The sequence below is a fragment of the Loxodonta africana genome, chromosome 10 (assembly GCF_030014295.1).
Source record: "Loxodonta africana isolate mLoxAfr1 chromosome 10, mLoxAfr1.hap2, whole genome shotgun sequence".
Taxonomy (NCBI): domain Eukaryota; kingdom Metazoa; phylum Chordata; class Mammalia; order Proboscidea; family Elephantidae; genus Loxodonta; species Loxodonta africana.
The window spans coordinates 29,103,408-29,175,496 of record NC_087351.1 but is presented as its reverse complement, the minus strand read 5'-3'; the positions used below and the strand labels follow the sequence as shown (position 1 = coordinate 29,175,496).

Here is a 72,089-nt window from a genome sequence, read left to right as displayed (position 1 = left end):
TGCTCGTGAATCTAACTCTGAAACGGAGAGATATCTGTGAACAAATTCTTCCTCTCTAGCTTAAATGGAATGCGACAACACAGAGAAACAGGAATCTGTATTCTGTTGGTCACTTTAAAATTAAGTCCACTCATTTTTCCTGGACTCAGTCACTGTAATGACCAGGTGATTGGTATTAGGTAGGAACTGCCTTGAGTGACCTGATAATGAATAATTACTTAATAGATGTGGCAGGAATTCCATGATTGTCCATATACAGAAGCCATTTAATTGACTAATTGTCAAATTGTCAGGTTCCCCTCTGAGTTCACTGTCCAAAAACCCAAGCCCAAACCCATTGCCATGGAGTAAATTTCGACCCATAGCAACCTATAGGACAGAGTAGAACTGCCCCATAGTCTTTCCAAGGAGCGGCTGGCGAATTTGAACTGCTGACCTTTTGGCTGCAGTAAGCTCTTAACCACTGCTCACCAGGGCTCTGCAGTAGGGAATTTGACATCAGTGCAAATGTGAGCAGGGATTTACTTCCATTTTTTATCTTTTGGCTTTTGTTTTTCTTCTAAAAAGTTGCAGCTTCTTTCAAGGATCCTCTCAGTCTACTTCTTTTTTGAAACATGACTTCTGGGGAAAGGTGATGGAGATGAGCAATGAGAAAATCCTCACTTATAACCTGGGCCAGCTTGTTCATGAAATTGATATTCAAAGACAGTCTAGGCCAAAGGTTCTCACACTTTAACGTGCGTTATGACAAAGTTAAATTTTACCTGAGCCTTATGATTTCGGAAAGCAGAGGTGGTTAAAGAAATTTCCCCACTCTTGTGTTCTAGAGAATGGTTCATTGCAAACAACTCACCAAGACTGACTTCGTGATCTCCTCTTCAAATAAGCTTTAAAAGCAGTTGTTGTCAAGTCTACTCCAACTCCTGGTGACCCCATGTGTGTCAGAGTAGAACTGTGCTCCTCAGGGTTTTCAGTGGCTGAAGTTTTGGAAGCAGATTGTCAGGCCTTTCTCCCAAGGCACCTGTGGGTGGATTCCAACTGCCAACCATAAGGTTAGCAGCCCATTGTGTTAACTGCTTGCACCACCAGGGACTCCGGATAAACTTAAGATGGGCCTTTTCACCTTCTTTTTTTTTTCCCTCAGTCTTTATAATTTCCAGGCACCTAACTAGAGAAAAGGAGCGCTGGTGGTGCAGTGGTTACAAGATCAGCTGCTAACCAAAAGTCCAGCAGTTTGAACCCACGAGCTGCTCCTTGGAAACTCTATGGGACAGTTCTACTAAGTCTTATTGGGTTGCTATGAGTCGGAATCGACTCGATGGCAATGGGTAACTAGAGAAGAAGGTGCCCAGGATTCAAGTGGCCTTATCATAAGAAAATGGCCAAATGGCCTTACTTGCCAAATGGCCTTACTCAAAAACTTAATAAATCACTTACGCTTCCCAGTGATCAACCCCTCTTAATTTTCTTTCGAAAGCTTCCTAGTTCTTGAACATCTTGCTCAATTGGCATAACATTGTTTATAAAGAAAATGTTCTACACTCCACTTTGTTGAGTAACTTCTGGGGTCTTAAAAGCTTGTGAGGGGCTATCTAAGATGCTCCACTGGTCTCACCCTGCTGGAGCAAGGGAGAATGAAGAAAATCAAAGACACAAATGAAATATCGGTCCAAATGACTAATAGGCCACATGTACAACAGCCTCCACCAGACAGAGTCCAGCACAACTAGATGATGCCCAGCTACCACTGTTGACTGCTCTGACAGGGATCACAATAGAGGTTCCCAGACAGGGCTGGAGAAAAATGTAGAACAAAATTCCAACTCATGCACACACATACAATAAGACTGGACTTAATGGTCTGACAGAGACTGGAGAAACCCAGAGAGTATGGGCCCCGGATACCCTTATAGCTCAGTAATGAAATCACTCCTGAGGTTCAACCTCCAGTCAAAGATTAGACACACCCATAAAACAAAATGAGACTAAATGGACACACCAGCCCAGAGGCAAGGACAAGAAGGCAGGAGGGGACAGGAAAGCTGTTAACGGGAAACCCAAGATCAAGGTCGAGAAGGGGAGTGTGTTGACACGTTGTGGGGTTGGCAACCAATGTCAGAAAACAATATGTGTATTAATTGTTTAATGAGAAACTAGTTTGCTTTGTAAACCTTCATCTAAAGCACAATAAAAAAATGTAGCATACACACTGTAAAAAAAAAAAAAACAAAATAAAAAACCCTCCCAGTTCTTTATCCCAGGGGAGTAGGAGATTCTGGTCCCTCTCTCTCCCTACCACAATATTGTTGTTGTCATGTGCCTTTGAGTTGGCTCGGACTCCTAACAACCCTATAGGATAGAGTAGAACTGCCCCATAGGACTTCCTAGGCTATAATCTTTAAGGGAGCAGATCACCAAAGAAATTTTTCTTTTAATAGCTTAAATCTCTGTGAGAAGAAAGCACTTTAAAGCAATGTGTGTCTGGTAACAGCGGAACGATTAAATAAGTTAGGTTAATTATACTATAGGACGTTATTCAACAGTGAAAAAGAATGACATATATCTCTTTGTATTGGCCTGCAAAGAAGCTCACAAAAAGTTAAGAAATTAAAAAAAAAAAAATTACAGAATAGTCTGTATAATATAATCAGTTTAAAGAAAATCGAACCTTTACATACGTATGCATTTGTTGGCGTGTATATACATACAAGCTAACTTGTTATTTGTAGGCAGTGGGATTGTGTAGAAGGATGGTGGGAGCTTTTTACATTTAACTTTATACTCTTTTGTATTGTTTGAAAATTTTGAAACAAACATGTACTACTATCTTTTTTAGGAATACAGTTTTATTAAAAGGATACAGAAGAAGCGATGCCTAGGATGAGGCCCAGGAGGGTCCCTGACACAGAGCTTCTGTGTCCTCAGGATGTGTTTTCCCTCCTGTTGCGTTGATGTCTACTACCACCAACTAGGAAGCTCACTTGAGCTTCAGTGTCCAGAGTTTTTATTGGAGTTCATTACATAGGCATGATTGATTGAATTATTGGCCATGTCACTGAATTCAATATCAGTCCCCCTCCCCACCCCAAAGGTCTAACTGATATCACAGGTGGGTATTTCTGGGATGACCAGCCCCCACTCAACATGAGCCACCTCCTTAACTTAAACTCTCAGGTGTGGTTCAAGCACTTACACTCCAAACATTCAAGAAAGTCTAAGGGTTCAGAGATCACCTCCCAGGAATCAGAGACAAAGACCAAATTCTTTGGGTAAAGTAATTTTTCACCCCGTAGGTATATAAAGTGTTCCAAGGCCCTAGAATTAGCTGTGAAGATATATATATATCATAAATAGTACGAAGCATGTACTTTTGTAATCAGATACATTTCATAATGTGGGTTTGAAAACAGATAAGATTCTTAAGTATTTAAAATATCTAAACAATCACTTAATGATTTTTCTACTAAAATATATTAATTCTGGTGAGGACTAATTCAAGAACTAGCTCATTCATCCAATTGTACAAATGATTCTTTCTCTTGCGCCTACCATGAGTCAGGCATCATGCTAGATCCTTGGGATAAAAAGATACCAGTCCTGTCCTCAAAGGGCTCGCAGTCTAGGGAAAGAGACACATAGCCTCACCTCAAAGAGTCTATAGCACAATGATTGGCATATGAACTTAGTGTATTCTGATGCACCATGGAGAGACACAAGTCCAGCCTGGAGTGCTAGGAAGGTTTTTTGGTGGAAGTGATTTCTGAGTTGAATTTTAATGAAAGAATAGGTGTTTGACAGAAGCTACATATTTGACATTTAAAAGTTGCAGTAGTGGGATACATTTAAGTTATTCAGTTCTATACAAAATATTTCCTGTCCTTCTTTCAACTAATAAGTTCCAGTGAATGACTGAATCATTAGGACTGAATTTAGGCAAAACAGTGATGGATAGTTCAAGCTTGTCTTTAGTGCCTTCTTAACCATGTTTTCTGATTTATTTTCCCACTCTTTTTAGGTCTTTTTGTCACCCTGAAGGGCAGTGCTCTCCTGTTTGCCCAAGGAATGCCAAGGAGGCAACACTGGATCCCCTAGGTGAGGGTTTTCTTCCTCTCTTAAGCTACATGAATGTTTAAATATTCTCATCTGTAACTATATTATTGGATGATTTGGCCTTACCTGTTGCTGTCAAGATGATTCCAACTCATAACGACCCCATAGGACAGAGTAGAACTGCCCCAGAGAGTTTCCAAGGAGTGTCTGGTGGATTCAAACTGCTGATCTTTTGGTTAGCAACCATAGCACTTAACCACTATACCACCAGATTTGGGCTTGGTAGGGTGAAAATTGACAGGAATTTTATTTTTACTGATCATGTCTACTTCAAACATTTTCTGAGATCCTATTTGTTTCTACTTCTGAGTAATATCTTGGGCAGATATGACAGCTTTTCTGATGACTCTTAGTATTAATATATGTTCTTCTTATCCATATATTGGAAGGTCCAAATCAAAATTTTAATTTTTATCAAAACTAAAACTTATTCCCGCATACAGGGTCTGACTTAGGGTTGATTTCCTTCTTTCCACCTACCCTTCCACTCCCCCTCTCTCACGTTGCTAGGCGGCTGCTGGTTATTTAGGTTTGGGGTGAGGGAGAAGTAAGGCCTGGAAAGTTCTTCTCTGACTGTGATATCTCTGTTCAGGCACTTTTGGCTTCTAGCTGTGGCAAAAGTCTGAATGTTTTTGCTCACAGAGTGGTTTTTTTTGGTGGTGAGGGACAGCCTCAAATGCAATTCCCTGATATGGACAACGCTGCCCTGGCTGGGTACTTATGACTTCTTTCTCATCCCTGGATTCTGGTGACCCAGACTCTCTTTTGGCATTACCTTACTTTGACAGATGGTACTTCTGGGTAGGATCCCTTTCAGGATGGCCCAAATTGCTTACCTTCCGTGAGGTCGACCTAGGCCAAATGTGGGTAGTCTATATTTGTCCTATTACTGATGGAGTTCAGTTTGCTCCCATTATAGCCCATCTCTCTCTGCTCTGCTCTCAGAGCCAGCTCCTCAACAGCATTTATACCTTTTTTTTTTCCAGATAGAATCCAGGGAGAGTCTTGGTGTCCCTCAAACTTCAGGGAACAAGGTCAAGCTCTCTGAATGGTTTTCTTGATGTACCCCTCACTTTGCTTAGGGGGATCACATAGCACAGTAACGAGGATATTCTTACTAATGGCCTCCATCACACTTCCAGTCTCCATTTGTGCACTGTTGATGAGGATGATGAGCTGAGTTCTGAGCGGCCGATTCATAATCTCTTAGTATATCCAGCATTGATATGCGGAGATTCTGCAAAAAATACAAGAGGCGTATTGTTACATGGCTTTTAACAAAAAGTGATAGAAAACCACGTAAGAAAATAATTTGATTGATTTCTCTTTCCAACGTTGTATGGACTTAAAGAAAAATCAAAACCTTCCTGGATAACTATTAAGATTTTAAAGTTGTTTTTATGATGTGTTGGGGGGCTAATCTTTTCTCTCCATGGAAATACATATCTAAAACTAAAAGGGAATCAACATATGACCAATACACAATGAGTCTGGCTTTGTACGAAAGATCTGTGATGGTTATGAATAAAGCAAAGTCAGCTTGAATTAGAGAAAGAGGATTATTCTCTCACTTATAGTAATAAATTCATTGGGTTGTACAAAGCCTATTCCTGAGTTTTGGGTAATTTTAATCCCACAAAGGACATGACAGAGGGCATATTTCATGTCCTCGTTGCGTAGGCTGTAGATGACAGGGTTTAAGATTGGTGTCACTACAGAGTATATCAGTGTGATGATCTTCTGCATAGCAATTGAATTGCCAGATGTGGGAGTCACATACATCACCACTATGGTTCCATAGAACAGAGATACCACCACTAAGTGGGATCCACAGGTAGAGAAGACTTTTCACTGACCACCTGAAGAAGGGACTTGCAGCACAGCTACGAGTGCCAGGGAATAGGACCCAAGGATGTAGAAAATGGTGAGAATGATAATAAGAGAGCTCACAGAGTGGAATACATGCTCTATGATGGGTTTAGGGGCACAGGACAGGACCATCAGTGGGTCCACATTACACAGGAAGTGATCAACGGTGTTGGCACTACAAAAAGGTAGCTGGGAAATGAAGAAATGGGAATTAAATGTCCAAGGAAACTGATGAGCCAACAAAGAGACACTAGAATGCCGCAGAGCCTCTGGGTCATGATGGAGGGATAGTGCAGTGGGCGGCAGAAAACCAGGTACCGATCATAAGCCATTACACAGAGGAAGAAGCATTCCGTTGTGCCCAGGGAAAAGAAGAAGTAGAACTGAGTGAAGCAGCCAGAGAAGGAAATGGTCTTGATTTTGGAAAGAAAATTGACCCACATGTTGGGAACTGTGCAGGTCACAGACCAGATCGCTGGGAAGGAGAAGTTGACCAGGAGCATGTACATAGGGGTATGGAGTCGTGGGTCCCATCTCACTGCACAAATGATGGCCATATTCCCAGTCAGAGTCAAGATGTAGGCCAACAGAATCATCGAGAATGATCTGCATTTTCCAGGGACCAGGAAAGCCCAGCGGAACAAAGTGTGTTACAGTAGATATCCCTGATTTGTTCATGGTCCCCAGACTGTGGACAGAAGACAGATAGATAGTGACAATTGACTTTGTTTGCTGCTGAGGCAGCCTGGAGCTTTTCTTGGGACAGAGAGTTTGATTCATGCAGGCAAACATACAGATATTCTAAAAAGAGTCTTGAATGAATCCTTCCATGTTATGAATGAATCTTTTGGCCCAGATTCTTTGTAAATATACACTTCCAGGCTACTTGAACTTTCTGTGGCAGTGGACAAAGTCAGTTAAATTTCGTCTTCTTCTGATATTAGGAAACCTTGAACTAGAGGGAACATGGTTTGTCTTTTACCTAATTTTTTTCCAGTGAAAGCTGTTTATACACAGCAATTAGTGCTATTGACATCAATATGTGATGACATGCATACCATCATTGAATTTTCTAATCAATTTGAATGACTTGTGCTTTTACATTATTTTAGATTCTTTCTTTCTTGGAGCTGCATTTCCATTAGAAGAATTTATTTTCAATCCAATACTTTTGAGTGATACCAGAAAAAATATCATAAGGTCATTCAAATGATAAAATACTTTAGGTATATAAAGACATTTAAGTTGGACTCCAGCTCATTTGGCTTTTAATCCTTTGTTTTTAGTAATAAAAAAGTCGCTATTACCACTTCTGAAAGGCTGATTGTTAATTTCTCATCCTTCATAGACATTTAAAATATATGTCATTAAAGATAAATATAACCTATGGAATGTATTGAAAGGAAATTACAATCACTAAAGAGATTCTTTTCTAAAGCTTTTCTTACTATGGCTGCCACAAGTTTTGCTTCAAATTCACAGTTTGGAAGATTTTATTTTAGTCCATTTAGAAAACAGCCCCTAAACCAACTGAATACAAGAGAATCAAAGATATTGTTTCAAAGAAATATTATTCACCCACGTTACACAATTCCCCATTGCTCCCTTTAGAACACCATTACCAAAGGAGGTTTCTTTTTAAGAACAACATGTAACTCAGAGAAAAGAGCGTGCAATAGCTTTAATGTATTAGAATCTCCAGAAAAATTTGACAAGATAACTTTAACTTTTTGATTGCTAAGAGGAAAATTTACCTTAAAAATATTTTTCATATAAGTGGTGTATTTTGTGACTAGGTTGATTTAGTTTCCTGTATTGAACAAAGGGTGAAGGTATATAAATAAGAGTACTCACTGAAATAATTAAATTGAAAAAAAAAAACAAACCCTTCTATTCAATGCAGTTATATGAAACCAGAGAAGTATATTATGCAGCTGTTGCAGGCTCACTAAATTCATAAGGCATAAAGTTTAGTAACCTCTGAGCCTATGTGTCTAGAAGAAACCATAACCTTTGTATTGGGTTGGTTATGTCAAACCAGCTTGTAGCCTAATGGACAAGAAACCAAGAAGAGAAAGGAACTGAAAGATATACATACATATACATACATACACACATACATATACATACTCACACACACACACACACACACACACACATGTTGTTGTTAGATGCCATCGAGTTGGTTCTGACTCGTAATGACCCTATATACAATAGAACAAAGCACTCCTTGTCCTGAGCCATTCTCACAGTGATTGCTTTTCTCAAGCCCATTGTTGTAACCACTGTGTCAATCCATCTTGCTGAGGGTCTTTGTATATAAAATATACAAATCCTAATCTAAAATGCTTTTTTAAACTAGGATTTTTGTGAACAGCTAAATTAGCCTCCATTGATGATCATTGTGGTGAAGCATCTTGAAAAATGGTTCCCCACCATAGGAGTTCTATCTCCGAAAAACCAACGGCAGTTGAGGCGATTCCCACTCAGTGGCAGAGTAGAACTGCCCCATAGAGTTTCCAAGGAGTGCTTGGTGGATTCGAACTGCCGACCTTTTGTTTAGCAGCCATAGCACTCAACCACTACGTCACCAGGTGTTTCCAGGAGCTCTATATGTTCTTCATTTTTCTCAGCAAGAAACACAACTCAACAAGTTTGAGAAAGCAGTGATGCAGAGAACAACCATTATCCCTGGAACAGAGCAGCATCAGCAATGACTCTGAACTCAGAGTCACAGACTTTGACCCAACATGCAGAAGGCTGAACTCCACGTGTTTGAGCCAGAGATCGCTCTAGTTGACATACAAACAAAGAAACAAGCAAAGAAACATAAACAACCTTCCAGAAACTGCTAGTCAGCCACAGGGAAAGCATGATAAATGAATTTCACAGACAATTTCAAACGTAACGGTAGGAAGTAGTTCCCAATATATTCACCTTTAAACTCTATGGGAAATCTTACTCCTTATGCTGCCCGATTTGATATAACTATTAAAAAATTTTTTTTCTATCACCTCATCTGAAGGTGCAGATGAGTAATGGACCAAGAGGGGAAAGCTGGTGAGAGGAAATAAACAAACAAAAAACTTCCAGTTTTCTCTCGGTTTTTAGTCTCAGTCGATAGAGTTAGCTCCATGCTATTTTGCTCAAATATCTAGAAGAGTCAGATCATTTCTGGTCATCCGGGGATGACTTTGGCTCCCTTTTTAGTGCACTCATTTTGGTGAGTGTGAATTCCCCGTTGATCTAAGTACTTCGTGGTTTTTTTTTTTAAATTTTGTTATTGAGCGGAAGAGAAACTGATAGCCTTTGGTATTTGAAACCTTGAGCATACTGAGTGAACAAATGTACAGGTGGATAGGCCCAATGTGGTGTATCATAGCAGCAATGCCCATCAGAGGAGATGTCCCATGCATACCATGAAGCTTTCCTAGGTCAGCCTGAAGAGAGTCTGTAGGGAGGTCACAAAGTTTCTCTTCTCCCCTGGCTCTAGTGTGGAAACCCTAGAGAGAGCCCCATGCTTGGCTTGTTTCTCTTCCCTTGCTCAATGAGATTCTTGTGGTCTATTTCCCACAGGGCTGTGTTGAAACTGAGCTCTAGTCTTATTTTATGGCTTATATTAGCCACTGTTGAGAATCCTCAAGTCTCTTGTAACTTTTCATGTTTTCCCTAAGGATTTTCTTATTTCTTGCCTTAGGGTTTCCTTCATTTATTTGATAAATTGATCCCTAGGGATTATTAAAAATAATGTGCAATTTTAACTCTAGGGAGACCCCGTAGTCTCCTTAAGCATCCCTCCTTGTGCTTCTCAAACAGGGTATGTGATTTTGTGCCATGAGATACACAAATCCTTCAGTTAAATGTTTTCCTGAAGGGCCAATTTTATTTAGAGAAAATAATTTTATATTATACAAAATACATGTATACTGTGGAATAAACCCATTGCTGTCAATTCCACTCTGACTCATAGCAACCCTATAGGACATAGTAGAACTGTTCCATAGGGTTTCCAAGGCTGCAATCTTTACAGGAGAAGACTGCTATAGCTGTCTCCCATGGAGTGGCTGGTGGGTTCAAACCACCGACTTTTGGTTAGCAGCCAACTGCATAACCACTGTGAGTAGGAAGTAAAATTTGTAATGATCTTTAAAATAAAACTTTGGATTTCAAATAATTATTGTTCCCACATGCCCTGTGTTCTCTGACCACTGTTGTTAAGCATGCATTGGTGGAAAGGTTGAGAAATACGATGCTGGAGCATTTCTTCACCTGGCACCCAGAAAGTTCTTCCTCCTCACACACCTCATTTCAGCCCCAGTATGGCCACAACTAAAACCCTGGGCATTCTCTCATTTTAAGCAGGTTGGCCTCTCAGCTGAAGGTCTTCTTGTTCAGTATGGGGTTTGGGCACAAACATGGAAATCTTGGCATTGTTTTCTGTGCACACTTTTCTGTCTGAGGCTTTGCCCTACAGCCTTCTGAGAGACACACATTGCTGTGTGGAGAACATGGAAACTGCTGCATACAAATAAAATATGCTTAGGTTATTGTCTTCTATATATATTCTGAGTGATAGTAGAGTCGTCATAGTCAGTTTGGGGAGGATGAGTTCTACTTATTTCCTGGCACATCTAGGAGAGAACCATCCGTGAAGGAGGCCTGAAGGGCTGCGGGGTGGCCTCATGTCTTCTGTGGTTGCCGTCTGATGGATTTGCTTCTAGTTTCAGCAAGTTTTCATCATCAGGCAAACTTTAAAAACTCCTCCTACCAAAGTTAATTTACCACTTGTTTCTGTGCTGTGACTGTGGAATATCATTAAGTAGGCAGAAAATGACTGTCACATCTGGGAACTTAGGGGTAATCTCAGTTTGTGTGTAGTCTTTAGTCAGTGACAACATGAAGGAATTAGAACAGGTGGGGTTCAGGAATTAGGAAAGCTGATGAACATTTTATGCCATTATATTAATTATAAAACATTGTTTTAATCTCCAAGATATATGGTATACAGAACTCAGTCTGAGCTCGTATACTCAAAGATTCTCATAAGTACCTTCAATCCGTATGGAGTGGATCAACATCACAATTATTATCACAGGTTATCATCAAAGGAAATTTCAAAGTGATTGCTGCTCTAATGTTGTGTTAATCTAAGAGTTTAGCAGAATTTTGCTACACGTATCACATTAAGAATTAAGCTCCTTTTGAAGAACTAGCATGAGCCAAGCAACCAGGAGACTATTATAGAGATGGAAGGTATGGATTATTCCCTTTGCACAGTTCACCATCCAAGGTGTATCGACATAAAACAATTAGGAAGCAATGTAAGATTGAATCTAGTAGAATTGACTGCTAGATTTTGTGGTGTTCTTCTCAGTGCTGAACACCCTACCCTGAAAACTGCTTTAGAGTCCCCTTTCCCACAGACACACTCTAGTATGACTTATAGAGTTTTCTCTTGGAGGTGGATAAGGTCATCTAAAAAGGTTCCAATCTAGTTAGGACCCAATTAAGTGTATGTGAAGAATAAATTAATGTTTATCTATATGACTGTACTTTGCATGAATAAGTTGTAGGATTAGAAATCAAATTGAGGAATTTAGATATACATTTGGCTAGTCTTGATGATAGAGTCAGTATCCTAGATATTTATTAACTTACATATAGGTATTTGGTTTGTGTCTATTGTGTACATTGCCCTGACTTGGGCATTGAGGGGCAAAGCAAAAGATATCTAGTTTTTAGACTTGCTCATAAAAGAACAGGTAAGCGTCCCTACAAAATAGTATGCAATTAAATGGCCAAATTGCAGATAAAGATACTTTTTGGGGAAGGGAGAGTTCAAGGAGACATCAGGTATTATCTCATGGAAGAGAAAGGGTTGATTAAGATTTACTTCAGTAGATAGAAACCCTAGCGGTGTAGTGGTTAAGTGCTATGGCTGCTAACCAAGAGGTCAGCAGTTCGAATCCACCAGTGCTCCTTGGAAAACTCTATGGATCAGTTCTACTCTGTCCTATAGGGTCGCTACGAGTTAGACCGATTCAATGCCAGTGGGTTTGGTTTTTCTGGTTTTCAGTCGATAGACAGGGGCAAGTCTCATGGTCAGGGGAAGCACTATGATTAAAACACCCAAACCCCAAACAAACCTGCTGCCATCAAGTCACTTCTGACTCATAGCAACCCTATAGGGCAGAGTAGAACTGTCCCATAGGGTTTCCCAGGAGCAGCTGGTGGATTCAAACTACGACCTTTTGGTTAGCAGCCAAGCTCTTAACCACTATGCCACCAGGGCTCAGTTGGGAATAAATGTGTTTAAAAGAAGTAAGAAGGCTGATCATCGTGAAGTGCAGGGTCATACAGTGGATAAGTGGGAAAGAAGACTGGACCTAGCAGTCTATTGGAAAGACTTTGAATGGCAAATGAAGAGTTTGTACTTCATTCATAATTGATAGAGATATGAAGCACACTCTGTTTTTGGTGTGAAAGAGAACCTCAATCAATGAAAGATGTCCACTGCTTTTTTTTTTTTTTTTGAGGCTGCTTGGCCCATTGTCTTTAAGAGTATTTATTTTCTGAAGTTAGAAGACTCCTCCCTCTCTTGAAAGCCTTCAGAAACACATGCAATCAATTCCTTCTGCCAGTCAAGATTAAAACCAGCAAAGACACATATAAAGTACAGCAAAAAGTACATATAACATACATATAACAACCGTGCATAATTACTCAGTGAGCTATGCATATTTAAAATGTTTTACTGAATATACCATCAGTGAACTGAACTTGAACTGCCAAAATCCAAACCAAACCCACTGCCATTGAGTTGATTCTGATGCATAGCGACTCTATAGGACAGAGTAGAACAACCCTATAGGGTTTCCAAGGCTGTAAATCTTTAGAGAAGCAGACTGCTACATCTTTCTCCACGGAGTGGTTGGTTGGTTCTAACTGCTGAGCTTTCAGTTAGCAGCCAAGTCCTTTCATCACTGTACCTCCAGGGTCCACTGAACTGTTAAGGAACAGTGAAAGAGAATTCTCTCTCTTAAGTATGAGCCAGAACATGATGTACTGATGCCATTCTCTATTGTTATTGTAAATAACACAGGCCAGAAGTGACAAACTCAGTTTTCCTTCCAAAGGTGTCTCAATTTTGGCTAATTCATAATCTCAGGACTTTCTTTAGGGCATCTTTCATGTCTTTGTTTCTTAGACTATAGATAAGGGGGTTTAGTAGTGGAGTCACTGCTGAGTACACTAAAGTGACGAACTTTTGCATCCCTGCTGGGTTCCCTGATGTTGGACTCACATACATAACCATAAGACTTCCATAGAACAGACACACAACCATCAGGTGGGATGTGCATGTGGAGAAAGCTTTAGTTCGACCAGCTCCAGAGGGAACATGAAGAACAGCTCTGAGCACCAGGGTGTAAGATCCCAAAATGGAGAGGAAGGGCCCGAAGATGATGATTGAGTTGAAGGTGTAACAGATAAGCTCAGTAGAAGGTGCAGGGACACAGGCCAGTGCCAACAATGGGCCTGGGTCACACACAATGTGGTCAATGATATTGGGTCCACAGAAGGGAAGTTGGGAGATAAGGACAATGGGGACTGGATAGCAGAGGAATCCACTCACCCAGCAAACACAGACCAGGATCACACAGAACTTTCCAGTCATGATGGAGGGGTAGCGCAGTGGGTGGCAGATGGCCAGGTACCGATCATAGGCCATAACTGATAAGAAGAAACACTCAGTTGTACCCAACGAAAAAAAGAAGTAGAATTGGAGGAAGCAGCCAGAGAAAGAGATGGTCTTAGTCTCAGAGAGGATGTTGACCAGCATGTTTGGGACAGTGGAGGAAACATACCAGATCTCTAGGAAGGCAAAGTTCCCCAAGAGGATGTACATGGGTATGTGGAGCCTCCTGTCCCATTTCACTGCACAGGCAATAGCACCATTCCCCAGTAGGGTCAGGAGATAGACCACCAGGATTAACGTGAACAGGAAGTTCTTTGTCTTCCTTTGACCAGGGAAACCCAGGAGGACAAACTCAGTCACGACATGCATCGTTCTGTTCTGGGCTCTCGAAGGTGTTCGAGAAACAAAAGAGACCAAGGAGTGAGTAATAATGAGCATTAGTTGGATAAGCTAACAATTGGTTGAAAATGTACTAAGCATTTTCACATATTATCTCATTTGGTCTTCCTCATGGCCCCTTGAGCTATAGGGAAGTGTTTTATTGTCTTCTTCTTCTTCTTTTTTTTTTTTTTTTGTTTTTTACAGATAAGAAAACTGAAGCTCAGAGAGATTTAAGGAATTTACTTGAATATGCAAAGCCAATAATTCCTAGATACACTGGCCTATTTGGAGGTTGGTTTGGAATAAACACCAGTTCATTTAAAATGTTCCTGCAACCCGAAGTCTCAGTTTCAACTTTAACGGTAGAATCAGGGCCCCTTGGATAGCCTACATATAAGTATAAATTCTGGATGCACTCCTTCATTTTGAAGCAAAATTGAGTATAAATCTGAAACAAAAATATGTGTTAAGTTGCCTTCTTACTCAGAGTTTCATATGCAGACATGCAATATAAGCAGGTGAGAATGGAGCTAGGTGGTAACCTTGAGCTCCCTTGCCTTCACTGCTCCTAGTGATGTGCTGCAAAACTCTTAGGGTTCTGTAAAGCAGTCCCCAAATCACCGATCTTGTTCCCTCTAGATCACATCTCTCAGGTGGCATCTGGATTTGCTGAACATTTCAACCCATTTCCCACTTAAGGAGCCCTGGTTCTCTCAAAGCACTTCCTTATATTGCACAAACTCTGTCTCCCTTATTACTTCTACACACTGATGCTGGGCCTCCTCTTTGCAGCTACACAAAATAAGTCTAATTCCTCATCCATGGGGGTAGGGGGATTAAATTACTGAAGACAGCTGTTTTTTTCCTTTTACATCATTTCTTTCGCCACCATTTCCCCTGGCTTGTTGTCCCCAGCATCTGTACTATTCCACAACCCCACAGTCACAGCTGGGCACCTGAGGCACCTTGGTGTTTTGCTGCTGGTAAGTCAATTTTGCTAGTATATACAGCCACGTGCCTTCATTTTGGCCAGGAATAAAGCCCTAAAGACAACAATTTATGTTGCTTCATAATCTTGCTTTTACCTAAATTCAGTCATGAATAGAGGGATCTCCTTAAGATGTGCAGAGACCAAAAAGATCTTTCTGATGATGGCTGAATCAGGAGTTGAGACAAAGGCATAAATCTGGATATTTTGCTAGCAAAGTTCTTGAAATTATTGGTCCCAGTTGATTTCTGTGTCCTAAACTTTGCCAGCTAAAACTCAGAATGTTTTACTAGGTAAGTCAGCACCCATATTTTAAGTTCAGCCATACACTGACTTTAAAACTAGAATAAATGACCATATTATTTATTTAGGTCATTGTTAAGATACTCACCGATAACCATCCTTATGCCATTTGTACCATCTGCAGAGAGCAAGGGACCTGCTTCTTAGCACTTGATAAAAGCTGGAGCAAACCCAGAAGGATAAATGTCTTATGGCCAAGGTTATTTCGGATATTTGCATTAACATTTGTATTTAGAACGATGAAAAATATTATCTTTAATAAACGTGATTTTTGTGAAAATGTAAATTCTGTCTGAGAGATTTCATTCACTGGGCTGTAATCGTCATGACCTGTGCACCAAAATTTCTAGCAGAGAGATAATTTCCAATATACTTCCTACAACTATGCTTATATTTGTCAGACCACATGCTGTCATTTTTGGCTGGGAACATAGGTACTGGGCTTCTGATAATAAAAAAAAAAAATTGAATGCCAAATGTAGATTTCAGAATTTCCTCCATTTACCTATTAATTCAGACATTTAACAAATGCTTTTGTCACTGTTAGGCTCCTAGCGGTGTGCTAAGTTCTTGGGCACAATGATGAACATAAAAAATAAAATGTCTTCCCCTTTGGAACTTATGATTTGTGGAAAAAATCAGTGCTGCCACCTGCATCTGTACAGTTGTGTGTCCACGTGAATGGGGCTTCCTGGAGCAGTGTGTTTCATGCATGCCCCACAGTATGCTGCGGACCTGGAAAACAATATTTACTCCAGTTAGAAGCAATTTAGATAAACATATGTAGTGAGGGTGGCATGATAACAAGCTTTACTTGGCATAACAGGGGTGCAATGTCACTATATTCACAGTTTCTTAGTGGAGGGCTGTCTGGAGCAGAGCACAGACCAGACACTTCTAATGGCATGATCAAGAGGCATTTATTACTCACAGGATAAACAGGGCAGGGATGAGTAGAACAGCACACATCATCACCAGGCTATGGTCTCTGAAGTTAGGCTCTCATCTACAGGGTTAGATCGTATCCATGCGTGCCCCAGTTCACGTCTTGGGAAGATAACTCCTAAGTTCCTCTCCCTCAGGATTAAATACTAATCAGATGGACATGTCTATGTGCCAAATAACATGTAGAGAGAATAATTAGGGTAAGGGGAAACAAAAGAGGGGGTAATAAAAGGTAAAAGGTGAAAAAAAAAATAGCGGAAGACCCTGTGTGGGCAATGGACATCATTTATTGCCCCTGTTCAGAGTGGGCTAGATTTACTGGTGCCAGAGAATAGTCCTTCCTCCTTTACTGCACTAAGAGAGTTTAACAGAGTTCTGGGTTTCTTCGGGGGGCAACAATCTCCCCCTAAAGGACATATGTTACTTTACGTTCATTAGTAGCTATTATGTCCATTAGCAGATAGGGAGATGGTAAGGGGGCAATTATAATTTAGCACACCTGTGCATCCAAACATGGACATTTTGGACTTTTTGAGACAATACGCAGAAATATGATACACAAATTAACTTACCTTAGTCACAGGCCTGGCAGATTTTGGCATTAAGAACAGAAATATCATCCCAACTCATGGTCCCTGGACTGGAACCAGATCTTGTAAGTCTTGACTCCCAGCTCGTGATTTGACTTCATAACATCTGAGATTTTGTCGACATGATTTGTGCTGCAGTGAAATCTCAGTTATCTATGGAATACACGGCCAGAGAAAGATGGATCAGGTGGATAAATGAACTTCACAGATAATTCGAAATCTTACTGGGTATGTTTCTACTTCCTCTAGCTCCAAAGTACGTCTATTGATAGCTTAAAGGGAAAAGTAAATTTGCTTCATTTATCTTTCTATTCACCCAAAGTGTTCGTACAAATGGGCAGCTGCAGAGAAGGGGAGGAACACAGAGCCTGGGCAATCCATCCTGAATGAACTAGAAAGGGAACCAAACCTTCCCTGATAACCAACCATTTGCTGAGAATTTAAGCCATTTGACCAGCAAAGAGCATTCACTTCTTAAGTTATTAGTGAAAAGCTTCTTCTTCCTTTAATATTTATGTATTATGATAAATTTAAAGGACCAGAGAGTCTGCTGGGCTACTTCTCTCTCAGTTTCCCCTTGCCACTTGACAACAACTTGAAAAATATAAGAATGACCTGCTTTAATTGCTCTTGATGAAGGATAATCCATTAATGAAAACTACATTGCACCAATATTAAAAACAAGGCCCTACCAGATTCTCTGGGTGGTACAAAGAGTTAATGCACTTGGATGCTGGTTGAAAGGTTGGAGGAACAAGACCACCCAGAGGCACCTTGAAAGAAAGGCCTGGTCATTTTTTTCTGAAAAATCAGCCAATGAAAACCCTATGGAGTACAGTTCTACTCTGACACACATGGGGTCACCATGAGTTGGATTGACTCCATGGCAATTGGTCTGGTTACCAGGTTCAGACTACATTCTAATGGAAGGAAATTTAGTGGCCAAAAAATAATACCCAAGACATCTGAGCAGCATTTTCCCTAAGTGAGCTGCATGGTGGGCACACTGTGGTACCTTGTGAGGCTTAAATGTGGCTATATCACTGTGAGCACTCTTCAGGAGTGTCTTGGGAGAAGAGAACTGTAGGATCCTATAAGGAACAAAGGAATGAAGACTCAGTGGATTTACAGAAGGACGAGCATGCTCTTAGGCTCTGACAGCAGTGGCGCACAGGAGCGGTGATACACTGATGCGTGACCTTCCTTACGTACCTGGTGGCGTTTCTGGTTCCAAGAGGAAGTTGTGAGAGAAACTCCAGCCACAAGACTCTCCTTATTAACATGACCTAAAAACTGAGTCAGGAACGGAAAACATTATTTGTGGCTCCAGAGACTTGTTTCCTTACAATGTAAAGAGCCTTTAGTACTCTGAACAAAATGAAATTTATTTTTCAGGTCAAATCTCTCCTGCAAGGACCCATAGTTCCCCAGTGTGCTCCTTGGGAGGTATCACTCCCTGTGCTTGCCTCTAATCTGATCTATATTTGTGTAAATTTGCCCCAGGGGCTGGACTAGCGATACACAGAGGTCAGGATAATTATCCAGAGAGGCCAGGGAAACTTCCTTAGTGGGGACACCATCTTCTAAGGATTGAATCTACAGGGAGAAGGGGCAAGGTGGAGAGAGTGGGAGGGGGAGAGTTGGGGTGGGAGGTGGAGAGTTGGGGTGGAGGTGGGGAGTCGTGGTTGATGGGAGAGGAAAGATTATAGTGTGAGTGTGTGTTTGATCTCTCAAAAATAGACTTATTTCAGTCTTGGTAACTAACCAGTAAGCAATTACATTAAAAAAATCTTTGTCTATACATAATTTAATTTGTTACATTCAATATAAAATATCTCCTTTGTCAATTTTAAATGCAGTTTGAAAGCATTTGTTTGAAAAAAGATAGACTTCTATAAATGCAAATTTGAAGGGGTGTTGGTTGACGTGACATAATATTACTGAAAATGGAAGTTTGGCACTGTGAATGGCTCAGAGGTGGGAAGTATGAATTCTTTCAGTGATATCAGTTGAAGGAGGACAAAAAAACACGAGGCAGAGAACCTGACGACGTAAGAGAAAGATGAATTCAAATATAGCAAGAGCTCAAGTACAGACCATGTCTAAGTTTAGAAGTGAGGATGAGAAAGCGTAAGTTTTCTCAAAATGTAGTCTCTGCACCAGCACCAGCAGTATTAGCATCAGTTGACAACTTGTTAGAAATGCACATTTTCAGGCCCCATCCTGACGTACTGATCAGAAACTCTGAGTGTGGGGCCCAGCAATCTGTGTTCACAAGCTTTCCAGTGTTTGTGGTGCACACCAAAGTTTGACAACCATTGTGATAGAAGATAGAGCATTGGAGTCAGTAGGGTCAGGAATCAATTGAGGGTATCTTGTCAAAGGAATAAGAATGATATTTGTAGGGATAATAGGCACTTGGAGCTGAGGTACACGTGATGGTGAGTGTGGGGCTAAGATCTAGGTCTGGAAAAGCAGGGTTGGATTTAATCAACAGGAGAGGCTTTTGAAAGAGGCCTAGGATAGGCAAGAAAATGGTGAAAAAGATTATTCAGACATTTTATGAGTGTGGGTGCCCTGGGATAAAGAGGAACACTGGGTGAGAGCAGGGTTGAATCTAAAGAGAAGGTGGGGTAATGGAAAGAAAACTGGGACACAGGTAATTTGAGTTCTAATCTGAGCATTTTTACTTATTAAATGTAACAGCGTGGTGAGCTCCAGTTTCTTCAAGTATGAAATACATACTCACTTTTCCTGCATGCCCCATAGGGCAGATATGGGATATGGGTGTGAAATGAAATAATGAATATAAATGTTTTATCAATTATTATGTAATAATAATTATTATTATGTAATAATAATTGATTACATGTAGTTCAAGAGTTTCAAGGATTGATTTCCAAATTCCCATTTTCTCTCTCAAGACTGTCATGGAAACATCATTCCTAAACTAGAATTTCCTTCCCTAGGGCTTGGAGAAATTTCCATTCCTCTGGGGCAACTAAGCTCCCTAGCTTTTCCCCCTCCCCAAAAATATATTCTCAAGGGCAGGTAAAATATATAAATTCCTTTAAGAAGAAACACCTTTTTTTATTTGACATCTAGAAATAAGAATTTAAAAAATATAAATACCCAAGAGAGTAGACACATCGTCATGAAAGACTTCTAGGAAAACTTACAAATGATGATAGAAAGTTCTTTCTGAATTTGTAATAGAGAAGGAACCAGGAACTAGAGGGTAGGGTGGGGAAACAAGAATAGAATGAGGGACAAAAACTAACTCAAAATGGATCAAAGACCTAAATATAAAACCTAAAATGATAAAGTTCATGGGAGAAAAAATAGGGACAATGCTAGGGGCCCTAGTTCATGGCATATATACAATACAAACCATAACAATGCACAAACACTAGAAGAAAAACAAGATAACCTGAAGCTCCTAAAAATTAAACACTTATCTTCATCAAAAGACTTCACCAAAAGAGTAAAAAAAGAACAAACAGACTGGGAAAAAATATTTGGCTACAACACGTTCAACAAGAGTCTAATCTTAAACTCTATAGAATACTTCAATACCTCAATAAAAAACCACAAATAATCCAATTAAAAAACAGGCAAAGGATATGAACAGATACTTCACCAAAGATGGCATTCAAGAGACTCACAGATACATGAGGAAACGTTCATGAACATTAGCCATTAAAAAAAAAAAACCCTTTGCCATCAAGTCCATTCGGACTCATAGTAACCCTCTAGGACACACTAGACCTGCCCCATGGAGTTTCCAAGGAGTGCCTGGTGGGCTCGATCTGATGACCTTTTTGTTAGCAGAGGTAGTTCTTAACCACTATGTCATTAGCCATTAGATAATGCAAATCAAAACAGCAATCAGCTACCATCTCACCGTGACATAACTGGCACTAATCAAAAAAACAAAAACAAAATCAACCCCAAAATAAGAAATGTTGGAGGGGTTTCAGGGAGACTGGAACTCTTATGTACTGCTGGTGGGAAAGTAAAAGGTACAATCACTATGGAAAATGATATGGCACCTCCTTAAAAGTTGGAAATAGAAATACCACATAATCCAGTAATCCCACTCCTAGGAATATATCCTAGAGAAATAAGAGCTATCAAAAGAATAGACATATGCACACTTATGTCCAATGCAGCATTTTTCACAATAGCAAAAGAATGAAAACAATCCAAGTGCTGATCAACAGATGAATGGATAAACAAATTATGGTGCATACGCATAATGGGATACTGCACATAAGTAAACAACAGTGAATCATCGAAACATCTAAAACATGGATGAATCTGAAGGATATTACGCTGAGTGAAAGAAATCAATCACGAAAGGACAAATATTGCATGAGACCACTATCATAAAACTCCAACAAATGTTTTACACGTAGTAAAAAACAATCTCTCAGGTTTATGAGGGAGAGGAAGGGCGGAGAGGAGAAACACAATTAACACAAGTGTTAATTCTGGTGAAGGGTAAGACAGTACAGTACACATAATAGGGGAAGTCAGCACCACTTGGCCAAGGGAACGTCATAGAAGCTTCCTAGACAATCCAAACAACTTGAAGGACCTAGTTACTGGGGCCAAGGTCTGGGGATCATGCTCAATTGATATAATATAGTTCATAAAGAAAATGTTCTACATCCAACTTTTGTGAGTAGCAACTGGAGTTTTGAAGCTTGCCCATGGCTGTCTAAAATACATCTATTTGTTCCACCATGTTGAGAGCAAAAGAGAATGAAGAAAACCAAAGACACAAGGGAAATATTAGTCCAAAGGACTCAGGGACCACATGAAACATAACCTCCACCAGCCTAAGCCCAGAGGAACTGGATGGTGCCTGTCTACCACCACCAACCACTATGATAGAGATCACATTGGAGGGTCCCAGACAGCACAGGAGAAAAATGTAGAGCAAAATTCAAACACACACACACACACACACACACACACACACAAAAGGACCAGACTTACTGGCCTGGCAGAGACTGGAGAAACCCCCAAGAACGTGGCCCTCAGACACCCTGCTAACTCAGAACGGAAGCCACTCCCAAAGTCCACCTTTCAGTCAAAGATTGGACAGGCCTATAAAACAACACAGGTGAGGAGCGTGCTTCTTGGTTTAATCAAGTACGGGAGACTAAATGGGCAACACCTGCCCAAAAGCAGGTACGAAGGCAGGAAGGGATAGGAAAACTGGATGAATGGTGTGGAAAGGGAAAGAGGGAGAGTGCTGACACATTGTGGGGATTGCAACCAATGTCACAAAACAATTTGTGCCCAAATTTTTGAATGAGAAACGAATTTGTGCTGTAAACTTTCACCTAAAATGCAATAAAATTTTTAAAAACTTCTAAAACATTACTTTAGAAACATCTGTGAAAGAGGAAAACAAGTCTACATTGTATAAACCAAATCCAAACTAGTTACCCCAGAGTCGATTCTGACTAATGGCCATCCCATGTGTCTCATTTTAGAACTGTGCTCTGCTCCACAGGGTTTTCAAGGGCTGATTTTTTCTGAAGTAGATGTGTCTTCCAACCTGACTTTGGGTGGATTCGAAATGCCTTTTTTTGTGTGTGTGTGTGCTTTAGGTGAAAGTCCACAGAGCAAATTAGTTTCTCATTCAACAATTCCTACACAAATTGTTTTGTGACATTGATTGCAACTCCCGTGATATGTCAGCACTTCCCCCACCCCCATCTTTTCCGGTTTCCATCCATCCATTTTTCCTGTCCTTCCCGCCTTCTCATCTTTGCTTTTGGGCAAGTATTGCCCATTTGGTCTTGTGTACACGATTAAAATAAGAAGCCCTTTCCTTACATGTGTTATTGTTTATTTTATAAAACTATACCATCTGGCTTCAGCTCTGATTTAAAAGGGTGTCTGGGGTCTATAGTCTTAAGAGTTCCTCTAGTCTCTGTCAAACCAGTGAGTCTCGGCTTTCTTTTTTTTTTGGTGAATTTGAATTCTGTTCTACATTTTTCTCCAGCTCTGTTTGGGACCCTGTATTGTGATTCTTGTCAGAGCAGTCCATGGTTGTAGTTGTGCACAGTCTAGTTGTTCTGCGTTCAGGGAGGTGAGGCTGTGGTTCATGTGGCCCATTAGTCTTTTGGACTAATATTTCCTTTATGTCTTTGGTTTTCTTCATGCTCCCTTGCTCTGGATGGGATGGGACCAAGAGATGTGTCTTAGATGGCCACTTGCAAGCTTTTAAGACCCCAGATGCTACTCACAAATGTTGAATGTAGAATATTTCCTTTATGAACTATGTTATGCCTATTGAGCTAGATATCCCCAGAGACCATGGTCCCCAGCCCTCAGCCCCAGTAACTCAGTCCCTCATGGTGTTTGCTTGTGCCTAGGAAGTTTCTATGGCTTTGCCTTGGTCAAATTGTATTGATTTCCCATATATTGTATACTCTTTTCCTTTATCAGGGTTTACACTTGTCTACTATCTAGTTCTTGGATCATGTTCAACCATTTCAGGAGGTAGCATATGATCAGGAACCAACGGTACTGACGGAAGAAGTCCAAGCTGAACTGAAGGCATTGGCAAAAAACAAGGCTTTAAGAATTGACAGAATACCAATTGAGTAGTTTCAGCAAATGAATGTAGTGTTGGAAGTGCTTATTTGTCTATGCCAACAAATTTGGAAAACAATTACCTGGCCAACCAAATGGAAGAGATCCACATTTATGCCTGTTCCCAAGAAAGGTATCCAACCAAATGTGAAAATTATCAAACAATATCATTAATATTACACGGAAGCAAAATTTTGCTGAACATCATTCAAAAGCTGCTGTAGCAGTATATCAACAGGGAACTGCCAGAAATTCAGGCTGGGTTCAGAAGAGTATGTGGAACCAGGAATATCAATGCTGGTGTCAGATGGATCCTGGTTGAAAGCAGAGAATACCAGAAGGATGTTTACCTGTGTTTTACTGATTACACAAAGTCATTTAACTGGGTGGATCGTAACAAATTGTGAAGACTGGGAATTCCAGAACACTTAACAGAGCTCATGAGGAATCTGTACATAGATCAAGACACAGTTGTTTAGACAGAACAAGATAATACTGTGTGGTTTAAAGTCAGGAAAGGTGTGCATCGGGTTGTATCCTTTCACCACACCTATTGAACCTGTATGCTGAGCAAATAATACGAGAAGCTGGACTATATGAAGAAGGATGCGGCATCAGAATTGAAGGAAGACTCATTAACAACCTGAGTTATGCAGATGACACAACTTTGCTTGCTGAAAGTGAAGAGGACTTGAGGCACTTACTGATGAAAATCAAAGGCCGTAGCCTTCAGTAGGTATTACACCTCAACATAAAGAAAACAAAAACCCTCAGAACTGGACCAATAACATCATGATAAGTGGAGAAAAGATTGAGGTTGTGAAGGATTTCATTTTACTTGGATCCACAACCAACGCCCATGGAAGCAGCAGTCAAGACTCAAAAGACCTATTGCACTGGGTAAATCCACTGCAAAGTACCTCTTTAAAATGTAGAAAAGCAAAGATGTCACCTTGAAGACTAAGGTGTGCTTGACCCAAGCCATGGTATTTTCAAAAGCATTCTATGCATGTGAAATCTGAACAATGAATAAGGAAGACTGAAGAAGAATTGACGCCTTTGAGTTGTGGTGTTGGAGAAGAATATTGAATATACCATGGACTCCCAAAGAACAAACAAATTTGTCATAGAAGAAGTACAACTAAAATACTCCTTGGAAGCAAGCATGGTGAGACAGTGTCTTACATACTTTGGACATGTTGTCAGGAGGGATCAGTCCCTGGAGAAGGACACTATTCTTGGTAAAGTAGAGAGTCAGCGGAAAAGAGGAAGACCCCCAACAAGATGGATTGACACAGTGGCTGCAACAATGGCCTCAAGCATAACAAAGATTGTGAGCATGGCGCAGGGCTGGGCAGTGTGGTACATAGGGTTGCTGTGAGTTGGAACTGACTGGGAGGCACCCAACAACAACTATCTAGTTAGTTATTTTCCATCCCCAACCCTCCCCTTCCTCTTAACCATCAAAGATTGTTTTTTTTCTGTGTGTAAACCTTTCCTGAGGTTTTATGATAGTGGTCTCATACACTATTTGTCCTTCCTTGATTGACTTATTTCACTGAGCATAGTACTCTCCAGATTTGTCCATGTTGTGAGATATTTCACGGATTCATTGTTGTTTATCATTATATAGTGTTCTGTTTTATATATGTATTATCATTTGTTTATCCGTTCATCTATTGATGGGCGTTAAGTTGTTTCCATCATTTTGCTATTGTGAATCATGATGCAACGAACATGGGTATGCATATGCCTATTTGCATGATGGCTCTTATATTCTCTAGGATATATTCCTAGGAATGGGATTGCTGGATTGTATGGTATTTCTATTTCTAGTCTTTTAAGGAAGCACCATACCATTTTCCACAGCAGTTGACCTCCAAACAAGTGTGTTAACCATTTGTACAACAAAGCGACTCCCTACATGGTACAATGGGGGGGGGGGGGAGCGGAAGGGTAAAAGTGATTTAGAGTAAAATAATCTGAATTTTCTACTTATTGACTATTATAAAATACATGTATTTTAAAAAGAAAAGAATAGAATGAGGGAGAGATGCTGGATATACTAAAGAAAACATTTCCAAAGTATCACAATTTTGCTGAGTGGGCTCTCTCCCCCTCTTTTGTCATTATCTATGCAGGACATAGATATGCAAGACATGTAGAATCACAGGGTAGAACTTCTTCACTTACTGTATTGCTATTTAAATGCTATTCAAACTACTGTTCTAACACAGAGTTTTTTTTTTTTTTTTGGAAAAAAGCAAAATCAACTGTATTATAAATTTATATCTCACTTTTACATTTAAGGTGATGCTTTAGCCTAAGCTACTCTGCCTGGCTTCACCCTCCATTAGCTGACAGTTTCTTGAAAAGCAGGCATAGTGTTCAGGAAAAATTACTCAACTTCTAGGTCAGAGTCCTGGATCCCTGGGTGGTGCAAGCAGTTTGTGATTGGCTACTATGGAGCAGTGGTTAAGAACTCAGCTGCTAACCAAAAGGTTGGCAGTTGCAATCCACCAACCACTCCCTGAAAACCCTATAGGGCAGTTCTGCTCTGGCTATGAGTTGGAATCAACTCGACAGCAATGGGTTTGGGCTTTTGTTTTTATACTAACCTAAAGTTTGGTGGTTCACAGCCACTACCAGAACCATGGAGGAAAGGTCTGATGACCTGCTTACCTATAGATTGCAGCTAAGAGAACCCTATGGAGGATTTCTACTGTGTAATGCATGGAGTCGCCATCAGTTGGATCAACTCAACAGCAACAAGTTACCAGTTAGAGTTATCCAGGATGTTTCAACAGTACAATTCATCATAATCAGAAACCTCTATGTATGTGGATCACATGATGTAAAAAAAAAAGAGGAAAATCATGAAGGAGAGGATCTTCGATCAAATGTATTGCTTAGGTATTAAGGAGTAGAATGTGAGCCATATATACATGAAAGCTTTGTTCATACCAATTTTCCTTTTGTAGTCCTTCATAATAACCCCATTTCATGGCGCAGTTTTAGTTGACTCAAACTAGAATGATTCAAATTGTAAAATTATTACATCATGTTCATTATCAATGAAAGTTGCTATTTTATCTAATCTTGCTAGCAGGACATTAGGACTTAGTCATTTTTACAGTAGAAATAATAGTATAATGGGGTCCTTAAGATCCTACATGGGTTTCATCTCAGGTTCAATCTCACATAACCTCCAACCTGCAGTCTACTATCAACAATACATCCAAGGAGTTGAACATTTGTAATGTTAATATGATTATGTTACTCTGTTGCTCAAAACTTACCAAAGGCTTCTCATCTCATGCAGAAATAAAAGTTCTTAAAATGACTTATAATGTCCTGAACGATTTGCCTCCCTGGTCACTCTCTGACTTGATCTCCATTGGTCTTTCCCTTATTCTCTCTACTGTGAAACCATCTTCCTTGGTGTTACTTGAACACACTCCTGCCTCAGAATTTTGTAGAGAACTTACTTTCCTGCATGCAGGAAATACTCTTTCCTCAGCTGTCTACATGGCTCCCTCCCTCACCTCCTTCAAGTTTTTGCTTAAATCTTGACTTCTCAGGGTGGCCTTTCCTGACCACCCTATTTAAAATTTCAACCTTCTCTCCTATGCTCCCTATCCTCTTTCCCCTTTCTCCATAGCACTTACCTCTCTCTCTGACATGCTATATATTTTACTTATTTACTGTTTTTCTTTCCCCAACTAGAATGTAAACTCCATGTGGGTAGTAGTTTTTGGCCATTTTGGTTGTAGTGTCTCTCTAGTGCTTAGAAGAGTGTCTGGACATAGTAGTTGCCCAGTAGTATTTGTTGCCCAGTGAAAGAATGACTACTACTTTATCTAATGTCAAAACATTTACTACTTATTTAAGCATGAAACTTTCAGTTTGTCCGTAGTCTGGGAGACTCTCAACCATCAAGAACCAAGGAAATTAGAAAGTTGTTCTGTTATGAAATCCTTTAGTTCTGTAGTCATTAGGCATTAAAATTTATTCCGTATTCACTTTGTAAAATATTAGACTATATTCAGAAATGCCTTGAGTACACCAATGATGATCCACCTGGGATAACAGCTCTCTGACCTTCTACACCCAACCCCTCCGGTAGTCAAACCTAAAACATTGAGAAATACCACAGATGTAATGACCTTATATCTACCAGGATTACCCATGTTGAAAATATAGTTGTTACAATTAAGTTAATTATAATATAGTTCTTCCTGGTTAGCTGAAGAATAAATCGACGAAGGGCCCCACTGAGAAAATGTCTTCTTTAAAGTGTGCACTGGCAGCTGAAATCAAGTCTTTCTTAAGTGATCCTTTACGTGTGGACAGTGGTCTGCTTGGTCTCACATAGATTACGCTCGTTCTATCCTCAAGACTTTCTTCAGTGCGGCCTTCATCTCTTTGTTACGTAAGCTGTAAATCAGAGGATTTAAGAAGGGAGTGACCACAGAATAGAACAAAGTAATAATCTTCTGAAGTTCTGCTGGGTTTTCAGATGTGGGGCTCACGTACATTGCCAAGAGGGCCCCAAAGAATAAACACACCACCGTCAGATGCGATCCACAGGTGGAAAAAGCTTTTCGTCGGCCAGCTGCTGAAGGGACTCTTAATACAGCTATCAGTAAAAGGATATAAGAACCAAGGATGTGTAGAAGGGTGAGGATGATAATGAGGGAGCTCAGGATATAGAAGACAATCTCAGTGATAGGAGCTGGAGCACAGGACAGAGACATCAGTGGGTCCATGTCACACAGAAAGTGATCAATGATGTTGGGCCCACAGAAAGACAATTGGGAGAGTTGTATTGTGGAGACTGAGTAACTAAGGAACCCAAAAAGCCAGCAAAGAAACATCAAGATATAGCAGAGTTGTAGGGTCATGATGGTTGGGTAGTGCAATGGGCGGCAGATGGCGAGGTACCGATCATATGCCATGACACAGAGGAGATATGTTTCAGTTGTAGCAAGGGAAGTAAAAAAATAGAACTGCAGGAAACAGCCAACAAAAGAGATGGTTTTTGTTTCTGAGAGGAAATTGGCCAGCATATTGGGCACAGTGGAGCTAATGTACCAGATTTCAAGGAAAGCAAAGTTCCCCAGGAGAATATACATTGGGGTGTGGAGTCGTTGGTCCCACCTCACAGCACAGACAATGCTGCCATTTCCCATCATGGTAAATATGTAGACCCCAAAGAACAATGAGAAGAGGAAAATTTGCATCTCCTGGCCACCAGGGAAGCCTAGGAGGACAAACTCAGTCACAGTGCTTTTCTCTGAATTGTTCATGAATCCCAGGGCTGCAGAGAAGACAGAAAACAGCATTATACAAGTTGTTTTTCTTCCTGAGAAACTGTAGGAAACCTATGCATGGCACCTATGTTGGCCATTTGGCAGTTAGTTTGGAATAAGCTATCCACTGACTCCTAACTCTTCCTTAAAAGCCACCAATCAATATTAGTGATTCTAAATTTCAATAAAATTGGGTTCGTAGCAATAGAAACTTTGTATTATATGGACTTCATCAATGTGTTAGATTAAAAAAAAAAATTCTCCTGTTTGAAATTTCAAAAACTCAGAAACATCACCCTCTCTCACCTCTTTGAAGGGCAGCCAAGTGACTATCAGTTTGTGTTTCTTTTTTACACCCATAGTTATTTATTTTAATAGGCCCACTCTTAGTCCAAGTTACTTTTTATTAGGACTGAAATGACTATGTTCTGACATCTCTCACCCAATGGAAAGTATTTGACATACTTCTCAGTTAACCTGAACTGTGAATGTCCATTATACACTTGTTTCTGTGTCTAGTTCACATCAGAATAATTTTCTCTTGTAACATATCAGCGAATTATAAGTCTTAACTCAGAAGCCAAAATGAAAGTTTGTAGGAATATTTTCCTGGAGAGTAGAGAGCTAATAGTTACCACAGAACATTCCTTGAACTTGCTTTACTTCAAGCTTTTATTTTAAACCCCTCTAATTTATCAGCGGAACCTCTGCAACCCTAAACAAATATGGTGTTTAAATAATTTTATCATAAATGTCATTTGAAACAATTTCTTTAAAAAAATATAGTTTGGTTAAAAAAAAAGTTTGGTTACTTACGAGTAATCATTCTTGTGCTATCCAGATATTGCACATGATAAAAAAAAAATACATTATTTGGCACAAAATTTCATATAATCTAAAGTGCTTATGCTTTGTGATTTTAGTTTATTAACACCACAGTATTTAAAAATTTACTTTTCTAAAATAGAATCCCTATTTTTAATTACTAAGCGCATAAAAAATGTGGAAACAGACAAAGAAAAATGAGAAATGATCTCACTTTCCAGAGAAGACAATTTTAACTCTTTGGAGTATTGCGTTCCTCTATTCTTTAAAAAACGTTAAAAAGAGATCTTCAAAATACATTGTTTTATAACCTTTTTTTTTTAACTTAATACTTTTTAGACTTCTCTCCATGTAAAAATACATGGCTCTACCCCATTGATTCAATCACTGCATTGTCTTTTATTCTATAAATTGAATCAACCCCTAGTGATAGATTTATGCTTGACCTATAAAATAGATGTAAGATTATTAGAATATTTAATGGTTAGTCAGCGTAGCATGCCCTAGTTTTTGATGATGAATATGATAGATATGCTTTTGATGCCTATCATATACTGAAGCTAGTCAGACAAAACCCTACTACATATAAGATGAATTCTCTCTATATTTCCATGTTGTTGTTAGGTTCTGTCGATTCGGTTCCAACGCATAGAGACCCTACAAGACAGAGTAGAACTGCCCCATAGAGTTTCCAAGGAGCAGCTTGTGGATTTGAACTGCCAATCTTTTGGTTAGCAGTCGAGCTCTTTAACACTGCACCACCAGGGCTCCTAAAAAGCAGGATACCAGTTGCCTGAAAGGCAGAATTGAACCACTCTGTTGCCAGACATCTACAGGTTTGAAGCCTGCACCCCAGACCACTGAGGTTCATTCGGGTGGTATTTTCCACAGCATGTTATAATATATCCACTGGGGCATGTGACGTAATGACTAAATTGTATGTTTATGTTTTTCTGGCTAGGCTGAAAGCTCCTTTAATTCACGGATGGTGTTAAATTTATCTTTATATTCTCAGTTGACTCAGTTTCTGGTGTCCAGTAGGCATTTATTAAATGAATGAATGAATGGATTAATGAGTTTCAGACTTGCTATCCTGTCATCAAAAACCTGAGTTTCTGAACATTGCCATTGCTGAGTTTCCAATCTGAACATCATTGGGTAGAATCTTGTGTGACTCTGACCAAATTGTCAGCAGGGCTACTAATCCCACCTTGGGGCCCAGTAATCCCACCTTGCCTCATATCCCTATCATCCTTTAGGGTCCGTTCTAAATGTAAGCCTCTCCATTCATTTACTCTGTTGTATATTTTCAACCCTATAATTGACATTCTGCTCAGTCCTTCTCCTTATTCCATCTTTTTCTTCCTAAGTGCTCCTCCTCTGTACTTGCTTCTTGGTGAATGGTTCTTCTGTCCATTCATCAATCCATTCAGCATTTACTAAAGCCAGAAACTTGACAGTCATTCAAGGCACCTTCTAATTCTGTTACCTCCTATGTGCAACTAATTACCAAATCCTGTTGATTTTCCCTCCCAAATGTTTCTCAAATATGTCTTGAGCACTTAAGAGATCAATGTAAGTATGCTCTCTTTGTTTGGATGGTTCAGTAGTGGAGTACAGCAGCCACACATGTAACTTACAAAGAAAAATGGACTGCTTTTTAGGAAGGTTAAAGAGTACATTTTTAGGAAGAAAGCATATGATTTGGTGAAAAAGAAGAAACCCAGCCTGGCAATCTATGGGGTGACATACCACAGCTGAGACATGTTCACAACTGATTACTCAATCCAGACCAAGAACCCATTACCACTGAGTCAATTCCAACTCATGGCAACCCTATAGGACAAACTAGAACTGCCCCATAGAGTTTCCAAGGAGCAGTTGGTGGATTCGAACTGCCAACCTTTTGGTTAGCAGCTGAACTCTTAAGCAATGTACCACCATCTGATTCAATCCAGTAACACTGAAATCAGCAGTCCTGGCATGTCATGTACTAAAAGGAAAATAAATGATAAAGTCAAATTGATTTGGGTTCTAGTACTATATGAGCCACTGTGTGATTTTGGGCAAGTTGGTATCTGTCTTGCAGAACTCTTGTGAAAATAGAATTGAACACATGCCTAGCACAGTGCTTGCAATACATGAGGACCTAAAAAAACATTGCTGTTAGATTATTAATTAATATTGCTACTAACAAACATGATTACAACTTAATTGGGGTAATAATGTTTAGGATAATTGCTTAGCTTAAAAATCACTTACAAACCTAAATAACAACAATAAACTCAAATGAAATTAATAGGCTGGATTAAGAATTTACCCTCTTCCAGTGTGTCACGTAACAAAGCTACAGGCAGCTCTCTAGTTTGCTCAGATTTATTTTATTATCTTCTTGTATATTCTGGCACTCAAAAACTTACAGCTTGATATGACATTGAAGGAAGAAGATATGAAAACAAATTAATGTTCCCAATTCAATATGCAGAAAATAAATCATTAAAGGAAGGGCATTACATTCACTGGGGTATGCATAAGAGTAAATAGGAATCTGCTAACTGTATTGGCAGTGTAAAAGGTGAGTTAGATACCACACTGAACAGTTTTCTAATATCATATTAGAAATTTATCAATTTTCTGAGTAATGAGTCATTCCTTTGTGAATCACGAGGTAAGAAAGTTTATGGGAGTGTTAAGCTAAGGAACATCTGAGTAATTGGGTCCTCAGTCAGCAGCTCATTACATTTGATTATTATATTACTGGTGATACAGTTTACTGTGAATGACATCACATGTCCAGAAATATAAAACCCACAAAAATTTGCAAAAGTATACTAATAGTGAAAGGTGATCCCACTGGAGCTAGTGTCCATGAGGATGTCTCAGGAAAAGTCCAGTGAAGCCTGGACAGGAAAAAAAGTTACTTACCCCTCATGATAGGACTAAGTGTAGACACAGCTGGGAGCAAACACTGTGTCTGGGTACTGTCATTGATGGTTTTCAATCCCTTCCATGGAATCAAAACCCAGAGGTCTCAGCCTTGAGAGTTCTCCTGATCACTAGTGCACACTTGGATGTTATTCCAAATCCAAGGAAATAACAAAGCTAACCACTGAACCTTTCTTTCCTCCCTTCCTGAGGAGCTCAAAAAAGAAAGTTATAGCAACAGTGTACTTCCATTGGGCAATACTGATAGTTATTGGAAAGAAGCATAGCCCTACAATCAGTCCTTGAGGTGTGGGCCTTAATCGCCAGTTTGGTATTTTCCTCAAGACCTTAGTCAACCACAGGCACCCAGATCTTTCTCCTGTCTGGCCCAGCAGAGAAAGTTCATGAGATGATTTTTATGGATTAGTTATTTTTGGTGCAGAGTTGATGGAAGCACTGAGGGATGAAGTCATGAGGCAATTTCAAAAACGGGTGCATGCGAAGGAATGGGTAGAGAGTGTTGTTGAGATTCTCAAGGGGTGCAATTAAAGTTGTATCTTCGAAATTTCTGTGAAGTTTTCAGTCTCCCCTTGGGGTGGTTTGTGCTCAAGAGTCCTTGGCGTAGCATCCTTTCTTCCACCCATAATCTTCATATAGTTTAGGGTAAATTGGTCTCTAGAGTAAAAAACAGGAAAATTGTCTTAAAAAGGCAATGGTGAGATGTCTGTATGGATTTACAGAGAACTTCTTTTTGTTTCCAGGAAAATGCTTTTTCACTATGAAGTTTAGAAAATGTTCAAGATGTACATTGTTTGTATTCTCTGAGGATATGTTTTCTTCACACAACTGACAACAGTAAATTTTTGCTTCCAGGCTTTAATTACTGACAGGCTATTTCGTTTCTATTTGTCCTATTTGTTTTTTGTTCCTTTATTCCTTCTTTCTTGTTTGGATTATCCAAGTAATATTATTATTTTGTTTTCCTCTGTTAGCTTTTTAGTTGTACACTCTTGGATAATTATTCTAGTAATCATAATAGGCATCCTTAACTTATTACAGTCTATGCATTAAATTGGAGCCCTGGTGGTGCAGTAGTTAAACGTTTAGGCTGCTAATCAAAAGGTCGCAGTTCACATCTACCACCTGCTCTTTGGACACCCAGCGGGGCAGGTCTACTCTGTCCTATAGGGTTGCTGTTAGTTGCAATTGACTGTGTGGCAATGGGTTTGGGTTTGGTTTTGGTGTACCTTAAATTAATACTTCTACCACTTCTGGAACAATTTAAGATGGTAACAATGGTTTAAACCCATTTATTCATACATTTTATTTACACATGTTATAAATCCCACAAGATATTATAATTATTTTGTAAACGGTTGGTTGTTTTATATTTATTCACATATTTATCCTCCCTAGAATTCGTTCCTTTTTTTCACTTCCAGACCATCCCTTTGTAACTGCACTGCAATGTCACTTTTGTCATAAACCAAGTGACTTTACATCTGTTGGTCTTTTACTGGACTTTCTAATTGGTTCCATTGGCCTATTTGCTTACCTTTGCCCTAATATCACAATGTCGTTATCTTTGTAATAAGTCCTGTTGTCTGGAAATATAAGTCATCCACCTCTATGTTTTTTTTCTTCCTTTTTTCATATTTCTCTTTCCCTTCTCCTCCTCTTCCTTTTTCTTCACTATTTTTTATAGCTATATAGTATTACTTTGTTGGAACACACTGCAATTTTTTTGCCCATTGTCTGTTCATGATTATTTCCATTATTTCATTTGAAATTAGGACTAGCTTGTTAATGTTCCCAAAAATAACTGCTGGAATTTTGGTTGGTATATTGTTAAATCCATAGAACAATTTGGACAGAACTAATACTTTCACAATACTGAGTTTCAATTCATGAAATAATATAACCACCATTTATTTAAATCTTTAATTTTTTTCTTTTTTTTGTCATGAGGCCATGTACATCTTTTGTTAGATTTATTTTTTGGCATTTGATAATTTTTTGATGCCATTATAAGTGGTATTTTTATTATAAGTGGTATCAATAAAATATTTTATAGCTTTTGTTCCTGGCATATAGAAATAAAATCAATATTTGCATATTGACTCATATTCAACAATTATTAAAAATTCACCTATTAAACGTGATATTTTCTTGGGAGATTATTTTGGATATTATGCATACACAATTATACCATTTTAATTTCTTTTAGATATTACACATAAATCAATACAATTTTTTCAATTTTATATCCTAACTTTCCACTCCTTGTAACTTTATTTTTCCTGTCTTATTGCACTGGCTAGAACCTCAAGTACAATTTTAAACACGATGAGCATCCTTGTCTCCTTTTCAATCTGAAAGAGAAAAACTTTCAAATTAAAACATTAAGTGTATTTAATGTAGCTTTATTTTTTTTAAATAAAACATCATTATCAGTTAAGAAGTAATTCTTTTATAGCTATTTTACTAAGATGTTTTAAAATGGGTGATATTGAGTTTTAATACGTGTTTTGCTGTATGTTTTGATAAGATACAATGTTTATACTCTTTTATTTTGTTAATGTGATGAATTACACAGATTGATTTTCTAATGTAAAAGCAAGCATGAAGTTTTCAGGTATAAGTTCAATTTGGTCTTGATTTTTTTAAAATATATTTTTCCTGGTTATGATCATGATTAGCAGCTTAGCAATTAACCCTTCTGACAAATGTAGCTATAAAATCTGGACAAAATACAAGCAACCATTTGAATGCATTGGAGAGCAATCTACACAGGTAAATCTTCAGGGACTATAATTCCAGGAAAAAAGCAAAAGCAAGGAAGTGTGTTCCATTCACCTCCCACACCCCCACCCAAGGATGTTTGACAATTAACCAATAAAAAACCAAACCCATTGCCATGGAGTGGATTCCAACTCATAGTGACCCTAAAGAACACAGTAAAATTGTCCCATAGGGTTTCCAAGGAGTAGCTGGTAGATTCAAACTGCCAAATTTTGGTTAGCAAGCAGAGGTCTTAACTATTACACCAGGGCTCTGGACAAGTCACTAGGTGTGTGGGATATGGAGATGTGGAGGCATGGGGAAGAGACTGGGGGTTGGGGGATGGAGGAATAAAATCTGAGTAGAAAGCAGTGGTTTTACTGAACTGAGGAGACAAAAGATTGGAGTTTGAAGCTGCCTAAGCAGTTAGTGCTTCAGAAACATTTTCGTGAGGGAGGCTGACCACAGAGAAGCGACACCCAGAATTTGATGAAAACTTCCTTCAACTCACTTTGGGTTTCCTAGGAGCCCTGGGGGAGCAGTGATTATGAGCTCGACTGCTTACCAAAAGGTCAGCAATTCGAATCTAACACCCGCTCCTTGGAAACACTATGGAGCAGTTCTACTCTGTCCTACAGGGTTTCTATGAGTCAGAATTGACTCAAAGGCAATAGGTTTGGGTTTTTTTGTTTGTTGTTTGTTTTTAATTGGGTGCCTATGCCTTGGAATAGACTCGATGGCAAAGAGTTTGGTTTTTGTTTTTTTAACTCTTCATGGAGCCCTGGTGGCTAGTAGATAAGAGTTTGGTTGCTAACCAAAAGGTTGACAGTTTGAATCCACCAGCCGTTCCCCAGAAATCCTATGGGGCAGTTCTACTGTGTCCTATAGGATTGCTATGAGTCAGAATCAACTCAATGGGTTTGGGGTTTTTTTGGAGATGTTCATATGCAAGATGAGACTTCAAGAAATCTAGCAGAAAGCAGAAACCGAGAGTCTGAAGAGATGAGCAGAGATTTCAGAGTCACAGAGTGCAAGAAGTACAGAAATAGGAGTCAGGGCACACTAGAAGTGGCCCTGGTACATGGTCCAGGCTTCAGTTGAGATCTCATGAGGGCCATGTTCCTGAGTAAGGAATGTATCCCAGGAGTGAGGTCAAAACAGACATAGACCATCTTTAAGAGACATAAAAATCACTTTTAAATGGGATTAACACTATCTGCGCCTACTTTATCTACCTGCTAAAAGGAAACCTTATCTTGGTTTGGTTACTACACCCAATGTCTACAGAATTTTTTAAGCACAATGTGCTGCATTCCAAAAAAAAAAAAAAAAAAAAAATTGAGGCATGCTAAGAAATAGGATTAAATGATCAAAAACTAAGAGAAGAAATAGATAATACAAACAGGCTTATGGGTGGTTAAAGTTTTGGATGAATACTAGGATGAACAATTATATGAATGACACCTGTTTTTCTTTTTTTAATCTGAAAAAGAGGTTAAATATGAGTTTAATATTGCTCAAGAGCCTTTTTGATTAGCACCCTTCTTTATATTCTCAGAAATTTCTGCAGGGCTCTTTTCATATCTTTGTTCCTAAGACTGTATATCACAGGATTAAGGAGAGGGGTCACAAAAGAATAAAACAGGGTCACAATTTTGTGCATTCTGTCTTCATACTGAGATTTTGGAGTCCCATACATGACCAATACTGAGCCACAGAAAAGTGAAACCACAGCCAGGTGAGACCCACAGGTGGAAAAGGCTTTTCTTGGTCCAGCTGCTGAGGGGACCCTTAGTACTACTCTTAGGACCAGAGTGTAGGACCCCATGATGAAGAGAAATAGAATAATGAGGGGAAGAGGACTTTAAGGTGGAGAGGACAAGCTCCATCACTGGAGTTCTTTTGCAAGTGAGTGCTAGAAGAGGACCTGGGTCACATAGGAAGTGGTCAATTATTCTGGATCCACAGAAGGACATCTGGGAGATGATGATAATAGGAATCAGGAACCAGAGGAAACCAAATACCCAGCAATTGACTACAAGTTTGGTGCAGAGACGTCCAGTTATAATGGTTGGATAGCATAGAGGTCGGCAGATTGCAAGGTATCGATCAAATGCCATAACCGCCAAGAATAAGCATTCTGTGGAACCCAGGGAGAAGAAAAAGTAGAATTGGAGAAAGCACCCAGAGAAGGAGATGATTTTGGTCTCAGAGAGGAAGTTGACCAACATGTTGGGGACAGTGGGGGTGACATAGCAGATCTCGAGGAAGGAGAAGTTGGCAAGAAGAATGTACATGGCAGTGTGGAGTCTTTGACCCCAGCACACAGCACAGATGATGGAACCATTCCCCATGAGGGTCAGGAGGTAGACAATAGGGAAGAGCACAAAGAGGAAGATCTGACCCTGCCTGGGGCTAGGGAAGCCCAAGAGGATGAAGCCAGTGACGGTGACTGAATTGCTGGGGGTGTTGAAAATTTTCATGTCGGTGAGCTGTAAAATACCAGCAAATACTGAATAACAGTGTGAAGACAGAGGGGGCCCCAGAATTATATACGAAACATCTTTGGAAAGAAAATAAAGAATTAAGTATCAATTGCTACTCTTTTTCTAGAATCCTAGAATGTTGTCCTGGCTTCCTTTCATTCATATTTTCACTGTGGGCCCAAGAAAACTTGTGGTCAGAACTGAAAAGCTCTTGAAGTAGAGTGTCGTTGAGGTATTTATGTGAAGACTTACAGTTAGTAGTACATATATATGTATGTGCATAAATATATATATATATATATCATCTGACAATGTTGAATTTTACCTGAACCCCGTGAGCCTAGAAAACAGCTATGATTAAAGAATCCCTTTTGTCTTTTGTCTTCAGGAAAATGGCTCACTGCAAGTGACAATCCTTCTTCATATGAGTTGGATACAACTCTTAGATGCTCCCTTGTGTATCTATGACAAGGTAAGACACAGGTCCTCCAAATTCATATTTTTGCCTTATAAGTACTTAACTGAGCTTATGAACTGATTGTTCCCACTGATCAATCAGAAATGAAATGCTTGTTAAGAAAACTTGAGTGATGCTTTTCCCACCTCCACTGTCTCTGCCCTAGTTCAAGTCATCTTTTTTCCCTTGGACACTGTCATGGTGTCTTAACTGGCTTCCTGCTTCCATTCTTGCTTCACAGTACACTGCTCTCCATGCCACAGCTCGAATGACTCTTTAAACAAAGAAAATCAGATCATTTCCTTCTCTTGTACATAGACTTTAGTTAACTTCCCACTTCACTCAGAATAAAATAAAACCTGTAAACTGTGGTCTTTGATTTAGTCCCTATAAATATCTCCACAATAATTCTATAATAAACATCTCCATAAGAAATTATGGATGACATTGCAAAGAATGGGAATTCCAGGATACTTTATTGTACTCCTGCAGAACCTGTACGTAAACCAAGAGGCAGTTGTTCGAACAAACAAGGGGATATTATGTGGTTTACAGCCAGGAAAGGTATATGTCAGGGTCGTATCTTTTCACCATGCTTGTTCAGTCTGTAAGCTGAGCAGATAATTCAAGAAACTGGACAATATGAAGAAGAACATGGCATCAGGACTGGAGGAAGACTCACTAACAACCTGTGATTTGCAGATGACATAATCTTGATTGCTGAAAGTGAAGAGAAATTGAAGCACTTAACGGATGAAGATCAAAGACTAAAGCATTTAGTATGGATTACTCCTCAGTATAAAGAAGACAAAAACACTCACAACTGAACCAACAGGATTTCATTTACTTGGATCCACAATTGACACCCATGGAAGCAGCAGTCAAGGAATCAAATAATGTATTGCACTGGGCAAATCTGCTGCAAAAGACCTCTTTAAAGTGTTAAAAAGTAAAGGTGTCACCTTGAGGACTAAGGTGCACCTGACACCAAGCCATGGTATTTTCAATGGCCTCATATGCATATGAAAGCTGGACAATGAGTAAGGAAGACCAAAGAAGAATTAATGCCTTCGAATTATGGTGTTGGTGTAGAATATCAAATATACCATGGACTGCCAATAGAATGAAAAAATCTGTGCAGCCAGAATGCACCTTAGAAGCGAGGATGACTGGACTTCGTCACATGTACTTTGGATGTATTATCAGGAGGGACCAATCTCTGGAGAAAAGATCATACTTCGTACCGTAGAGGGTCAGTGAAAAAAAAGGAAGACCCTCAACGAGGTGGTTTGACACAGTGGCTGGAACAATGGGCTCTAACATAGCAAGCATTGTGAGGATGGCTCAGGACGAGGCAATGTTTCATTCTGTTGTGCACGGAGATGTTATGAGCGGATTCGACTTGATGGTGCCTAACAATAACAAAAACAAACATCCCCAACCTCTTTTCATGGTTCTATCAATCAAACTGTCACTCATTCTCTCTCTTACACACAGTGCTGTGAAAATGGGGTATGCATACATGCCCAACTAATATAAGCTCTGCACATATAAAATAGGGTTCACTGCAGAAAAACTGACAAGCTGAAAAGTAACAGGAGGCCCACCATCCCCTGAGCTCTCACAATCCCACTGAGGTGTGCATATTTAGAATGTACTCACCAAGGTCTGTGTTTCAGTAGAGAAGGATTGCCCTACCCGTATAATGCCCTATACCAGGGGAGGGCAAATTTTTAAAAAACATTTTAGGCTTGTGCACAATATAGGCTCTGTCATAACAACTGAGCTCCTTTTTTGTAGTGCAAAAGTAGCCATTCATACCTAAATGAATGAACATATCCGCATTCTAATAAAATTTTATTTATGTCGACTGAAATTTGAATTTTATATAATTAACATCACATATGTCAAATGTTTTATGAAATGTTACTCTCCAATTAATTTTTCAACCATTTAAAAATATAAAAAAGATTCTTAGCTTTCTGTATTATAGAAACAGGCAGCAGGCCAGATTTGACCCATGAACCATGGTTTGTTGACTCCTGCTCTACATATTTATAGGGACAGAAAAGCAGAGCCCATCAATTTGACTACGGAACAACGGAAGTTCCTTGGTTGAGGAAGTGGCCATGTTAGAAAGCAGGGGCCTCTACAGACCAGCAGCTGGAATCAGCCTGTTCTTCTACTGAGCTAACTTAGACATGCTGGACCAGCTTTTAGTCAAGTTACTGAAATGAGTTTCCAGAGCCATCGGTATTGCCTCTACACACACACACACACATATACACACCACACACACACAATGACACACTCATACGCTCGTAGCCTTCCCCAACACAATACCTCAGTAACATAACTTTGGCCTTTCTTTCTGTCTACATGATTTGTGCTGCAGTGAAATCTCAGTTATCTATGGAATACAGGACCAGAGAAAGATGGATAATGTGGATAAATGAACTTCACAGATAAATTGAAATCTTATTGAATCTCTTTCTACTGCCCCTAGTTCCAAAGCACATCTATTAGTAGTTTAAATGGAAAATTAAATTTATCTCATTCATCTTCCTGATCACCTCAAGTGTTAGTACAAATGGGCAGCTGCAGAGAAGAGGAACAGTGAGCCTGGGGAGTCCATCCTGAATGCACTAGAAACGGGGCTCGACCCTCCCTGATAACCAACCATTTGCTGGGAATTTAAGCCATTTGACCAGTGAGGAGCTTTTACTTTCTAAATTATAAATGAATGGGTTGTTCTTTTAAATATTTCTGTATTTACGGCTAACCTTTAGAGAAATCTGAAAGGCAAGGTATTCTTTTGGGCTACTTCTTTCTCAGTTTCTCTTTGGCACTTGCCAACGACTTGAAAAAAATCAGAATGACCTGCTTTAATTGCTCTCAATGAAGGATAATCCATCAATGAAAACTACATTGCATTAATATTAAAAACAAAGCCTACCAGATTCCCTGGATGGTGCTGTTAGTGCACTTGAATGCTAACTATAAGGTTGGAGGTTTGAGTCCACCCAGAGATGGCAGTGGGTTTTTAGAGGCATCTTGGAAGAAAGGCCTGTATCTGAAAATTCAGCCATTGAAAACCCTATGGAGCACAGTTCTCCTCTGACACAGATGGAGTGCCATGAGTTGGAATTGACTCCACAGCAGTTAGTCTGTTTATCGGATTCAGGCTACATTCTAATGGAAGGAAATTTAGTGGCCAAAAAATAACACCCAAGACTCCTGAGCAACATTTTCGCCAAGTGTGCTGTACCATGGGCACTGTATGGTACCTTGTGAGTCCTAAATGTGGCTATATCACCTTGACGACTTCTCAGTAGTGTGTTGGGAGAAGAGAACTGCAGAGTCCTATGATGAACAAAGGAATGAAGACTCAGTGGATTTACAGAAGGACCAGCATCCTCTTAGACTCTGACAGCAACGGTGCACAGGCACTGTGACGTACTGATGCGTGCATCCTCCTTACGTACCTGGTGGCATTTCTGGCTCCAAGAGGAAGTTGTGAGAGAAACTCCAGCCACAAGACTCTCCTTATTATTATGACCTAAAAAAACATTAAAAACTGAGTCAAGGACGGGGAACAATATTTGTGGCTCCAGACGCTTGCTTCCTTACAGTGTAAAGAACCTGGACAAATGGAATTCATTCTTCTGGTCAGTGATTATTAAGAGTTTACAAGTCTCTCCTGCAAGGACCCATAGTTCCCCAGTGTCCTCCTTGGGAGGCATCACTCCCTGTGCTTGTATCTAATCTGATCTATATTTGCATAAATTTAGAACAAAATGTAAATTCACAAAAAAAGACCAGACACCCCTGAGTCTATGGCCCCTGGATAACCTACTAACTCAGAACTGAAGCTACTCCCAAAGCCCACCTTTCAGGCAAAGATTAGTCAGGCCTATTAAAACGAAACAGAACAGGACAGGACAGGACAGGACAAGACAGGACAGGACAAAACAAAACAAAACAAAAAATAAAACACACATGAGGAACACACTTCTTAATTCAGTCAAATATATGAGACCAAATGGAAACAACTGCCCAAAAGCAAAGACCAGAAGTCAGGGAGGGACAGGAAAACTGGACGAATGGTGTGGAAAGGGGAAGAGTGCTGACACATTGTGGAAATTGCAACCAATGTCACAAAACAATTTGTGTATAAATTTTTGAATGAGAAACTAATTTGCTATGTCAGCTTTCACCTAAAACACAATTAAAAAATTTTTTTTAAATATTAAATTACTTTGGAAAAATATTTGTGTAAGTGACAAGAGGAAAACAAAAACAAATTAGTTGCCATGCAGTTGATTCTGACTAATGGCAACCCCATGTATGTCAGATTAAGACTGTGTTCTGCTCCCTAGGATTTTTAATGGCTGATTTTTCTGGAAGTAGTTCACCAGACTCTGGAGAGATTCCAACTTTCAAGCTTTTTTTTTAAATTTTACTTTAGGTAAAAGTTTACACAGCAAATTAGTTTCTCATTTAACAATTCATACACAAATTGCTTTGTGACATTGGTTGCAATCTCCAAGATGTGTCAACATCTCTTCTTCCCCACACCAGGTTCCCCGTTTCCATCTGTCCATTTTTCCTGTCCCTTCCCACCTTCTTGTCTTTGCTTTTGGGCAGGTTTGACCTTTTGGTCTTGTATGTTTGATTGAACTAAGAAGCACATTCCTTACGTGTGCTATTGTTTTATTAACCTGTCTAATATTTGGCTGAAGGGTGAACGTCAGAGGTGGCTTGAGTTCTGAGTTAGTAGGGTGTTCAGGGTTTTTTTTTTTTTTTTTTGAGGGGCCACAGTCTGTCAGGCCAGTAAGTCTGATCTTTTTTTGTGAATCTAAATTTTGTTCTACATTTTTCTTCCCCTCTCCCTGGGACCCTCTACTGTTTTCCTTGTCGGAGTGGCTGGTGGTAATGGCTGTGGTACTTGTGGTCCATTAGTCTTCGGGACTAATATTTTCTTTGTGGTTTTGGTTTTCTTCATTCTTCTTTGCTCCAGATGGGATGGGACACTTGCAAGCTTTTAAGACCCCGGATGCTACTCACCAAATTTGGATGAAGAACATTTCCTTTATGAACTATGTTCTGCCAATTGACCTAGATGTCTCTCTCTATCATGGTCCCTAGCCCTCAGCCCCGGTAACTCAAGTCCATCAAGGTGTTTGGATATGTTGTCTAGGAAGCTTCTATGGCTTTGCTTTGGTCAGGTTGTGCTGACTTCCCATATACTGTGTACTGTATTTCCCTTCATTAGATAATACTTGTCTACTATCTAGTTAATGATTTCCCTTTCCCAACCCTCCCCTCCCTCATAACCATCAAAGATTGTTTTTTTTTCCTCTGTGTAAACCTTTTGGGTTTTTATAATAGGGGTCTCATACAGTATTTGTCCTTTTGTGATTGACTTATTTGGTTTAGCATAATGCCCTCCAGATTCATCCATGTGTGAGATATTTCTAGGATTCATCATTGCCCTTTATCAGTGTTGTATTTCATTGTGTGTGTACCATAATTTTTCCATTCACCTCTTGATGGGCACTTAAGTTGTTCCATTTTTTGCTATTGTCAATAGTGCTGCAATGGACATGGGTGTGCATATGTGTATTTCCGTGACGGCTCTTATCTCTCTAGGGTATATTCCTAGGGGTGGGATTGCTGGATTGTATAGCATTTCTATTTCTAGCCTTTCACGGAAGCGCCATATCTTTTTCCACAGTGGTTGACTTCCAACTTTTTGGTTAGCAAACAAGTGTGTTAAGCATTTGTGCAAAGAAGGGACTGCTTACATGGTACAATGGTGGTGGAGAGGGAGCAAAAGTGATTTAGAATAAAATAATCTGAACTTCCCCTTATTGACTATAATAAAGTGCAAATATTAAAAAAAAAAGAGAGAGAGAGAGAATAGAATGAGGTGGAGATGCTTAATATACCCAAGGAAAAATTCCAAAGCATTACAGTTTTGCTGAGTGTGCCCTCTCCCCCACTTTTGTCATTATCTATGCAGCACATGTAGAATCACGGGGTAGAACTTCTTCACATACTCCATTGCGGTTTAAATGCTATTCAAATTACTATCCTAATAGGGAGTTTATTTTTTTTAGATAAAAACAAAATCAACTATATTATAAATTTATATGTCACTTTTACATTTAAGGTAATGCTTTAGCCTAAATTACTCTGCTTGACTTCATCTTCTACTAGATGACAGTTTCTTGAACAGCAGGCATAGTGTTTAGGAAGAATTACTCAACCTCTGAGTCAGAGTCCTGAATCCCTGGGTAGTGTAAGTAACTTGTGATTGGCTACTAACCTAAAGGTTGGTGGTTTGAACTTGCCCACCAGCACCAGGGAAGAAAGGTCTGGCAATCTGTTAACCTATAGATTATAGCCAAGGAAACCCTATGGAGCATTTCTACTATGTAACACCTGGGGTCGCAATGAATGGGGTTGCTGGATTGTATGGTATTTCTATTTCTAGCCTTTTAAGGAAGAGCCTTTAGATCAACTCAACAGCAAAGACTTAAGGGCTAGAGTCATCTAGCATGTTTCATTAGTATGACTCCTCATGACCAGAAACATCTGTGTATGTGGATCACATGATGAAAAAAAAAAAAGATAAAAATCATGAAGGAGAGGATCTTTAATCAACTGTATTGCTTAGGTATTAAGGAGTAGGATGTGAGCCATGCCTATATGAAAGATTTGTTCATGCTGATTTTCCCTTTGTAGTCCTAATATTTTCCCTTTGTGGTCATACTAGCACCATTTCATGAGATAATTTTAGCGGACTCAAACAAGAAAGGTTTGAATTGTAAAATGAGTACATTTTGTCCATCTTTCATGAATGTTGCTCTTTAATCTTGCTAGCAGCACATTACAACTTAGTCATTTTTACAGTAGAAATAATAGTAAAATGGGGTGCTTAAGGTCCTATGTGGGTTTCATCTCAGATTCAGTCTCACAGTAACCTCTTACCTGCAGACTCTTATCAACTAAACATCCAAGGGGCTGAATATTTGTAATGTAAATACCATTATGTTACTCCTTTGCTCAAACCTTTCCAAAGGCTTCTCATTTCATGCAGAAATAGAAGTTCTTAAAATGACTTATAAGGTCCTGAGCAATTTGCCTCCCTGTTCACTCTCTGACTTGATCTCCAATACTCTTTCCCTTATTCTCTCTACTGCCAAACCAACCTCCTTGGTGTTACTTGAACACACTCGTGCCTCAGGATTTTGTAGAGAACTTGCTTCTGCATGGAATACCCTTTCCTCAGCTGTCTACATGGCTCACTCCCTCACCTCTTTCAAGCTTTTGCTTAAAGTTCGCTTTCTCGGGGTGGCCCTCCCTGACCACCTGATTTAAAATTTCAGCCTTCTATGCTATACTTCCCACCCTCTTTCCCGTTTCTCCATAGTACTTATTTCTTTCTGACATGCTATACATTTTACTTATTTATTGTTTCTCTCTCCCCATCTAGAATGTAAACTCCGTGTGGGTAGTGCTTTTTCACCATTTTGGTTATAGAGTCTCTCTAGTGCCTAGAAGAGTTCCTGGAACATAGTAGATGCTCAATCGTGTTCGTTGCCCAATGAAAGAATGACTACTACTTTTTCTAATGTTATAACATTTCCTACTTATGTAAGCAGGAAACTTTCAGTTTGTTCCTAGTCTAGAAGATTCTCAACTATCAAGAGCCAAGGGAAGTAGAAAGCTGTCCTGTTAGTAAATCGTTTAGGTCTGTAGTCATTGGTATTGAAGGTTGATTCTTATTCACTTTTTTAAAATATTAGACTGTGTTAAGATATGCCTTCACTACATCAATGATGACCCCCCTGGGATAAGAGCTCTCCTACCTTCTACACACATCCCTCAAGTATTCACAGCTAAAGCAGTGAGAAATACCACAGATACAATGCCTTTATACCTACTGGGATCACCGACGTTGAAAATGTTGCACTTGAGTCAATTATAACATAGTTCTTCCTGTTTAGTTGAGGGATAAATCAATGAAGGACTCCACTGAGAAAATATCTTCTTTAAAGTGTGCTTTGGCAGCTGAAAGCAAATCTTTTTTTAAGTGATCCTTTATGTGTGTACAGTGGTCTGCTTGGTCTCATGTAGATTGCTTTATGCTCCTTGTATCCTTAAGACTTTCTTCAGTGCAGCCTTCATCTCCTTGTTTCGTAGGGTATAAATCAGAGGGTTTAAGAAGGGAGTGACCACAGAATAGAACAAAGTAATAATCTTCTGAAGTTCAGCTGGGTTTTCAGATGTGGGGCTCAAATACATTGCCAAGAGACCCCCAAAGAATAAACACACCACTGTCAGATGGGATCCACAGGTGGAAAAGGCCTTTCGTTGGCCAGCTGCTGATGGGACTTTTAACACAGCTATCAGTAAAAGGGTATAAGAGCCAAGGATGTATAGAAGTGTGAGGATGATAATGAGGGAGCTCAGGATATAGAAGACAATCTCAGTGATAGGAGCTGGAGCACAGGACAGAGACATCAGTGGGTCCATGTCACACAGAAAGTGATCAATGATGTTGGGTCCACAGAAAGACAAGTGGGAGAGTTGCACTGCGGGGACTGAGTAACTAAGGAACCCAAAAAGCCAGCAAAGAAACATCAAGATATAGCAGAGTTGTAGGGTCATGATGGTTGGGTAGTGCAGTGGGCGGCAGATGGCAAGGTACCGATCATATGCCATGACGCAGAGGAGATACGTTTCAGTTGTACCAAGGGAGGTAAAAAAATAGAACTGGAGGAAACAGCCAGCAAAGGAGATGGTTTTTGTCTCTGAGAGAATGTTGGCCAGCATACTGGGCACAGTGGAGCTAATGTACCAGATTTTAAGGAAAGCAAATTTCCCCAGGAGAATATACATTGGTGTGTGGAGTCGTTGGTCCCACCTCACAGCACAGACAATGGTGCCATTTCCCATCATGGTAGATATATAGACCCCAAAGAACAACGAGAAGAGGAAAATTTGCATCTCCTGGCCACCAGGGAAGCCTAGGAGGACAAACTCAGTCACAGTGCTTTTCTCTGAATTGTTCATGAATCCCAGGGCTGCAGAGAAGACAGAGAACACCATTACACAAGTTGTTTTGCTTCCTGAGAAACATGTAGGAAACCTATACATGGCACATATGTTGGCCATTTGGCAATTAGTTTGGAATAATCCATCCTTTGAGTCTTCCTTAAAAGCCAGCAGTCAATGATCCCAGTGATTCTAAATGTCAGTAAAATTGGGTTCGCAGGAATAGGAGCTTTATATTTTATGGATTTTCTTTATCAGTGAGTTAGCTTTTTTAAAAATTCTCTCTCTCCTTTGAAATTTTGAAAACTCAGAAACATCACCCTCTCTTACCTCTGTGAAAAGCAGTGGAGTGGCTATCAGTTTGTGTTTCTTTTTCACACCCATAGTTATTTATTTTGATAGGCCCACTCTTAGTCTAGTTACTTTTTATTAGGAGTGGAATGACTACGTTTTTTGACATCTCTCACCCAAAGGAAAGTAGGTGACACACTTCTCAGATAACCTGGAGCTGGGAATGCCTGTTAATCACTTGTTTCTCTGTGTTGTTCTCATCAGAATAATTTTCTCTTGTAACATATTAGCGAATTATAAGTTTTAACACAGAAGCCAAAAGGAAAGGTCATAGTAATATTTTCCTGGAGAGAAGAGAGCTAATATCACCTCGGAACATTCCTTGAATTTGCTTTTCTTCAAGCTTTTATTTTAAACCCCTCTAATTTATGAACTGAATCCATGGTACCCTAAACAAATACAGTGTTTTAAATAATTTTACCATAAATGTCATTAAAAAACAATTCTTTTCAAAACACACAGCTTGGCTACTTGTGCTATCCAGATATTGCACATGATAGGTTTCTACATTTCTGACTGTAATCCCCTGCAGGAAACTCAGAATCTTAATCAACTCAGAAAGTTCATTTATCAAAAATCAAACAAATGGATAAGGAAACATATCTCTAAATGTTGCTAAAGATCATTTCTTTTTGCTGAGCACACATGATAATTTTCTTTCAGTTTGATGGTACATAAAACATACATGTAAGAAATATTCAACAGGCTTTATCCAAATGCAAGGGTGTTTATTAATATTATTTGGTACAAAATTTCAAATAATCTAAAGTGCTCATGCTTTGTCATTTTAGCTTATTAAAAGCACACTATTTAAAATTTGCTTTTCTGAAATAGAAATCCCTCTTTTTAATAATTAAGAGAATAAAAAATATGGAAACAGACAAAGAAAAATGAGAAATAACCTCACTCCCAAGAGCAAACAATTTCAACTCTTTGAAGAATTGTGTTCCGCTCTTGAAAAAAAACTAAAATGAGATTTTCAAAATACATTGTTTTTTAACTTAATACGTTTTAGTATTCTTCCCATGTAAAACTCTGTGGCTGTACGTCATCATTTCAATCACTGCATTGTCTTCTATTCCATAAATTGTATCAACACCTAGTGATAGGTTTACACGTGACCTATGAAATGAACTTAAGATGATTAGAATATTTAATGATTAGTCAGTGTAGAGTGCTGTAGTTTTTGATGATGAATATGTTAGGTATGCTTTTGATACCTATCATACACTGAAGCCAGCCAGATAAAACCCTATTACACATGAGATGAATTTCCTATATAGTATTTCCATACATGTACTAATATGTCCACTAGAGCATATAATGTATTGACTAAATTATATGTTTCTATATTTCACTCTAGACTGAAAGCTCCTGTAATTCATGGACGATGTAAATTCATCTTTATATTCTCAGTTGACTCAGTTTCTGGTGCACGGTAGGCGTTTGTTGAATGAGTTAATGAATAAGTGAATTCTAGCCTTGCCACCCTGTCACCAAAAAGCTGAGTTTCTGAACATCACCATTAGTGAGTTTCCAATCTGAACATCATTGGGCAGAATCTTGTGTGACTCTGACCAAACTTGCCAGCAGGGCCACATTTAGACCTTGTGGCCCACTAACCCCACCTTGTCTCATGTCCCTGTTATCCTTTAGGGTCCACTCTAAATGTAAGCCTGTCCAGTCATTTATTCTGTTTCATATTTTCAACTCTATTATTGACATTTTAACCCTGGTGGCATAGTGGTTAAGTGCTAAGACTGCTAACCAAAAGGTCGGCAGTTTGAATCCACTAGGCACTTCTTGGAAACTCTATGGGGCAATTCTACTCTGTCCTGTAGCGTGGCTATGAGTCGGAATTGACTCGATGGCAATGGGTTTAGTTTACATTTTGCTTAGTCCTTCTCCTTATTCCATCTTTTTCTTCCTAATTCCGCCCCTCCCCCCCGTACTTGCTTGGTGAATGGTTCTTCTGTCCACTCATCAATCCATTTAGCATTTACTAAGCAGGAAACTTGACATTCAAGGCACCTTCTGTCGCCTCCCATGTGTAATTAATTACCAAATCCTGTTGATTTTCCCTGCCGAATGTTTCTGAAATCTGTCTGGAGCACATGGGAAATCAATGTAAGCGTGCTCTCCTTGTTTGGATGGTTCAGTAGTGGAGTGCAGCAGCCACACACATAACCTAGAAAGAAAAATGGGCTGCTTTTTAGGAAGGATGAAGAGTGCAGTTTTAGGAAGGCAGCATGTAGTTTAGTGAGAAAGGAAGAGGAAACCCACTCTGGCAATCTAGGGGGTGTCCTACCACAGCTGAGACAGGTTCACAACTGATTGACTAGATCCAGTAATACTTAACTCAGCAGTCCTGTTATGCCACCCACTTAAAGGAAGATAAATAAAATCAAATTGATTTGGGTTCAAGTACGCTGTGACCTACTGAGGAAGCTTGGGCAAGTTGACACCTATCTTGCAGAAGAATTCTTGTGAAAATAGCATTGAATGTGTATGCCTAGCACAGTGCTTGGAGTATACGAGGATCTAAAAAAAAAAAAAAAGGTAGATGTTATTTTAATACTACTACTACTAACAGGAGCCCTGGTGGTGCAGTGGTTTAGACCTACCGGTGCTAACCATAAAGGTGGACAGTTCAAACCCACTAGCTACTCCTTTGAAACCCCATGGAGGAGTTCTACTCTGTCCTGTAGGGTCCCTATGAATCAGAATAAATTTAACAGCAATGGATTTTTTTTTACTACTACTAATAAACATGGTTTAATAAACACAATTAGAAAGTAATTGGGATAACATTTAGCATAATCACTTAGTTTAAAAATTACTTAAAAATCCAGTTGACAAACAATAAATTTATTTTAACAGAAGGGATTAAGAAGTTACCCCATTTCAATATATCACATAACAAAGCTACAGGCAGCTCTCTAGGTTGCTCAAATTTATTTTATTAATCTTCTTGTATATTCTGGCTCTCAGAAACATACAGCTTGATATGACATTAGGAAGAGGATATGAAAACACACTAGTGTTCACAATTCAATATGCAGAAAATAAATGATTAAAGGAAGGGCATTACTTTAGCTGGGGTGTGCATAAGAGTAAATAAGAACAAGCTGTTTAACTGAGAGCTTTCTAAAAGCTGAGTTCTGCACCACACTGAACAGTCTTCTAACATCAAATTATGAAATGTATCAATTTTATGAATAATGAGATATTCTTTTGTGAATCATGAGGCAAGAAAGTTTAAGGGAGTGTTAAGCTGAAGAACATCTGAGTAACTGGGTCCTCAGTCAGCAGCTCATTATAGCATACCTGATTATTATATTACTAGAGATACAGTTTAAAAAAAATTTTTTTTTTTTTTTTTTTACTGTGGATAAAATCACATATCCAAAATTATAAAACCCACAAAAGCTTGCAAAACTATATTAATAGTGAAAGGGGATTCCACTGGAGCTAGTGTCTATGTATGGATGTCTTAGGAAAAATCCAGTAAAGCCCAGATAGGGAGAAAAGTTACTTACCTCTCATGATAGGACAAAGTGTGGACACAGCTGGGAACAAACACTGTGTCTGGGTACCCTCACCAATGGTTTTCAATCCATTCCATGGAATCAGGACCCAGGGTCTGAGCCTTAGAGTTCTCCTGATCATTAGTGCACACTTGGATGTTATTCCAAATCCTAGGAAATACAAAGCTAACCACTGAACCTCTCTTTCCTCCCTTTCTGAGGAGCTCAAAAAAGAAAGTTATAGCAACAGTGTACTTCTGTTGGGCAATAGTGATAGCTAATGGAAAGAAGCATAGCCCTATAATCAGTCCTTGAGGTGTGGGCCTTAACTGCCAGTTTGGTATTTTCCTCAAGACCTCAGTCAACCACAGGCACCCAGATCTTTCTCCTGTCTGGCCCAGCAGAGAAAGTTCATCAGATGATTTTTATAGATTAGTTACTTACGCTGCAGAGTTGATGGAAACACTGAGGTATGAACTCACGAGGCAATTTCAAAAACGGGGTGCAGGTGAAGGAAGGGAAGAGAGCGTTGTTGAGACTCTCAAGGGGTACAATTAAAGGGGCATCTTAGAAATTATTGTGAAGCCTTCAGTTTCCTCTTGGGATGGTTTGTGCTCAAGAGTCCTTGGTGTAGTATCCTTTCTTCCATCCATAGTCTTCATATAGTTTAGGGTAAGTTGGTCCCGAGAGTGAAGGCAGGAAGAATGTCTTAAAAAGGCAATGGTGAGATGTCTGTATGGGTTTACAGGGAACTTTTTTTTTTTTTTCAGGGAAAGTCTTTTTCACTGTCAATTCTAGAGAACGTTCAAAACGTACATTGTTTATATTCTCTGAGGGTGCATTTCCTCACACAATCGACATCTCTAAGTTTTTGCTTCCAGGCTTTAATTAGTGACAGGCTATTTCTCTTCTATTTGTTGTATCTGTTCTGTGTTCTTTCTTGTTTTGGATTATTCAAGTAATTTTATTATTTAATAATCCCCATTAGTTTTTTTAGTTATACACTCTTGAATAATTATTCTAGTGATTACAATACACATCCACGATTTATTACAGCATGTAGCTTAAATTAGAGCCCTGGTGGTGCAGTGGTTAAGTGTTAAGGCTGCTTTCCAAAAGGTCGGCAGTTCAAATCCACCAGCTTCTCTTTGGAAACCCTATGGGGCAGTTCTGCTCTGTCCTATAGGGTTGCTATTAGGTTCAATTGACCGTATGGCAATGGGCTTGGGTTTGGTTTTGGTATACCTTAAATTAGTACTTTTACCATTTCCTAAACAATTTAAGATTGTAACAGTGGTTTAAATCCATTTGTTCATACATTTTATTTCTTCATATGTTACAAATCCCACAAGATACCATAATTATTATATAAACAGTTTTTTATTTATCCTCATATTTATCCTCCCTAGAGTTCATTCCTTTTTTCACTTTCGGAACATCCCTTTGTAACTGCACTGCACTGTTACTTTTGTCATAAACCGAGTGACTTTGTATCTGTGGTTCTTTTATTGGACTTGCTAACCCTGGTGGCACAGTGGTTAAGAGCTACCGCTGCTAACCAAAGGATTGGCAGTTCAAGTCCACCAGGCGCTCCTTGGAAACTCTGTGGGATAGTCCTACTCTGTCCTATAGGATAGCTATGAGTTGGAATCGACTGGGCAACACTGAGTTTTAATTGGTTCCATTGGCCTATTTGCTTATCTTTGCCCTAATATCACAATGTCATTACCTTTGCAATAAGTCTTGATGTCTAGATATATGTCATCCACCCGTATTTTTTCTTCCTTTCATATTTCTCTTTCTCTTCTCCTCCTTTTCCTTTTACTTCACTACTGTTCTTTTAAATAGGTATTTAGCATTACATTGTATGAATATACTGCAATTTATTTGCCCATTCTCTGTTCATGATTATTTCAATCATTTCATTTAAAATTAGGACTAGCTTGTTAATGTTCCCAAAAATAACTGCTGGAGTTTTGGTTGATATCTTGTTAAAACTATAGAGCAATTTGGAGAGAATCAATACCTTCACGATACTGAGTTTCAATTCATGAAATAATAACCCCCAGCCAACCCTGTGATAAAATAATGCAACCTCCATTTATTTAAATCTTCAACAACTTTTCTTCTGTCATGAGGTCTTTTACCTCTTTTGTCAGATTTTTTTTTTTTTTGGCATTTGGTAATTTTTTGATGTCATTATAAGTGGTATCATTAAAATATAGCTTTTGTTGCTGGTATATAGAAATAAAATTAATATTTATATATTGACTCATATTCAATGATTTTTAAAAATTCACCTGTTAAATGTGATATTTTCTTGGGAGATTATTTTGGATATAATACATGTATAATTATACCATTTTAATTTCTTTTAGATATTGCACATAAATATATACAGTTTTTTCAATTTTATATCCTAACTTTCCACTCCTTATAACTTTAATTTATTTTTCCTGCAGAATTGCACTGGCTAGAACCTGAAGTACAATGTTGAACACTAGTGTTTGTAATCAACATCCTTGTCTCCATTGCAAATCTCAAGGAGAAAAACTTTCAAACTAAAACAGTAAGTGCATTTAATGTAGGATTATTTATTTTTTAAATAAGACCTCTTTATCAATTAAGAAATAGTTCTTTTATCCCATTTTACTAAGATATTTTAAAATGGATTATATTGAGTTTTAATATGTGTTTTGCTGTATGTTTTGAAAAGATATAATGTTTATACACTTTTACTTTGTTAATGTGATGAATTACATTGATTTTCTAATTTTAAATCAAACATGCAGTTTTCAGGTATAAATCCAATTCAGTCTTTTTTTTTTTTTTAGCGTATTTTTCCTGGTTATTGTCATGACTTAGCAGCTTAGCAACTAACCCTTCTGAGAAAAGTAACTATAAAAACTGGACAAAATACAAGCAACCATTTGAATGTACTGGAGAGCAATCTACACAGGTAAAACTTCAGGGACTATAATTCCTGGAAGAAGGCAAAAGCAGGGAAGTGGGCTCCACATTCACTTCCCCCCTCCGCCTCAGGATATTTGACAATTCACTAAAAACAAAACAAAACAAATCAAAACAAAACAAAAAACCATTGCCTTGGAGTGGATTCTGAATCATAGCGATCATATAGAACAGAATAGAACTGCTCCACAGGGTTTCCAAGGAGCAGGTGGTGGATTCAAGCTGTCAGCCTGAAGGTTAGCAGCTGTAGCTCTTAACCACTATGCCACAAGGGCTCGGACAATTCATTAGGTGGGGGGAATATAGAGGTGTGGAGGCATGCGGAAGAGACGGGGTTGGGGGATGAAGGAATAAAATCTGAATAGAAAGCAGTGGGTTTTGTGAACTGAAGACAGAAGGTTTGGAGTTTGTATTTTTTTTTTTTTTTTAAGCAGCAGGTGTTCTAGGTACAAATTGTTTTTTTTTTTTTAATTTTTATTGTGCTTTAAGGGAAAGTTTACAAATCAAGCCAGTCTCTCATACCAAAATTTATATACACCTTGCTATATACTCCTAGTTGCTTTCCCCCTAATGAGACAGCACAGTCCTCTCCATCCTCTATTTTCCTGTCCATTCAGCCAGCTTCTGACCTCCTCTGCCTTCTCATCTCCCCTCCAGACAGGAGTTGGCCACATAGTCTCATGAGTCTACTTGATCCAAGAAGCTCACCCCTCACCAGTATCATTTTCTGTCCTACAGTTCAGTCCAATCCCTGTCTGAAGAGTTGGCTTTAGGAATAGTTCCTGTCTTGGGCTAACAGAAGGTCTGGGGACCATGACTTCTGGGGTCCTTCTAGTCTCAGTCAGATCATTAAGTCTGGTCTTTTTACAAGAATTTGGGGTCTGTATCACACTGCTCTCCTGCTCCCTCAGGGTTTCTCTTGTGTTCCATGTCAGGGAAGTCATCAGTTGTAGCCGGGCACCATCTAGTTCTTCTGGTCTCAGGCTGGTGTAGTCTCTGGTTTATGTGCCTTTTCTGTCTCTTGGCCTCATAATTCCCTTGTGTCTTTTGTGTTCTTTATTTTTCCTTTGCTCCAGGTGGGTTAAGACCAATTAATACATCTTAGATGGCTGCTTGCTAGCATTTAAGACCCCAGACGCCACTCTCCAAAGTGGGATGCAGAATGTTTTCTTAATAGATTTTATTATACCAATTGACCTAGATGTCTCCTGAAACCATGGTACCCCAAACCCCTGCCGCTGCTACGCTGGCCTTTGAAGCAATCAGTTTATTCAGGAAACTTCTTTGCTTTTGGTTTAGTCCAGTTGTGCTGACCTCTTCCGTATTGTGTGTTGATTTTCCTTTCATCTAAAATAGTTTTTGTCTACTATCTAATTAGTGCATACCCCTTTCCCTCCCTCCCTTCCCACTGTCATAACTGTCAAAGAATATTTTCTCTCTGTTTAACCTATTTCTCAAGTTCTTAAAAGAGTGGTCTCATACAATATTTGTCCTTTTGCAACTGACTAATTTCACTTAGCATAATGCTTCCAGATTCTCCAAGTTTTGAAATATTTCATGGATTCATCATTTTTCTTTATTAACGCATAGTATTCCATTGTGTGAATATACCATAATTTGTTTTTCCATGCATCCATTGATGGGCACCTTGGTTGCTTCCATCTTTTTGCTATTGTAAATAGTGCTGCAGTAAACATGGGTGTGCGTGTATCTGTTTGTGTAATTCTTTTATTTCTCTAGAATATATTCCAAGGAGAAGGATAGCTGGATCGTATGGTGGTTCTATTTCTAGCTTTTTAAGGAAGCCCCCAATCGATTTCCAAAGTGGTTGTACCAGGTTACATTCCCACCAGCACTTCCAGTCTCTCCACAACCTCTCCAGCATTTATTATTTTGTGTTTTTTAGATTAATGCCAGCCTTGGTGGAGTGAGATGGAATCTCATCGTAATTTTGATTTGCATTTCTCTAATGGCTAATGATCGTGAGCATTTCCTCGTATCTGTTAGCTACCTGAATGTCTTCTTTAGTGAAGTGTCTGTTCACATACTTTGCCGATTTTTTAATTGGGTTATTTGTCTTTTTGTAGTTGAGTTTTTGCTGTATCATGTATATTTTAGAGATCAGACTCTGATGGGAAATGTTATAGCTAAAAACTCTTTCCCAATATGTAGGTTATTGTTTTACTCTTTTGGTGAAGTCTTTGGATGAGCATAGGTGTTTGGTTTTTAGGAGTTTTGAGTTATCTCCTTTTTTTTTCTGCAATGTTAGTAATGTTTTCTATACTGTTCATGCCATGTATTAGGGCTCCTAGCGTTGCCCCTATTTTTTCTTCCATGATCTTTATCGTTTTAGATTTCATATTTAGGTCTTTGATCCATTTTGAGCTCGTTTTTGTGCATGGTGGGAGGCATGGGTCTTGTTTCATTTTTTTGCAAATGGATATCCAGTTACCCCAGCACCATTTGTTAAAGAGTCTATCTTTTCCCCATTTAACTGACTTAGGGCTTTTGTCAAATATCAGCTTCTCATTTGTGGATGGATTTATATCTGGATTCTCAATTCTGTTCCATTGGTCTATGTATCTGTTTTTTACAATACCAGGTTGTTTTGACTAATGTGGTGGTTTAATAGTGAGGCCTCCCACTTTGTTCTTCTTTTTCAGTAATGCTTTACTTAACAGGGTCTCTTGCCCTTTCATATGAAGTTGGTGATTTGTTTCTCCATCTCACTGAAAAATGTCTTTGGAATTTAGATCGGAATTGCATTGTATCTATAGATCGCTTTTGGTAGAATAGACATTTTTACAATGTTAAGTCTTCCTATGCATAAGCAAGGTATGTTTTTCTACTTATGTAGGTCTCTTTTGGTTTCTTGCAGTAGTGTCTTGTAGTTTTCTTTGTATAATTCTTTTACATCTCTGGTAAGATTTAATCCTAAGTATTTTATCTTCTTGGGGGCTACAGTAAATGGTATTGACTTGGTGATTTCTTCTTCAATGTTGTCTTTGTTGGTGTAGAGGAATCAAGCTGATTTTTGTATGTTTATCTTGTATCCCGATACTCTGCTGAACTTTCTATTAGTTTCAGTAGTTGTGTTTAGGATTCCTTAGGGTGTTCTGTGTATAAGATCATGTCATCTGCAAATAGAGATACTTTTACTTCTTCCTTACCAATCTGGATGCCCTTTCTTTCTTTGTCTAGCCTAATTGCTCTGGCCAGGACCTCCAGCACAATGTTGAATAAGAGTGGTGATAAGGGGTATCCTTGTCTGGTTCCCGATCTCAGGGGGATTGCTTTCACTTTCTCTCCATTTAGGATGATTTTAGCTATTGGCTTTGTATAAATGCCCTTTATTCTGTTGAGGAATTTTCCTTCTATTCCTATTTTGCTGAGATTTTTTATAATGAATCGGTGGTTGAAACTTTTCAAATGCCTTTTCTGCATCAATTGATAAGATCATGTGGTTCTTGTCTTTTGTTTTATTCATATGATGGATTGTATTAATTGTTTTTCTAATGTTGAAGCATCTCTGCACACCTGGTATGAATCCCACTTGGTCATGGTGAATTACTTTTTTGATATGTTGTTGAATTCTCTTGGCTAGAATTTTATTGAGGATTTTTGCATCTACATTCACGAGGGATAGAGGTCTGTAATTTTCTTTCTTTGTGGTGTCTTTACCTGCTTTTGTTGTCAGGGATATGCTGGCTTCATAGAATGATTTTGGGAGAATTTCATCCTTGTCCTTGCTTGGAAATACTTTGAGTAGTAGTGGCATTAACTCTTCTCTGAAAGTTGATAGCACTCTCCAGTGGAGCCTTCCAGGCCAGGGCTTTTTTTTTTTTGTTGTTTGGAGTTTTTAATTACCTCTGCAATCTCTTGTTGTGGGTTTATTTAGTTTTTTTTTTTTTTTACTTCTGTTTGTGTTAGTTTAGGTAGGTAAAGATTTTCTAGAAATTCATCCATTTCTCTATGTTTTCAAAAGGAACAAATTCTTGAGAGAGGCGGACCACAGCGAATGACACCCAAAATTTGGTGAAATCTTCCCTCAAGGCATTTTTGGATTCCTATGGGGTCCACTTGATGGTAATGGGTTTGGTTTTTTTTTTTTTTTTTACTGTGTATGGAGCCCTGGTGGCGTAGTGGTTAAGAGCGTGGCTGCTAACCACAAGGTCAGCAATTCGAATCCACCAGCTGCAACTTGGAAATCCTTTGGGGCAGTTCTACTTTGACCTATGGGATTGCTATGAGTAGGAATCAACTCAATGGGTTTAGGGCTTTTTTTTTTTTTTTTGAATCTGTTAATATGCAAGATGATACTTCAAGAAATGTAGAAGAAAGCAGAAACTGAGAGTCTGAAGAGTTAGGGAGAGATTCCAGGAGTCAGAGGGTGAAATAGGAGTCAGGGCATACTAAACAGGAGCAGCCCTGGTACATAGTCCTGGCTTCATTTGAGATCTCATGAATGCCATATTCCTGAGTAAGGGCTGTATCCCAGCAGAAAGAGCACTACTGACATGGATCATCTTTAAAACACATAAAAATAACTTTTAAATGGGATTAAAATTATCTACCTCTACTCTATCTACCTGCTAAAAGACCACCTTATCTTGGTTGGGTTGCTACACACAATGTCTGCAGAATTTTTTTAATGCAATGTCCTGCATTCAAAAAAAAGAAAAAAAATTGAGGCCTGCTAAGAAATAGTTCTAAATGATCAAAAACTCAGAGAAGAAATAGACAGTAGAAGCAGACTCACAGGTGATTAAGGTTTTGGATCAATACTAGGATGAATAGGTATATGAACTATACCAGTTTTTTTTTTTTAATCTGAAAAAGAGATTAAATATGAGTTTAATATTGCTCAAGGGTCTTTTTGATTAACACTGTTTTTTGTATTCCCAGAAATTTCTGCAGGGCTCTTTTCATATCTTTGTTCCTAAGACTGTATATCACAGGGTTAAGGAGTGGGGTCAAGACAGAATAAAATAGCGTCACAATTTTCTGCATTCCTTCTTCTTGCTGAGATGATAGACTCCCATACATGACCAGTACTGAGCCATAGAAAAGTGAAACCATAGCCAGATGAGACCCACAGATAGAGTAGGCTTTTCTTTTTCCAGCTGCTGAGGAGACTCTTAGTACAGCTCTTAGGACCAGAGTGTAGGAACCCATGATGAAGAAAAAGAGAATAATAATGAGGAGAGGATTTAAGGTGGAGAAGAGAAGCTCCATCACAGGAATTCTTTTGCAAGTGAGTGCTAGAAGGGGACCCGGGTCACATAGGAAGTGGTCAATCATCCTGGATCCACAAAAGGACATTTGGGAAATGATGATAACAGGAATCAAGAACCAGAGGAAAGCAAATATCCAGCAACTGATCACAAGATTGATGCAGAGACTTCCAGTCATAATGGTTGGATAGTGAAGAGGCCGGCAGATTGCAAGGTATCTATCAAATGCCATAACCATCAAGAAAAAGCTTTCTGTAGAACCCAGGGAGAAGAAAAAGTAGAATTGGAGAAAGCACCCAGAGAAGGAGATGACTTTGGTCTTAGAGAGGAAATTGGCCAACATTTTGGGGATAGTGGAGGTGACATAGCAGATCTCCAGGAAGGAGAAGTTGGCGAGTAAGATGTACATGGGTGTGTGGAGTCTCTGATCCCAGCGCACAGCACAGATGATGGAACCGTTCCCCATGAGGGTCAGGAGGTAGACAATAGAGAAGAGCACAAAGAGGAGGATCTGACCCTCCCTGGGGCAAGGGAAGCCCAGGAGGATGAAGCCATCAATGGTGTTGGAGTTGTTGAGGGTGTTGAAGATTTTCATGTGTCTGTGAGCTGTAAAAGACCAGCAAATACTGAATAACAGTGTAAAGACAGATGGGGACCCAGATTTACATTTGAAACACCTTGGGAAAGAAAATAAAGAATTAAATATCAATTGCTACTCTTTTCATTCAACACTGAGAGATTTCCTAGCTCGCTTTTTTGTTCTCATTCACATTTTTACTGAGGGCTCAAGTAAACTTTTGGTCAGAACTGATAAGCTCTTTAAGTACAGTGCTGTAGAGGTATTTATATTAGAGTTACTCTTAGTAGAATACATATGTATATATCACCTGACAATGTTAAATTTTACCTGAATCCTGTTATCCTGGAAAACAGCCACGGTTAAAGAAATCCCTTTGCCTTTTGTGTTCAGAAAATGGCTCAATGCAGGTAACAATCCTTCTTCATATGACTTAGATACAACTCTTGGATTCTCCCTTGTGTATCTATGACAAGGTCAGACACAGATCCTCCAAATTCACATCTTCACCTCATAATTACTTAACTGAGCATATGAACTGCTTGTTCCCACCAATCAATCAGAAATGAAATGTTTGTTAACAAAATTTTGGTTAAGCTTCTCCTATCTACACTGCCTCCACCCTAGTTCGAGTCATCTTTTTTTCCCTTGGACCACTGTGATAGTGTCTTAGTTGGCTTCCATTCTGACCTCACAACAGACTGCCCTCCATGCCAGAGCCCAAGTGATGCTTTAAACAAAGAAAATCCGATCATTCCCTTCTGTTGTACATAGACTTTAGGTAGCTTCTGAATTCACTTAGAATAAAATAAAATATCTAGACCTTGGTTTTTGATTTGTCCCCTCTAAACATCTCCACAATAATTCCATAATAAACATCTCCATAACAAATTATGGATGACATTGCAATGAATGGGAATTCCGGAACATTTAGTTATGCTCCTATAGACCCTGTACATAGACCAAGAGGCAGTTATTCGAACAGAAGAATGTGGTACTGTGTGGTTTAAAATCAGAAAAGATATGTGTCAGGGTTGTATCTTTTCACCACACTTATTCAATCTGCATGCTGAGCAGATAATTCAAGAAATTGGACTATATGAAGAAGAACATGGCATCAGTACTGGAGGAAGACTCACTAACAACCTGCGATACACAGATGACACAATCTTGATTGCTGAAAGTGAAGAGAACTTGAAGCACTTACTGATGAAGATCAAAGACTACAGCCTTCAGTATGGATTACATATCAATAAAAAAGAAATCCTCACAACTAGACTTATAAGCAACATCATCATAAATGGAGAAAATATTGAAGTTGTAAAGGATTTCATTTTATTTGGATCCACAATCAGTGCCTATTGAAGCAGCAGTCAAGAAATCAAATGACGTATCGCATTTTGCAAATCTGCTGCAGAAGACCTCTTCAAAGTGTTATAAAACAAAGGTGTTACCTTGAGGACTAAGGTGTGTCTAACACCAAGCCATGGTATTTTCAATCACCTTATATGCATGTGAAAGGTAGACAATGAGTAAAGAAGACCAAAGAAGAATTGATGCCTTTGAATTATGGTGTTGGTGAAGCATATTGAATATGCTATGGAGTGCCAGTAGAACAAACAAATCTGTGTAGCCAGAATGCACCTTAGAAACGAGGATGCCTAGACTTCATCTCATGTACTTTGGACATGTCATCAGGTGGAACGAGTCTCTGGAGAAAAATATCATGCTTGGCAAATTAGGGGGTCAGTGAAAAAGAGGAAGACCTTCAACGAGGTGGACTGACACAGTGGCTGCAACAATAGGCTCAAAGAAAGGAAGGATTGTGAAGGTTGCTCAGGACCAGGCAATATTTCATTCTGTTGTGTATGGGGTTCTTCTGAGCGGAATCAACTCAATGGTGTCTGACAACAACAACAACAAATATCTCCAACCACATCTCATGGTTCTAGCAATCAAACTCTCTCTCATTCTCTCTCACACACACAGTGTTGTACAAATGGGGTGTGCATACATGCTCTACTAATATAAGCTCTGCACATATAAAATAGGGTTTATTAGAGAAAAACTGAGAAGGTGAAAAGTATCAGGGGGCCCACCTTTCCTTGAGCTCTCATAATCCCACTGAGAGTGTGAATATTTGGAGTGTACTCACCAAGGCCTGCCTTTCATTAGAGAAGGACTCCCCCACCCCTGTAACGCCCTATACCGGGGTGGGCAAATTTTTATGAAATATTTTAGGTTTGTGGACCATATAGTCCCTGTCATAAGAATTCAACTCCATTTTTGTAGGGTAGAGTAGCCATAAGTAATACCTAAATGAAAGAACATAGCTGTATTCTAATAAAAATTTATTTATGTCCACCGAAATTTGAATTTCATATAATTAACATCACATATGTCTAATGTTTTATGAAATGTTACTCTCCAATGAATTTTTCCAACCATTTAAAAATGTAAGAAAAGCGTTTTTAGCTTGCTGTAATATAAAAACAGGCAGCAGGCCAGATTTGGCCCATGAACCATCATTTGCTCACTCCTGCTCTACATATTTATAGGGACAGGAAAGCAAGGACCATCGATTTGACTACAGAACAGTGGAAATTCCTTGGTTGAGCAAGTGGCCTTGTTAGAAAGCAGGGGCCTCTATAGGCCAGCAGCTGGAATCAGCCTGTTCTTCTACTGAGCTAACTCAGACCTGCTGGGCCAGCTTTCACCTAAGTTACTGAAATGAGTTTCCAAAGTCATAGGGATATGTCTCTACACACAGATACACACACCACACACACACACACACACACACACACAATGACACACTCATACACTCATAGCCTTTCCCAACACTTATATTAAAGTTCAGTAATATAACTTTGGCCTTTCTTTCTGTTTCTAAAAACAGCCAAGCTCTTTCCTGAATCAGGTCTTTGCTTTCTTGCTCACTGTTTATGCCCATGCCCAGCAAAGTCTGAGGAAGAAAGTAGGTATTATGTGAATATCTGTTAAAGACGATTGTCTACACTGTCACAAACACAGAAAATATGTATACCCTTTCTCTACATATACAGATCTATGTATATTATATATATATACACATACACAACAGAGAGAGAGAGAAGGAGAGAAAGAGATAGGTAAGTAGATAGATACTTACCAGTTACTTCATTTGAACTTTACAAAACCTGTAAGATGAAATTTGAGGAGCTGGCACATACAAGAAAGGTTCCAAATGACTTGAGGCTACTAGAGAGTTCACCCAGGCTTAAGGGGAATTCGATTTAAAGGAAGTAATGGGAGACTGAATGTTCTGGGTGGTAGAACAAGTTCCACCCTAGACGGTTCCCTGTCCTGAGGCTACAGATGATTAGGACCCCACAGTCCTGGATGTAGGAGTAGGAGAGGGGGTGGGGTGGAGATTCTAAGTTTAGCATTGCAGTACACTTGCTTAGTCACTCCAGTGGAATCGTTCAAACTTTATGAAGTATAAGAGAGTTCGCTTATATGATTCTTAACCCTTTTTCAATATAAAATGCTTATTCTTATTCCAAATATATGACAAGTACACAAGATATCAAGGCTTTATAGATACAGATATTTTCGTTACATTTATCTCTCAGACCAAAACATTGGTTGGAGAATTTGTCACTCATAATCAAAGCCACAAGATCCAGGCCTGTTCCCCTTTGGGGCAATTCTCCAGCTTTGAGAGTCTCACAAAGCTGCCCTAGAAAACAAGGTGTGAAAAATGATTCTCTTTGTACCCACAGCCTTTTACATTCAACCTAACTAAATTAATAGTGGGTCAAAAAGCTATTTCTAACAAGACTATTGTTGCTCACCTTTTACTACTTAGCTCCACTGTACAGAGAGCAGCTGTGGTGTTTACCCAGAAGAAGTCTATGCAGGAGCTGTTACGGTGTAGCCAAAGTTCCCTGAAGCAGCACAGAAGATGCTGTGCAGAGGGAGTGAGAATATGGGTACAGTGGTGTTAAAGCTGTGTTAATGTACATAGGCTGCTCAGAACGAGTTTATGTGCAAAGCAAAGCAAAACAAAACAAACTCCAACCCTCCTCCCATTATATCTCAGGAAGGTTGGGATCAATCAGACCCAAGTGAGGCAGATCCTGTGCTCTACATGAGAGAGAGATGTTTCTCTGATTTTTACTTTTTTCCTACGGCTGGTCCAAGAAAGCACAGTTATTAGAAGCATTATTGCTGTGCCACAGCAGCATAAGCATCTATTTCATTTGAACTGGACGTTTGGTCACATCCATCCCATTTTGCAAAGCCCTTAAAATGAACAACAATTTTCTCATTTGTGATAAATGGTAGGCAGCTAAGATGTAGTAGAGAAGCAATGGATTTGGAGTAAGGATCCTAGGGTTTGAATTACAACTCATACTTTACCAACTGTGAGACCTTGGTCAAGTCAATTGTATTAATTATTACCCAATTTTTCTGCCTGTAAAATGCAACTGTAACCCTTTCATCAAAGAGCTGAGCACTCTGAATGAGGTAACATATGTGGAAGTCCCTTCTCTAGGTCTGACAGATACTAATGCTTAGGAATTGATAGCTGTACAATGTATAGCTGAAGCAAAGTAAGCAGGTGCCTTTTTAGAGAGCAATAGTTTTTCCAGCTCTATTACAGTTATCTTGTCCTCTAAGTATTACACAATGTCATTTTCTGGGCAAGAGGGAAATGAATCCAAACCTGAAGTTTCTCTGACAGTTTCTGATCTTTCTGGAATGGAGAGGTGTTCCCCTCTACAACAACCATCAAAGAGCAAAGGATTAGCAATGGGTTTGGCGTGAAGCTTTCTGGTGTTTGTTGGAGGATGGAAGGATTATAAGCCTAACCTCCAGGGAGTGAGTCCTATTTCCCTGCTCCATGAGGATCAATTTACCACTTCTAGAAGGAGAATGGTGTCAGGAGATTGTTTCTTGCTGATTCTTCCCTTCCTCTGGGGCCTGCCTTCTCTGGAGACATTGATGCCTTCTGGGTGTATTTTCCTTTCCAGAAGAAATTAACTTTTCCGGTCCCAAACTTTTCAGGGTTGGCATGAGATATAATCAATCAATTTTTAAGCTCAGTCAGTGTGCCTACCAGATGTCTAAGGGAAAAGTCTGTCAAAGTGACACAGGCTGAGATGGCTGAGATACGGGAAGCTATTCACTGGAACTCTAGTGAGTGGTTTTGGGGACGGGACTTCCTCTGATTTTCCAGAAAGAAGAGATGACAGGTGGGTGGTGTGATTTTTAAGCTTTCATTTTGAAATAATTTCAAACTTACAAAAACATGAAAAAGCAATACAAAGAATCACATATCTTTTCCACTGAGACTCCCCAAATATGAACATCTTCAATAGGCACAATATAATTATCAAAATCAGGAAACTAACATTGACAGCATGCTACTAACTAGAGACTTTTTTTGACTGTTGCCAATTGTCCCACTTTTCTTTCTAATAAACATAAAAACAAAACAAAACAAAACAAGCAAACAAAAAAAGGAAGGTCTTTCAGGAAATCCATTTAGCCATAACAGCATGGAAGCAGAAGACCTCTGGGCTACAGTTTTCCTGGCCCTGTGCATAGCTATCCTGGAAATGAAACAAGTTCTTACTCAACATCTACTGTATATCTTCCACTGTCATAGATTTTGAATAAATATATGCAGGTAAAAGAGAGCAATATAGGCAAGCATATTCCCAAGCCACAAGAGATTTCAGAGCTGAAATTAGCATTAATATTTTGGAAGGGAATTTTATTGTTATTATTGCATAAAATGAGCTTTTTCCAAGTTATTTGTTAAGATCATATTTGCCGTTGTAGGAGTCTGTCTCAGTTATCTAGTGCTACTATAACAGAAATACCACAAGTGGATGGCTTTAACAGGCAGAGATTTATTCTTTCATAGTCTAGGAGGCTAGATGTCTGCAATCAGGGTGTCAGATCCAAGGGAAGGCTTCCTCTCTTTTTGGCTCTGTGGGAAGATCCTTGTCATCAAGCTCTCTCTGGTCTAGGAGCTTCTCAGCATAGGGACCCTTGGTCCAAAGGATGCACAGACTTTTGGCTCTTTTTGCTTGGTGGCATGAGGACCCCCTGTCTCTCCTTGCTTCTCTGATTTCTATCTCAAAAGAGATTGCTTCAAGATACAACCTAATCTTGTAGATTGAGTCCTGCCTCATTAACATAACTGCCTCTAATCTTGTCTTATTAACATCACAGAGGTAGAAATTACAACACACAGGAAAATCCTATTTGATGACAAAATGGTAGATAATCTCAGAATACTGGGTGTCATGGATTGAATTGTGTCCCCCAAAATATGTGTCATTTTGGTTAGGCCATGATTCCCAGTATTGTGTGGTTGTCCTCTGTTTTGTGATTTTAATTTAATGCTAAAAAGGATTAGGGTGGATTGTAACAGCCCCCATACCCAGGTCACCTCCCTGATCCAGTGTAAAGGGGGTTTCCCTGGAGTGTGGCCTGCAGCACATTTAATCCCTCAAGAGATAAAAACAAAGGGAAGCCAGCAGAGAGTTAGGGACCTTATACCACCAAGAAAGCAGTGCCTGGAGCAGAGCATGTCCTTTGGACCCGGGGCTCCTGTGCCTGAGGAACTTTCGACCAGGGGAAGATTGAGGACAAGGACATTCCTCCAGAGCTGACAGAGAGAGAAAGCCTTCCCCTGGAGCTGACACCCTGAATTTAGACTTTTAGCCTATTTTACTGTGAGAAAAGAACCTTCTCCTTGTTAAAGCCATGCTCTTGTGGTATTTCTGTTATAGCAGCACTAGATGACCAAGACAATGGGAATCATGGCCTAGCCAAGTTGACACACATTTTTCGGGACACAATTCAATCCATAAGAGAATTTATTTTCACTTAGTGATGTGAATCAATTTAAAGAAATGTAATTTAAAGATATTTGCTTTATAGCCAAATTTTTAGGAATATACATACTCAGAAATATGAAGTATACATTATTGATAGCAGCAATCTGCTTCTGAAAAATCACTGGATCTGACCTTTGACCCTTCCTTCATAACTTCCTTTATTTCTTTATTCCTTTTTTTCTTCCTCAAAGGCAGAAGTTTATACAGCACCATAATACACCAGGATATATAGATTCATACCGGAAGTGTGTGTGAAGGTGTTGCAGGAATAAAGGATTCATCAGATACATCACTGATTCTTTCCCCTAATTGGATATCAGCAATAAGCATTCTAGTATGGAAAGAAGTGTAAGAAGATGATATTGCCTTCTGAGGCCACAGCTTGGTTGACACTCCCTACTGGTGAGCAGAAGCTTTTTACCACTTCTCTTAGAAGCAGAACTGCAAAAATTGCTCTGCTGCTCACATTTTCTGATACCACACAGTGGAAGTCATTTCTCAGATACAAAACCATTTTCGAGTAGGAAATGTGTGGGAGACTTCACCCCATTCTGGCTATCATCTTCTGCAGCCAAGTTATTCAGGTAAGCTCCCCTGTTGGGTTGTTGCAGATCTTCTTCCTAGATGTGTATATCAATGGTTAGCTCAGGACTATCAACAACTACAGAATGATACCCCTTTTTTTTTTCTTTTTTAGTATTCTTTTCTGGTATCAGGTTTGCCAACCTCATTTTCTGTTTTTAAATTCCATTGTTGCTTTGGCTAAGTCTTCCTTCCTCCTTCCCTTCTTCTGTGTTTGTATGTGTGCTCACGAGAGAGAGGCTTTCTCTCTCCTTCCCGTCCTCTTTTCTTTCCTTTCTTTTCTTCTGGTATCTTTCTTCTTTCTTGTCCTCCTTCCCTTCCTTCCTCTCTTCCTCTTTCTTTTCCTCTCCTCTTCTGGCTGTCTTTTGCCTTTTTAGCCTTCTTAGAGGATTTTCTTGTACTTCTGGAAAAAATTCGTATATGAAACTTTTTGAGCATTTTCATCATCAGTCAATTAAGGCTGAGTTTGTACTAAAATTTTACTTTGAATATTCTCAGAACTTCTCCACTCACCTACTCTCATGACTGAGTGGCTCTGGGCATACTGGTGTCCCCCTGATCCCTCACTGGTGTCCTTATACACTTAATTGTCATTTTCTTAATTTTTCTAATATTATTGTTCACTGTGTGTCATGAACTGACTGATAGCTCTGTCCTAGGCCATCATCCCCATCATAGAATATCTATTCCAACCCCTGAGTCCCACATTTGAGGGTGTAGTTAAAAGGCTGGCATTCACTACATTATCAAAGGAATACACTCTGTAGTGACACCAATCTCAAACCCTTTTGTCCATAGCCTACTTGACAAGGGTCTGAATTTTGCCCTCGGTCATGTCTTTTGTGAAATGAGAATTAACCAAACTCGTGAATTGCCTTTTTATAACCCAGTGGTACCAACTCTTCCTGTTTTGGTGAAGAGGGACATTTAAGTATAATCTTCTTCTGCTGATCCAAATTGACCTGCCTTTAGTCTTTATAAATCTCTAACTTTTAGTATAAAAAAGTTCTGTACGTGTAATCAAATTTTCGTAAAAATACCACAAACAAAATCAAAAGGCAAATGATGGATTAGAAAAAAATTTTTTATATGTATGGCAGATAAAGCGTTTATCTCTAAAATATAAGATTTCTTAGGAAAAATATAAATAATTTAAAAATGGATAAAGATATTAGAGGAAAAATTGTAACAGTGGTAATTCCAATGGTCAATGACATAGGAAAAAAATTCTCAACATTATTAGTAGTAAAAGAAGTGTCAGTGACATTACCAATAGCTATTTCTTCTGGCCTACCAGGTGGCAGAACTTAAAGTGATGATACACATATTGTTGGTGGAAATGTGAATGTGTCCTGCCTCGAGTGAAGGTAATCTGATATTAGACTCAGAAATACATTGAGAATCTATCCTATAAAATAAAAATGCAAGTGTATATATATACACACACACATACACATACACACATGTATTTATATATGCATGTGTATTCCATCATTGTTTATAGGGACAAAAGGACAAGAAATGAAGTTAATACATTTAAATAGGGAATAGTGAGTAAATGCGGTAAAAAAAAATGTGGTAAAGGAACTATTAAATAGCTAATAAGTGGAATGAGTTAAAATCTATACCATTTGACTCTGAAGGAATCCATCAATGGAATGTTAAGGGAGAAAAAAACAAGGTTGAGAAATTTACATTATAGCATGGAAACTTCCATTTTTTTTTTTTTTTGATTTTTATTGTGCTTTAAGTGAAAGTTTACAAGTCAAGTCAGTCTTTCACGTAAAAACTTATACACACCTTGCTACATGCTCCCAACTGCTCTCCCCCTAATGAGACAGCCCACTCTCTCCCTCCTCTCTCTCTTTTCATGTGCATTTAGCCAGCTTCTAACCCCGTCTACCCTCTCATCTCCCCTCCAGAGAAGAGATGCCAACATAGTTTCAAGTGTCCACTTGATCGAAGAAGCTCACTCCTCACCAGCATCCCTCTCCAATCCATTATCCAGTCCAATCTCTGTTTGAAGAGTTGGCTTTGGGAATGGTTCCTGTCCTGGGCCAACAGAAGGTCTGGGGGCCATGACCACCAGGGTCCTTCTAGTCTCAGTCAGACCATTAAGTCTGGTCTTTTGAAGAGAATTTAGGGCCTGCATCCCCCTGCTCTCCTGCTCCCTCAGGGGTTCTCTGTTGTGGTCCCTGTTAGGGCAGTCATCGGTTGTAGCTGGCCACCATCTAGCTCTTCTGGTCTCAGGCGGATGTAGTCTCTAGTTTATGTAGCCTTTTCTGTCTCTTGGGCTGGTAATTACCTTGTGTCCTTGGTGTTCTTCATTCTCCTTTGATCCATGTGGGTTGAGACCAATTGATGCATCTTAGATGGCTGCTTGCTAGCGTTTAAGACTCCAGACACCTCTCTACAAGGTGGGATGTCGAATGTTTTCATAATAGGTTTTATTATGCCAATTGACTTAGATGTCCCCTGAAACCATGGTCACCAAACCCCCGCCCCTGCTACGCTGGCCTTTGAAGCATTCAGTTTATTCTGATAGGAAGTTTCCATATTTTAAGACAATTTGCAAAATCCAAATTTATGTGTATAAGTGTGTCTGTGGGCATCAGTGTGTAACTATACGTGTATGAATGTGTGTGTGCATATGTATATATGTGTGAAATTATATGCTCATGGAAGATGATGAGGGCTATTCATTATTGATACTGTTTATCTATCTAGAGTGTGAGGTGGTTGTGGAGACAGAAGAGAAGGAGTGGAGGAAGGGAGATAAAAGGAAAAAATGAAGGGTGGCTTCTATGGAAACATGATGTCTGCTGTGATCATATAGGTAAATATAGATATATGTGGTAAACCAAAACCATATCCACTGCCATTGAGCCGATTCTGACTCATAGTGACCCTGTAGGATGGAGTAGAACTGCCCCATAGGGTTTCCAAGTCTGTGAATCTTCATGGAAGCAGACTACCACATCTTTTGTCCTGTGAGTGGCTGGTGGTTTTGAGCCACCGACCTTTTGGTAGCAGCCTAGTGCTTAACCACTGCACCACCAGGCCTTTATACGTATATCTAATATGTTTTGTTGTTGTTAGGTGCCTTCCAGTTGGTTCCAACTCCTCGAGGCCCTATGCACAACAGAATGAAACACTGCCTGGTCCTGAGCCATCCTTACAATCGTTACGCTTTTGTCCTTGGTGTTCTTCATTCTCCTTTGATCCAGGTGGGTTGAGACCAATTGATGCATCTTAGATGGCTGCTTGCTAGCGTTTAAGACTCCAGACACCTCTCTACAAGGTGGGATGTCGAATGTTTTCGTATTAGCTTTTACTATGCCAATTGACTTAGATGTCCCTTGAAACCATGGTCCCCAAACCGCCACTCATTGTTGCAGCCACTGTGTCAATTCACCTCATTCAGGGTCTTCCTCTATTCCACTGACCCTGTACTGTACCAAACATGATGCCCTTCTCCAGGGGCTGATCCCTCCTGACAACATGTCCAAAGTATGTAAGATGCAGTCTCGCCATCCTTGCCTCTAAGTTGCATTCTGGTTGTACCTCATCCAAGACGGATTTGTTGATTCTTTTGGCAGTCCATGGGATATTCAATATTCTTCGCCAACACCACAATTCCAAGGAGTCAATTCTTCTTCAGACTGCCTTATTCATTGTCCAGCTTTCACATGCATATGATGTGATTGAAAATACCATGGCTTGGGTCAGGCACACCTTAGTCTTTAAGGTGACATCTTTGCTTTTCAAGACTTTAAAGAGGTCCTTCACAGCAGATTTATCCAATGCATTGCATCTTTTGATTTCTTGACTGCTCCTTCCATGGCTGTTGATTGTGGACCCAAGTAAAATGAAATCCTTGACAACTTATTTTTTCTCCGTTTATCATGTTGTTGCTCATTCGTCCAGTTGTGAGAATTATTGTTTTCTTTATGTTGAGGTGCAATCCATACTGAAGGCTGTGGTCTTTGATCTTCATCAGTAAGTGTTTCAAGTCCTCTTCACTTTCAGCAAGGAAGGTTGTATCATCTGCATAATGCAGGTTGTTAATGAATCTTCCTGAATCCTGATGCCCCGTTCTTCTTCGTATAGTCCAGCTTCTCGTGTTATTTGCTCAGCCTACAGATTGAATAGGTATGGTGAAAGAATACAACCCTGACGCACACCATTCCTGACTTTAAACCAATCAGTATCCCCTTGTTCTGTATGAACAGCTGCCTCTTGATCTATGTACAGATTCCTCATGAGCACAATTAAGTGTTCTGGAATTCCCATTCTTTGCAATTTTATCCATAATTTGTTATGATCCACACAGTCGAATGCATTTGCATAGTCAATAAAACACAGGTAAACATCCTTCTGGTATTCTCTGCTTTCAGCCAGGATCCAACTGAGACCAGCAATGATATCCCTGGTTCCACATCCTCTTCTGAAATCAGCCTGAATTTCTGGCAGTTTCCTGTCGATATTCTGCTGCAGCCATTTCTGAATGATCTTCAGCAAAATTTTGCTTGCGTGTGATATTAATGATATTGTTCTATAATTGCCAGATTTGGTTGGATCACCTTTCCTGGGAATAGGT

General features: G+C 39.2%; 4 protein-coding genes, 1 non-coding gene and 2 pseudogenes across 5 annotated transcripts; all 7 read right to left on the bottom strand.

Moving 5' to 3' along the window:
- Positions 1–5,529: 5,529 nt before the first annotated feature.
- On the bottom strand, positions 5,530–6,663 carry LOC100660524 (olfactory receptor 11H7-like; annotated as a pseudogene).
- Positions 6,664–13,135: 6,472 nt separating this feature from the next.
- On the bottom strand, positions 13,136–14,084 carry LOC100660817 (olfactory receptor 11H6). The gene has a single exon (XM_010601004.3). The coding sequence runs from the start codon at positions 14,042–14,044 to the stop codon at positions 13,136–13,138; it is 909 nt and encodes a 302-aa protein (XP_010599306.2). The 5' UTR covers positions 14,045–14,084.
- Positions 14,085–27,774: 13,690 nt separating this feature from the next.
- On the bottom strand, positions 27,775–29,515 carry LOC100661104 (olfactory receptor 11H4-like). The gene has a single exon (XM_064291928.1). The coding sequence runs from the start codon at positions 28,840–28,842 to the stop codon at positions 27,874–27,876; it is 969 nt and encodes a 322-aa protein (XP_064147998.1). The 5' UTR covers positions 28,843–29,515; the 3' UTR covers positions 27,775–27,873.
- A 909-nt stretch (positions 29,516–30,424) lies between these two features.
- On the bottom strand, positions 30,425–30,511 carry TRNASTOP-UCA (transfer RNA opal suppressor (anticodon UCA)). The gene has a single exon. It is a non-coding gene; the product is annotated as a tRNA-Sec (tRNA).
- A 6,340-nt stretch (positions 30,512–36,851) lies between these two features.
- LOC100661955 (olfactory receptor 11G2-like) lies at positions 36,852–38,799 on the bottom strand (annotated as a pseudogene).
- A 6,549-nt stretch (positions 38,800–45,348) lies between these two features.
- On the bottom strand, positions 45,349–47,403 carry LOC100661672 (olfactory receptor 11H4-like). The gene has a single exon (XM_064292244.1). It carries the CDS (start codon positions 47,401–47,403, stop codon positions 46,435–46,437), a length of 969 nt encoding a protein of 322 aa, XP_064148314.1. The 3' UTR covers positions 45,349–46,434.
- An 11,648-nt stretch (positions 47,404–59,051) lies between these two features.
- LOC135232476 (olfactory receptor 11G2-like) lies at positions 59,052–60,041 on the bottom strand. The gene has a single exon (XM_064291838.1). The coding sequence runs from the start codon at positions 60,024–60,026 to the stop codon at positions 59,052–59,054; it is 975 nt and encodes a 324-aa protein (XP_064147908.1). The 5' UTR covers positions 60,027–60,041.
- Between the last annotated feature and the right edge of the window lie 12,048 nt (positions 60,042–72,089).

Coding starts and splice junctions, on each gene's coding strand:
- LOC100660817 (XM_010601004.3), bottom strand. CDS start 14,044: ATGCATGTCGTGACTGAGTTTGTCCTCCTGGGTTTCCCTGGTCAAAGG.
- LOC100661104 (XM_064291928.1), bottom strand. CDS start 28,842: ATGCTGTTTTCTGTCTTCTCTGCAGCCCTGGGATTCATGAACAATTCA.
- LOC100661672 (XM_064292244.1), bottom strand. CDS start 47,403: ATGGTGTTCTCTGTCTTCTCTGCAGCCCTGGGATTCATGAACAATTCA.
- LOC135232476 (XM_064291838.1), bottom strand. CDS start 60,026: ATGAAAATCTTCAACACCCTCAACAACTCCAACACCATTGATGGCTTC.